Source organism: Miscanthus floridulus, chromosome 7 (assembly GCF_019320115.1).
Source record: "Miscanthus floridulus cultivar M001 chromosome 7, ASM1932011v1, whole genome shotgun sequence".
NCBI classification, from domain to species: Eukaryota; Viridiplantae; Streptophyta; class Magnoliopsida; order Poales; family Poaceae; genus Miscanthus; species Miscanthus floridulus.
Genome location: NC_089586.1, coordinates 84,872,948 through 84,945,036, shown reverse-complemented (window position 1 = coordinate 84,945,036; position 72,089 = coordinate 84,872,948). Strand labels below are relative to the sequence as shown.

At 47.1% G+C, this 72,089-nt stretch overlaps 2 protein-coding genes and 2 pseudogenes across 7 annotated transcripts; 2 read left to right on the top strand and 2 right to left on the bottom strand.

Annotated features, from left to right (window-relative positions):
* The first annotated feature begins 11,968 nt into the window (after positions 1-11,968).
* LOC136467216 (transcription termination factor MTEF1, chloroplastic-like) lies at positions 11,969-15,296 on the top strand (annotated as a pseudogene).
* LOC136467215 (beta-1,3-galactosyltransferase GALT1-like) lies at positions 13,503-17,036 on the bottom strand (annotated as a pseudogene).
* Positions 17,037-22,808: 5,772 nt separating this feature from the next.
* LOC136467214 (uncharacterized) lies at positions 22,809-36,994 on the bottom strand. 6 transcript variants are annotated; one of them, XM_066465816.1, is made up of 8 exons: positions 36,903-36,994; positions 36,387-36,643; positions 35,612-35,683; positions 35,010-35,074; positions 34,690-34,849; positions 34,296-34,376; positions 34,125-34,214; positions 22,811-23,323 (listed from the first exon to the last, which is right to left on the bottom strand). In XM_066465816.1, exons 2-8 carry the CDS (start codon positions 36,573-36,575, stop codon positions 23,201-23,203), a joined length of 780 nt encoding a protein of 259 aa, XP_066321913.1. In that variant the 5' UTR covers positions 36,576-36,643; positions 36,903-36,994; the 3' UTR covers positions 22,811-23,200. The 6 variants fall into 6 exon arrangements, 5 of the variants coding, with proteins under 5 accessions (XP_066321911.1, XP_066321913.1, XP_066321914.1 ...); XM_066465817.1 differs by lacking the exon at positions 36,903-36,994 and adding an exon at positions 36,735-36,896; XM_066465818.1 differs by lacking the exon at positions 36,903-36,994 and adding an exon at positions 36,764-36,780.
* A 32,814-nt stretch (positions 36,995-69,808) lies between these two features.
* Positions 69,809-70,372, top strand: LOC136465779 (uncharacterized). Its single transcript, XM_066464384.1, has one exon. It carries the CDS (start codon positions 69,809-69,811, stop codon positions 70,370-70,372), a length of 564 nt encoding a protein of 187 aa, XP_066320481.1.
* Positions 70,373-72,089: the final 1,717 nt, after the last annotated feature.

The following is a 72,089-nucleotide window of genomic DNA, read 5'->3' as shown; positions in this document are numbered from 1 at the left end:
GCCATAAACAGTATCTACTTGTTTCACTCATAACTGGAGTTCTAAAATTCCAAATCTAGTGATCCTGGACTTTCTGGAAAGCTTATCAAATTTTCTACAACTTTGTTATTAACCATTTTTACAGTCTACATTAGTTTCAACATGTAACTCATCATATTCTAGAATTAGTCCGGAAATGATTTAACATGCAATATAAAGTAAGAATACTTCTACTTTATGTAATCATTCACAATTTGACAACCTAGAACCTACCAACAGTTTAAGCATACCAAATATAGTTAAGATAATATAATGGTGAAGCCCAAACCATTTATTAAATTGCCTTTATTATTTTATTTAGATATCTAGGTTAAATAATAAATATATATCAGATGTGTTTAATAAATTCTCAAAAATTTACAGAGCCTTACTAATGCTATCAAAGGACTGCTATAAAAATTTCATGTCATTTTACTAAGTAGAACATCCTATACAAAAATGATAAGGAAGCAAGGCTTGAAATAGCATAAATGGAAAATCCTATTGAAAAGTGTCAAGCAACAGATTTCTTATTTTTCCTAACATCCATATGGTACTAGTATCATCTCCAATAAATCTCCTGAATTTTGGACTTATAATTAATTTATAAAAATTCATGCAAGGATTAACTATTTATAAAAGAAAAATCTATAACTATAGATCTACACATGCACTGGATCTCAAATTTTTATCCAAGCTCATGTATGACAAGAATAGCCTACCACAAAAATTTCATAATTTTTGGAGCACAGGAACTCTAGATATAAAATAAACAAATTTGAATGCATTCACAAGCACATTTGAAATCCCTATTTAAATCTCCTGAAATTTCTACTGTTGAAACCAAGAACATATTTTCCTTAAATACTACACTTCCTAAGCAACACTACAAAATTTATTTCACAATTTTTGGAGCTACCAAACTAAATATACAAAAATAACAAAACACTTGAAATTAGGGTTTAAATCTGAAAAGAATGAACTAGCCTCCTAATACTAGTCACTGGCAACAGGGACCCACCGGTCAGCCGGACCCACATGTCATCGACTGTAAATAGGGGAGACGGTGGCGTTCGACGCGGCACGGCCCTAGCTCGTCGCCGGTGAACCCGCCGGCGGTAGCGACTACACCTACGTGGTCTACCCAATCACCCGCACCCGGTGGTGGCCTTCGCATGGATGGAAGGAGCACCGAAGCACTTCACCACCGACCATGGCGGATGGCTGCGATGGCACGGCGGGGCGGAACAATGGCAAACGCCGGTGACGACCTCGGTGACTCGATCACAGGCTCGGACAAGCACTGGTGTACTACGGCGGTCCTAGCGCACCAACTATCACGCGGAATGGTGGACTACCACGGCGCGGCCATGACGACGGCCATGGCGGAGCTCTGGCAGAGACACACCCGCGGTGGCGCAAAGCGAAGCACGGCTTACCAATGGCGCGGCTGTGGGCGCAGCAAGGTGGGAACGGTGGAGTAGGGTGCGGCGGAGCTGTGAGTGCGGCCAATTGGAGGCTGGGGTGGCGGTGAATGCGGGCGAGCTCGACGGGGCGGCTGCGACGGCGATGGCGAGCGCAGTGAGCAAAGGAGCGCGAGTAGGCGAGTGGGAGCGAAAGGCCGGCTCAGTGGCGACTTAAGCGCGTCCCTGGTGGCTTGCTGGCCGTCGATGCCTGACGAGCGGGCCCAGCGCCGGCGTGCGGCCTCCAGATGGTGCGCGCGGCCATTACCGGCCACCACGCGGCGGGCAGCGCCTGCGAACGGTCGGCCACTGAACATTTGATTCAGCTCGTTCAGACACCCGAAGCCGAGCCTGACGCCAAGTTTTCACGATGATACAACGGCTAATCCAAGGCTCCAAAGCGTAAACCATCTTAACAAAAATCCTAGCCCTATGTACCAGCTTCAACTTTTATTAAGAGAGTAAGCTCTGATTCGCAACAGAAACGTGGAAAAATCGTGCTCAAGGTGGGCTTGTCAGGCTGTCAGGGATCTAGACTTAGAAAATTTTTCTTAAGTGTTGCAATGAGTGTTTTACTGATTTTTGTGACCCAATTTCAAACATGTTAGGAGCTTAGTCAGTCAAAGACCCAAAAATCAAAGTTGTTCCTTATGTCAAACACTACAACTTTGCTTTAGTGAACTCCTCCATGCAAGGTTCCTAACACCTAGTTCAACTTTAGTCAAACATGTCACTTTGAAATCAAGATACACATTCAAACCATGGCTAAATGACCAAACTAGCCCTAGCACTAAATACCAAAGTTGTTCATGATGATACTCTAAGCATGTTAAAACAATTTGCAAGGTCATTTAAGCATTTCAAGTAGTAGTCACTCATATAGCTATTTAGTTCAACACATGAAATATCACTTAAGTGCTTGATCATGAAATATGGCCTTCATGAACAAGGTTCCTCTTGTTAACCTAAGTGTGGCTAAAGTGTTGTAGTGACTAGCATTACCCACTTGCATTCATTTATACATGATCATATGCATATGTTCTAAGAAACATGAAATAACAAGAAATGTTTCATATGTTTTGATCAAATGTTTCAATTGTAAATGATGATTTATGAATGCTTGATGCTCATGCTCATGTTATGCAAGTCAAGTTATGCAAGGCTAACACCCGAGGTGTTACAGCTCGGATCGTCACCGAGACATGAAAACAAAGAATAGCAATTCTTACGCAGGTTATTCCAACCTCGTCACAAACGTCAGGGCCCGGACCCATCTGGTAGGAGCTTTTCCACCACTCATACCACCAAGGTAACATTACCGACCCCGCCTTTATTTTCAATTAAATCTTGCATTCAAAACATTACATATGCAGAACATTGCATCCCAACGATTCATGTTGCACCACAAAACGGCTGTCGCCTCATTCGATATAGGCAACCACAGGCTGAGGTTCGAAGGTCGGCCCGCGAAGGGCTCGAGGTCGCCTCACGCCGAACAGAGCTAGGGAGAGACAACCGAGACGAGCCCCAGTGGCCCTGCCCGACCCCGCTCAGAAGCGAACCGGGACGTCTCGACCTTCTCTCGTTCGATTCTAACCTCGAGCCAAACCCATAGAATCTCCATCGAGGAGAGGCCACCGGGCCCCCTGAGCTTATCGAACGACTCAGGCATCTGCCGGGAGGCGGGTTAAGAAGTTGTGGAGTGCCACCAGAGGGCTCTGCCGACCCCATCAGCAAATGATGGACCCGGATTCCGTACGAACATACCCGTTAGCGAGCTTGTTGAGCGCGGTACTCAAGCCGTCGAGGCAAGTGTCGTTCACTCAGCCCCTCCGATTGCGAAAACCGAGGACGGGGTAACACGCAAATAACGGCCGACCCCTATCAGACCCTGACAAGGCTCGGGGGCTCGGGCCAAACAATATAGGGTCACAGGTTTAAAGGCCCCACCTTGCCGAGCCCATAGAGTCCCCAGTTGGGATTTCTGTTGGAAGACAGGGCAGGGAATATTGTGATGACATCCATTGTCACTAGAACCACGATTCCGATCTCCAGTAACACCTGACCCCAGCAAGTGCGGGGGTCGGACCTTACTCGGGGGCTGTTAAGGTACGACTATCTCCTCTCCTTCTTTTGAAACGATCTCCTCGCATTATAATCAGCGGCATAATTTAGGGGAACATATTGGTAAGATCGTAAAAAACAAAATTAAGACGCAAAAGCACGAAAGGCGTCCAGACTCGAAAAGTACCGACACTTGTCCACATATTACATATAAGTTGTTCTCAAAATTGTTCGATTAATTACTCCCGTGGAGGGAGAACCATCTCTTTCAGATTGTCTGCTAGGTTCTTCGCAAGGGGAGTGACCATCTTCTCCATTTCCTCCAGTTCTTCATCCTCGTAGGTGGACGGAAAGCCTTCGCTCATCACCTTTAGGTTTATTTCCTTCTTGTAATGGGCGTGGGCGATGGTGAAGGCCTGGGTAATCCTGGCGTGAAAGGCACTCTCCTCAAGTTGGCCCACTCGAGCCGTGATACCTCCGACATGAGCCGCGAGTGGGCTGGTCTCCACCGGCTCCGTCACATTCAGGGCATTAAGGACCACCCCGACCGCAGCTTGTAGAAGATCGTGCTCATCGCTCTCAACCTAGAGGGCCCTTCGCGTATAGGCAGCCTCTTTCTCCAGCTTGGTGGAGACGTTCTTAGCACTCAACCTTCCCTTCACCGCGTCACCAAGCTCCACCCGGAGAGAGCGGACCACCTCAACGTCCTCATCCACCTTCTGCTGGAGGGTCGTGGCCCTACTCTCGGCCTTCCGCCGGAGGTCACGCTCCATCTCCAGCTCCTTTAGGACTTGGCCGGCCTTCTCATTGGCCGTGGCATTCCTCTGCAGCAGCTTGTCTCGCTCTTTTTGGAGTCTGGTAATCTCCTCTCCATCCAGCTTAGACCTCGCCGACAGGTCCTCGAACATCCCGTGCGCCTCCTCCGCATCCTGACGTGCCTGGGCCTCTCGCTCCTAGACGGTAGCAAGCTGGGCGGCCATGTCTGCTCGCAGCCGGGCCTCCTCAGAGAGGCGATCCCACTCCGCCTTCTGCTCACGGAGGAATTGGGATTTTTTCTGGCTACAAGCAACAAGAACCTGAGGAGGAAGAAGACTGATATCAGAAATACGAAAACACAAAAACATACGAAGAAAGAAGAAAGCCTAGAAAGTACCTGAGTGGTAGGGATAACGATCTCACGGAGGGCTCCTCTGGCCTGGTCCAGGGCGTTCAGCATGGTCGAGATCCCGATGTCAAGACCCTCCTGCTCCATGCTCTCGGAATGATCATCGAGCGAGAAAAGAGCCGACGACGGGTCCTGAGCGGCGGCTCCCCCCGCGCAGGGGAGCGGCTTCCTCCCGACAAAGGGGCCGGTGGCGGCTCCCTCCTAACCCTGTGCGGCACCACTGCCGCACTCGAGGACCCTCCGGCTGGACCCTCCTCCGTCTGGGCGCCTGGCGGCGTGGATTGCACCACGCCCTCGGGTGCCACCACGACCGCGCCCGGCTGATCCTGGCTTGGCACAGTCACGATCACCTTCATCGGCGGTATGCGGTCCTCGGCCGGCTGTTCCATGCCCGCCACGGAAGAGACCGCTTGCTCAGTAACCTCCGCAGGCATGGGAGCCACCATGGACGCCATCGGTTTGGCCAACGCGGCCCCGACATCGACACCACTCCTGCCCGAAATAGGGGTGACTCCAGGCGACGCCGTCTATCCCACTTGAAGGGCGAGACTCTTCTTGGGCGCCAGCCCCAGGGGGTGACCCATCCGCAAGAACCTACACAAAGGTAATAACCGTTAAGTCAAAATAAAAATGGAAAAAGGATGAAAACAGAGGAGTCAAGAGCTTACGTTGACGTCCTCAGCCGGCGGAAGCGTTTTGGGGATGGATCCCCAGATCCCTGCCCCGACTCGTCCGGACGGGACCGTTTCATGCCTGCCCCCTGCTTCGGGGCAGGGGGTTCATCTCGTTGGGCATGGCGCCGGAGTCGCTCCCCTCCATCGTCTTGTTGGGCGCGGCACCGGAGCCGTCCCCCTCCATCATCTCATGGGGTGCAGCACCAGAGCTGCTCCCCTCCATCGTCTCATGGGGCGCAGCACTGGAGCTGCTCCCCTCCATCACCTCACAGGGCGCGGCATCAGAGCCGAGCGCGGCTCTGGTGCCACCCCCCTCCACGGTTGCCTTGGGGTCGGTGGCAGCAAGCCCGGTGTCCTCCGTCCACCGATCCTCGGCCGGCACGCCGTGCGAAGCGGCAGACTCGCCGACCTCCACTGACCTCATCGATTCACTTCCCTCTACGTGAAAAGGGAAGGGCCCCTGCATGGGTGGGTGGCCACTTGTCAGCATTTCCTCATCCTCCAGGACGCCCCAATCCACGTTGATGGCTACCTCGTCGTCGTCGTCATCGTCATCATCATCATCGTCGTCATCCTCACTACTCACGTCCTCTCCCCGATCCCGTGCCTCCTGCCTCAGTCGTTTCACCTTCTTCATCTCCTCCTTTGCTTTCTTGTCCCGCTCGGCCGCGAGTCGATTCACCGCCACCACAACCTTGTCCTTCGGCAGCGGAGCCGGACTATCCTTGAAGACTAGCCCCCTCGGCTAGCCCCAACATTACAAAAGCAAGTATTAAAAAAGGGAGATTCAGGAGAAAGAAAAGAGTGCGGGAGAAGAGGGCTTACGAATTAGAAGAACCCAGGCTCCGGCCGCATTGGAGGATGCCCGGGCACCGGATACACGATGTCAAGGACCCTGCTAGCGGAATCCTTCGTCGGCTCCGTCGCCTCCTTGATGCGCTGCGCCACTTCCGAGTAAGGAAGCACCTCATCAACAAGCACCGTCCCCTCGTATGATATCCCAGGCATCATCCGATGCAGGGGAAGCACACGCGCCATCAAGGGTGCCACCCTCCTAGCATGGTAGGCACCGATGATCCCTGTCCCCTTTACACCCCGGCCCTTCAGGGCTTGGAGGGCGGAAAGAAGGTCGGTGATGTGTTTCTTGTCTTTGGACTGGACGCCCCAGCCCCACGACTCCGGAGCATCCACAATAAGGCGTCCGGTGTACTTCGGTAGGGTGGCACTCACATCATCCCTAACATAAAACCACTGTGAATGCCATCCCTTGTTGGATGTCGCCAGACGCATGTATGGGTAACCCTTCGATCGGGTATGGCGCAGATGAATGCTGGCACACCCCATCGGCGCGTTCACTTCTTTCCCCCCAATCTTCCTCTTCAACAGACTAATGCTAAAGAAATGCCGCCACAGATCAAAATGGGGATCGATCCCCAGGAAACCCTCGCACAGGGCAACAAATGCTGCCATATGCTGAATCCCATTGGGAGTTAGATGCTGTAGCTCTACCTCATAGTAATCTAATAGCCCCCGAAGGAATCTATGCGCGGGTACCCCGAATCCCCGCTCATGGAAGATGGCAAAAGAGACGACATACCCTTCAGGCGGCACCGGCTCACCCTCGTCGCCAGGAAGCAACCACTCCTGGACGGCGGACAGTGGGCAGAGAAGGCCACGGCGGACGAGGCCCTCTAGATGCTAGGAGGTGATGCTTGATCTGCCCCACAACTCCATTAAAGCAGTGGGGGGGGAGGGCAGGCGCGAGCTTGACGGCGGCTGGAACACGAACGCAGGCCGGTCAACGGTGGCAATGCGGGCGCGAGAGGCTGGAAAGATTGGCGGTGGAGGTTTCAGAACGCAAAGGAAGGGGAGCGAAATACGGAACCCTGGGGGCGAACCCCGTAGTTTTATAAGGGGCGACGGACGCGAGAAGGGCAACCGTTCGCCTCGATCTCCGGGCCTGCCACGCGCGCCACCGCGTCACGTCGCGGGACACGCGCGCGCAGTCCCTATCCTCTCACCCCAAAAAATCTCGGCAGACGGTTCGCCTTCCCCAAAGTGAATCCGGACTCTCTACCCACCGGGGAAACGCAAGCCACAAAGGCCTTTTCTTTTCTCTTTGGCCCACCTAGGACCCAGAAGCTCGCCGGCCGGCCCGACTAAGAAGGGATCCACGAATGATCCGCAATCAAGGGCAGAAACACCAGTTAGGACAGCCCCAAATCAGTTCCCAGCGAACGGGACGCCACGACCCACTCGGAAAAGCATCCAGTTGATAAAAAACTAAGTCCTTCAGCCTTACCCGCGAAGGGGCCGATACAACCCCCCGGGCGACTCTACTCGAATCACCCAGGGGATCGGGGGCTACACCCATCGGGTGCGCTCACGCGCACCCTCCGGCAAAGTAACTTCGACGAAATCAAGAACACCCTCTAGGCGGTTCTACTCGAATCACCTAGAGGCTCGGGGGCTACTGTCGGGGACCTAATACCAGGATACCCCAGAAGGTAGAACCAATAACCACCGAACGTGAAAAACTTCTGGACGCATAAAGGCGCCGTGTCATCCCTTGTTCGAGTGACAGGAGTTCTGTTCCGCCTCGCCCGACACCTTTGGGACAGGCTCGGTCTCGCCCGAGGGCCGAGGGATAAACTCCATCTCACCCGACGCCTTTAGGGCGGGCTCGGTCTCGCCCGAGGGCTGAGGGATGAATTCCGTCTTGCCCGATCCTAGAGGGACGAGGTTAGCCTCACCCAATGCCTTTGTGAGATAACCCTGCCTCACCCAAAGGCTCAAGGCTAATCTCCATCTCGCCCGACGCCTTTAGGGCGGGCTCGGTCTCGCCCGAGGGCTGAGGGATGGATTCCGCCTTGCCCGATCCTGGAGGGGTAGGGTTAGTCTCGCCCAAGAGATAGGGATTGGTCTCTGTCTCACCCGACGGCCAAGAACGAGCCTCGCCCTGATCGATATCTATCCCTCATAATGATGGGTACAGGACGAGACAAGACGTTCGGGTCAACCATGGCTCCAAGGACCATACCCTGTGCCCTGGTAGGAAAAGGACTACCAGGGAACGACAGGACTGATGCTTTAGACCCTTCTGGGCACCGTAGAACCCAAAAGGCATTACAGGTGCGTGCACCTCGCCCTGTAGAGTTGTAGGCGCCGCCTTCAGCTCTGAGACACAGAACCCAATGAAGATATACGACAACCGCTACGCTCTAGGAAAGGATTTGCTATCTCCATGAACGACGGGTATTCCGGCACCACGCTGTGGACCCGGGGGAGCGGCGCCCGCTTCTCGACCCCCCAGGTCCTCCTAGTCAGAAGGCCTTGGCCACGGCGCTACACCAGACCCCGACCCCGCATTCTCCCAACAAGGAATCATGGGAACCAGAAGGCGTGCAGAACAAGGCTGGGGGAGGCTCATAAGTCAAAACCACTATACTACAGCCCATACCCTGCGCAGGGCAGCATTCTGTGACTAACCTGACATCCTACAGAGACATCGACAACATTGTAAGCACTTATCTTCCTTCACACTCATCAGAATGGAGGACCTGACCAGGTAGACGTGAGCCATAAGACTAAGTAGAGTACGCATCCTGGAGCCCTCACCCTTGTAAAGCCAGCCCCTTCATCTATAAAAGGGGATGCGCTCCCTCCATCAAGGGGGGACCCAAAAAAACAATAGAACGCACTCATATACACACGTTCAAGCGGCTACGAAGCTCTTGACCACCTTTCAATCCTTCCATCAGAGACTTGGGACCAGTCCCTCTCTCGACAGTTTGTACCCCTTACTACAGACCGTTCACGATGCTAATAACACAAGCAGCAGCAAACTGGACGTAGGGACGTTCTGCCCGAACCAGTATAAATCCTGTGTCCTTTAGCGCACCATCCGAGCCTAACGCGCATTACTATAAATTTACTTGTCGGTGCTTGTACGAAACACCGACAACCGGACGCTGGACCTTAGCGTCCGGTCGCCCGTAGACGGCCACGTGTCCCGGTTCCAACAGTCACTAACCTGATTGGACGCGACAGCTTTCAACTGACCGAACGCTAGACCCTCAGCGTCCGGTCATTTCCAGTAAGCTCCCGAGCATGACCGGACACGTCCGGTCGAACGCGATCGGACGTAGCACCAGCGTCCGGTCACTCTCTAGCTACTGCTACACTCCACGTTAGTGCGACCGGACGTAGCCTGCCAGCGTCCGGTGCATTCAGATCCAGCGTCCGGTCAGTTGATCGACGCCAGCATCTTCTCCATTCTCTTCACCCTTGCTCAAGTGTGCTAACCACAAGAATTTGCATCCGGCGCAATAGAAAATAGGCATTCCATTTTCCCGAAAGCGCCGAATCCCGCAAACACCACCTCCTTTATAAATGTGCCAACATCACCAAGTGTACACCACCATGTGTATGTGTGTTAGCATTTTCACAATCATTTCCCAAAAGATGTTAGCCACTCAACTTGCCACGCCATTCGATCCTAGCGACAATGCAAAGTTAGATCACTCGAGTGGCACTAGATGACCAATATGCAAACAAGTTTGCCCCTCTTGATAGTACGGCCATCTATCCTAAACCCAGTCATAAACTTCTCTACACACCTATGACCGGTGAAATAAAATGCCCTAGGTTATACCTTTGCCTTGCGCATTCCATTCCATCTCCTCCAATGTTGATGCAACACATGCACCAACATGATCAACAATGATATGATCCACTTCATATCATCACATGATCATATTGGTTCATCGATCTTGACTCTACTTGCTCTTCACCGTTGCCATCGTCCATCGACGCCAAGTCTTGCTCAAGCTTCACCACCACGCGGTCCATCACTCCAAAGCCTTCGACTTGCCCTTCACGCTTGCAACCGGTCCATTAAGCCAAGTCTTGTCTTGATCTTCTCCACCTTGATCACATGACTCAATGTCATGTCTCATGTGCAATAAGCTCCTTCATCATCACATGTGTGAGCTTTGCAATATCTCCAAGCCATTTTCACCTTCATGGCATATGTTGCTCACACACATGTATCTGTGGACTAATCACCTGTGTATCTCACATAAACACAATTAGTCCACCTAAGTTGTTACTCAATTACCAAAACCAAACAAGGACCTTTCAATATGTAGATACAAATTATTTATTTATTTAAATAGAAAATAAAATAATAAAAACTTGAGCAAAACATATGGGAAAACTAATAAAAAGGAAAAAAGCCCACATACTAGAAGAAAATAAAATATATCACATAAATACTATTTGAACAAACTAATATATACCACAATAACATCTCACGAGTATTACATGAAATGTCTCATTTATACTATGTGAACATTTCTAAAATAAATCATTGAACATCACATTTATACTCGGTAAACATCACGTATATACCATGGAATATAGGAAATAAAAAATCAAAACATGAAAATTAAAAATAAAATAACCATTTAAAGAAAAATAAAGAAGAAGAAAAAAGAGAAATAACAAATGCTATAAATATATAGAAATAATAATTAACTTAACCAGAAAATATTTCATAAAAGATTAAAGAGGGTGGTGGTGCGTGTTGGGGGTAGAGGAGAGGGACCGGTTGCGGAAGGAGAGGAAAGAAGCTGTGGTGGCATGAGGAGGCGACGTGGTGTGGAGGTGGGGCGCACGAGCTAGAGAGTGAGAGGGGGGAAGAAAGAGGGAGAGAGGATCGGTTACTGAAGGGGAGAAGGAAGCAAGAGGAAGCATTAGAGGTAGCAAGCTTGGTGTGGAAAAGGGACAGAACATCTCTTCTCTGTGGTGTAGCGGTGACACTCGAGAGGAGAGAGGAGTTTTTTAACACCACTAGGAGCACTGGCATATCATATAAGACTCGTATTGAAAATCTATACTCACCGCACACTCAAGTACATATGAGACTACCCACACACTAGTCACATACTCGCTTGGTTCCCTCATGGGGAAAATCCCTGGTGAGGCGAGCAAGTTCATCCCAGCCAGAGATCGAGGGAGAGAAGTAGGATAAGGTATATGGCCGTATGGCTGAGGAGGGAGGTGGGCGTAGCTGCAGAGGATGAGGCGGTATCAGAGATGAGTAGGAGGCAACTGTGCTACCGAAGAGGAGGGAGGATAGTGGTGGAGCCACAAACTTTTTTAGGAACCTAGGCATGCTCATTGTACAAAAATATTTAAAATGTTTCTTTTTTAGTACAAAGAATAAATTTCTTTCCGCTTCATCGAAAAGGCCGAACAGTGATATAAGGTTGTCGGAAGATGGCTCCGTCAGCAAAGGAGGAGGAGAATGCGTTGCTAGGGAGAGGGCAGCCACGAGAGATGTTGTGCAGGAGGAGAGAGAGTTCTGACAAATAGCCCTAGTGTTTTGTCAGCGATGTTGGCAAAATCATCAATTGAAGTAACTCATTTGAACGGTCTTATAATAGTATAATGACTAATGATTTCAGATTTTCGAGTTTGGTGGTCAAAATCAAACTAGAACGATGCTTTGATGGAAAAAAAAAAAAAAAAAAAAAACCGAACAACGCGGCAGACACGATGGATCCGCCGCGCAGGCCGTAGTCCTCCCTCCCCACAGAGCTCCAAGCCATATCCGCCATGGCTATGATCGGCCGCGCAGGCCTCCCACCTATCGCCCCTCTTCCACCCATCGCCACCGGCGCCAGTGGCGCCGGCGTGGAGTTTCGCCGTAAGATCCATTTCCTCTCTTCTGAGCTCCACCTCCACCCGTTCCCGCTCCTCGCCATAAACCCCGTGCTCCGCTCAGCGCCGCTGCCGCTCCTCTGCGACTCCCTCCGCCTGCTCACCTCCCACGGCCTCACAGCCAGCGACGCCGCGCGCGTCTTCAATGCCTTCCCCTCCCTCCTCACCTCCCCGCCCGAGGAGCCCCTCCGCTTCCTCTCCGCCGACGCGCCGCTCCCGCCGCCGCTCTTCCGCTCCGCGGTGGTCCGGTCCCCACGCCTCCTGGCCGCATCCGTTCCCGACACGCTCCGCCTGGCGCTGCTCTTCCTCCGACGCCGCGTAACGCTCCGCCGGGAGCCGCTCCCTCTCGCCGCCGCGCTGCTCCTGGCGTTCTCCGTTGAGCGCATCCTCCTCCCCAAGCTCCTATTCCTCCGTGACGCCACGGGGCTCCCCGACTCTGCCGTCTGCGCGGTTCTCAGGCGCGCGCCCACCATCCTCTCCTACGGGATCGAGACCAACCTCAGGCCTAAGCTCCAGTTCCTCGCCGAGCGCATGCGGAGGGACCCTGCCGCTGAGCTATCCCAGTTCCCGCACTACTTTGCATTCAGTTTGGAGGGGAGGATCAAACCGAGGCACGAGACATTAGGGAAAGGGGCATCGAGATGCCACTCAAAGACATGCTAACAACCAACGATGATGATTTCAGGGAGCGGCTTGTCAATGTGGCAAGGCTGTGAGCTGGCATTCAGATGCACCCTATGCTTTTTTACTGCATTGATTATGAAATGGCAGTCCTTTGAGTTTGGGTTCAGTTGGGTTCAGTCAAGCAAGATTATCCTATCACGTCACCAAATGGAACCGGCAACACATGCCATTTCAAAGCTCAGACTTGTAGTGCTGAGATACATGGAGTTCACCTGGAGAAGCCTGATTGAATCTCTGAATGGATACTCATACTCACTTATCATATAAGCAGCGATGGTAGGTTAAAGTTGATGTACAGCTAAAGGTCCCATTGAACTCCAAGTTATGTTTCCTACATCGTGGAGTAAGAATGGGCCTGAGGCTTAGTTGTTGGAGAACAAAGGACAATGATGAGCAGCTGTGGATCTCCCTAACCATAGGTGCGTGGTAATCAGCCAGAGGAGTTTATCAATAGCATTTTGCTTCTTCTTTTCTTTCTTTGAAATTTTCCTTATGGGCATGAATTTAAGAATGAATACAAACAACTTGTTTTTTCCTGCTTCTTTTTGGAAGAAAAATAGCAGGCTCTCTGCCTTTCTATTTAGGTAGAACAAAAGAAGCTTAAGTTACCAGTCCTATTTCCAAGCCCCAAAGGTTAAGGGTGGAGTGCACAAGAGGAGAAAAGCAAGAACACTGCAAAGCTGTCTCGAGTAAGGATCAATGCAAAAACAGTGCACGCTACTTTTTATTATTGCAATTTTTTTCACCATATCTTGTACTGCAATTGCTGCATGGTTTTATTTTGGCATCATGCAGTTGGCAAATTTTAAATCTGGAATACTTGATTATAGCTATAATCCATGTTCCCTTGTGGCTAAGGACCAAAGGTTCTCAGTTGTTATGGTTCATGTTTAGCTTCAGATGACTTCTATGCTAAAGATTATCATTGTAGTTTGCTAAAATGTGCCCTCAGACTGCAAGTAGTTTATACACCTGGAGTGCTTATATCCCGATAATGTTAGAGGCAACAAAATATTAAATTTCTCCTGACTTTTAGTACCTCCTAAAAAACATTCTCTGGAAATATAGATAAGCTGGGATGAGGTGAACTAACTATATCTGTGTAATTCATTGAGTTTAGTTACATTAGTGCTGCGCACCAGAAAAAAATATGATGTTAAAGGCTTTTTTGTTGTTATCGCAAAGTTAGCGAGTGGCCTGATACATAAACTGGGCCAAGATCTAAGCATTGAAGTTCCTTCTCCATTACTTGATACTGCAGCATTCTGCTTGTTGTGTCGTTAGGAGCTTCTCCCACATGCATAGCAGATGTCTTGGTTCTTGGTAGTGAGCAACAACGTACCCATCATTGCAGCCGTCAATGTTAATTCTCTTGTCTGTTTCGTATTTGACTGGTAATCCATCTTTCTTCATATCATTTACCCATATGCCCATTGCTACATCCTCTAGTTTGAACATCTGCAAAAAACCATTTGGGTGCAAATAGCATTTAATTTAGCTCTTCTAGTCTGATTACCATCTTCTGGAAGCAGGAGTAAAACACATCAGATGACAAGCTAACTATTAATAGAACTGAAGTCACCTTATATGAGTTTGCAAGAATACAAGTTGGACGCAGGACACATGCTGTGATATTCATTCAGAACATTTAGGGAAACAGAAAAGTGAAAATGTGGACAGTTTGTGCACATAACTAGGCTTGTCTATGACTTTGCAATTTGCATGGATATCATAGCTTATATTTTCTTTCTGGACAGGATTACTTTGAGTTACTTGTTTACGGGCTTATAGCTTGGGTCTTTCACATGAGGTATAGCTTTTGTTTGCTAGGGCATAGAGCAGTTCATTTTTTCTGTGCAAACAACCATGCCTTCAGACACCTTTGTAGCTTGAGGGATCTTAGAAGGTGATTTTCCATTTTGTATGTACAAGTCACAGATTATGTTTCCACTTGAATACACATACCTTTAAACGACTTGCTTTATACCAATTGTTGATTGCCCTTGCAATGTCTTGTGAAACTACATATCCTGGTCCATGAGCCCATGGTGGGTATTTCTCTTCAGACCATTCCTGGAGAACATATCAGAAATGTTGGCATTTACATTTATTGATGATGATATTATAAATAACGTGTATGTGACTCCTTGAGTTTCTGTTATGATTGCAATATGTTGTAAATTAACCTGCATAGATGTCCTTTGGCTACTAGATTCATCTGAAATTCAGATAAAAAAGCATTGCAATAATTGTTTTTTTTTTTACCATTTATGGCAGGAGTCTGAAGTTTTAGATTTTGATTGTAGTAAACCCTTTTATGTGAAGAACTTACCTCTTCACTTATGTACCATTTGCTTTCAGGATTTCTGTGGGGACCGGAATCAGAATTTATGCGACCATAAAGTAGCCCATGGCTGACATTAAGCTGTTTTACTGTGGATTGGATCTCATCTACACGGACAAAAGCATCATCATCTGTTTTCATCAGATACTTGGCTGATAGTGCACTGGTCTGGTCAAACAAATCACAGTTAAGCACAGAGAAACATAAGAAGTGGAGACTGGAGAAGTATAGCTTAGTGATGGTAGTGTTTTACCCCATAAATGCATATTGCGAGTGTCTTCCATGTTATCAGGCTGTAGTAATCAACAAAAGGCAACACCTGGATGTCACCATACGTGTGTGCCTCATTCCAGAGTTCCTCATTTACCATGAGGTTCGTATGCTTTATAAAACAAAACAAAACAAAAATAGTCTGAAAGATAACTCTTGTTAGTTTACTATATACCATATTACTTAATGCTCTTAGTGTTTTACCAGGCCAACAAAAAATCGGACTGCTACCGCTCCTTGGCGCACAGTGTCATATTGCATCCATGTCCTTCGAATTGCCATCCTACGCTTGAAGTTGTTTGCTGTTGAAAAGATGCCAATCAGAAGGTCGACATCTTTGTCGTCTGGAATAGGTGGTGACTTCAGCGATTCAATATTAGAGTTCTCCAAGTCTTCTGATGTGGGCAAGCCGCTTACAATCGCACTTACAAGTTTGAAATCACCAGAAATTCCTACTTCAGTTACATACCATGGTTCCAAACCCTAATAACAGAAGCACCAGTTCGTTAGGATTGGTCTCATATCAGATATATCATATATTTAATGATCCATTTGGTGATGTGGAAGAAGGTTACCGCTCTATATGCAAATGAAGTGATGTGTTTCCCATCAACTGTCATATGGATACCCTCCGATCCTACACACAAGGTATCCCTGTTTAAATGGAAAATACTTGTTTGGCTCTCCATGTTTCTTGGCAGCTGCATGATGTTTTGAGTTATCTATGTCCTTTTCTTCTGTGCCCACCATGGCATTACATCTCTCTAGATCGTCCACTGTAGAAGGCGTCAGATAAGTATAGTGTGCAAGGCACAGTAGTAACTTATTTGCAAGAGAGAAGTAACATTGAAGTACCTTCAGTTGAATTGCTATAGTTAGTGCTGGGACAGCGATCCTCAACCCCCCAGCCATTGTTTGCGGTGAAGGTATTCTGCACTATGACTGGATCTTTAGTAGCCTTGTCACCATTTAGACGGACATTGTAATGCAGTGCAATAGGCTTTTCAGATTCCCCTGGAAGTGCCGTCCCAACAAGATCAATCCAAAAGTTACCAGAGAGTACTCCAGGAGTTCCTATAAGAGTTATTGAAGAACCTACGATCAGCCCACAGGGTACATCAATGGTAAAGATGCCATTCTCTGACTTGGAAGCATCCATTCTGCGAATCGAGTAAGGGCAGAGTCTCTCTTTCTCTCTCTGCTGAGAGCTTGCATTCTGAACTGATGATGTCAAGTTTTCCCATGCAGTTCTCCCATCGCTGATTGCCTCGCTTGCATGAGGAAGGCCATTGGTGATGTTGGCTAGCTGCTTCATCTGGTTCCATGTGTCTAGCCACTGAAACACTTCAGGGGAGGAGTTTCTGGAACCCGAGCTGTTTGAAGCTGGAGCATCTGCTGTTGTCACTACCACTACTTCCGGAGTGGTTTCTTGTGCATCCGCTGGGCCGTTGAACCATTCGAGGTGAACCAGATGGAGGATCTGATACCGAGATATCCCTGAATTCGCAGCGTGCTCTATCAAATACCGTGCAGTCAGCAGAGAAGTAAGCATGACCAGAACCGTGATGGCAAGCTTCTTTGTCATCCACATGTTTTGATCGTTTCTTCTCTGGTGCCGCAGTTGTCACAGTGTCAGCACATACCCGGCGCCGCCCTGGATGGAAATTCAGCAGCCCTCTGGTCTTTTTCTCCTCGCCCCTGGTCAAGGTCCTGGCCGGATGCACCTGCCAGTGCAATAGACGCTATTCAAAGAAATTCTGCTAATATATTATGAGGCGATGACTTCGCAGAGAACACTAAGGTCGAACAGAAAGTACAAATTCAATGAATCATTTTTTTATTATCATTCTGCTGAAAATTCTGAGCACATAATCTGGGGACAGTTACAGTTATATTGGTTGAAAGTGAAAGGAAGTTGCCGGCCCTCCCCTCTGTGCATGACCATGACCATGTCAAAAATCAAAAACATTGGCATGTGTCCAATGCTCATTTGCGCCAGGTTGTAGGAACAGGCGGAGAGGCCACGTGTGCGCCGTGCCGGACAAGGCGCCCCCGTGCCAGTTAAGCCCTGCCGTTGCCTTTTGCAGCCCTCAAACGCGTGGGCGGCAACTCTGACCACGATGATTATTCCCATGTAACTGCTACAGTCCTACTGCTATCTGTCTGTGTGCTGTTACTCTTAGAACAAGACTAGTTTGTAGGAAATCTCGCTAAACTGGAAGTGGTTCGTTTAAGGAAAAAGGAAATGGAAGTGGATAAATTTAAGAGCTTGCCAGAGGTCGTCACCAGAGCCTAGCATGATCAGTTGATCCACTGTAGAAAACATAATTGAAGAGCTTGGTAATGGTTGTCACCATGACCAAATCAAGAAGAAAGCAGCAAGAAATACTTTGGGCATAGATTGAACGAGGCGAGCGAACTTGCTGCAGAGAGAGAGAGAGAGAGACGCACACAAATGAACCTGATACTGCCATGGGAGAGAGAATGAGTAGCTTACCTCTGTCCTCGGGCTTCGATCTTCAGGTCTGGACACAGATAGAGATAGGAGCAGGAGGAGAGTACAAGGGAGGAGACGAGGAGTATGGCTCTGGCGTCTGGCTGGACGAGGAGTAACGGGCGAGAAATACAAGAGAGCCGCGAAGGGAACAAATAATGGGCCAGCCAGCCGGGCGCGCTGGCAGTCAGAAACAAGAAAGAACGACACGAAATTGACCCGACCCCTCGCCCTCGGTCAGATGGGGGAATTGTGCCAAACATAACCCTCTCTAATTATTAATACTACATTATTAATCAAGGTCTTTATGTGAACTTCTCTCAGAAAAAAAAGATATTTATGTAAATTGGCCATCTTTTTCTTTAGTGCAAACATATACTCCCTCCATACTAAAAAAAATAAAGTTGTTTTGGATAAGGCTTGGATCAAATATTGAAAATATAAATCATGAATAATTTTTAAGTCGTTGAGTTTGGAAACGTGAAAACCATATGTATAGATTTGTCTTGAAAAATACTTTAATAAAAATATACATATATCACTTTTTGATAAATATTTTTATAAAAATAAGTAGTCAAAGTTATGCTTTAGAGACCGTATCGCTATCCAAAACGACTTCATTTTTTTAGTACGGAAGGAGTATATGTTCGAGTAATGTAGAATCCTATAAGCATCGTTGTCTTCACTAAACTCCTGGGCGCGTGTAATTCTCTAATTATTTAGACAATGTTACGATATCCCTTTAATTACTAGACTAGAAGGTAATATCTCAAACAAATCTGAGCCCTTGATTTTTTTTTGGATTTTTAAATTAATTGATTCATTAATTAAGCTAGGAATATAAAAATATTGCGGCCCTATCACACATGATTAATAATCACATACGGCAACACCTAATCACAAGCTATATCACACATACAAATCATATCGCATACAAATTCAAGTGTATCAAACTACATGCAAAAATATATGGTAATAAAAAAGTGTAAAGTTGCAAAATAAAAAAGATTTGCTATATCGCTAGCTCACTCATGTATATCAATCAAATCTCTACCTGTACCTATATATCCAACCTATTTTTTATTCCCAAAATACCCTTATTTTCGTTCGTCACTTAGTTTAATTAATCTAGGACATGTGGGCACGTCCAAAGATACGGGTCGTACAGTCCCTCTCGAGTCCTTCCATCCCCCAGCAACAACCCCCCCTCCCCCGCTCTCAAAAAAAAAAAACTTACAACGTATACGCCCACAACTGCATGCACGCTCACCGTGCCCTATGACCATCCCCGAAGGACCGAGCCGATAGAGCACGAGATTTACGAAGTTACCATCGACGTCTCCATGGAGACGTCGCCTACCACTGAAAGCATAACGCTGTTAAATCCTGTAATAAATCCAGAAAAATGCAAGCACCCGTGCCAAGTCGACGATCGACTTAAACCCGAGTGAACAGGTTCCACCACAAGGAACCCAACCAGCTAATCTATGACCAGTTCGCTATCACAGCTATTTTTGAATCCATCTGTATGTATCCTAGGCCATGTTTAGTTCACGCCGGATTCGGCGCCGCCGGAAAAACGAGCACTGTAGCTACACCGTAGCGTTTTGTTTTTATTTGGTAATAATTGTCCAATCGTTGACTAATTAGGCTCAAAACGTTCATCTTGCAAAGTACAACTAAACTATGCAATTAGTTTTTGATTTTATCAATATTTAGTACTCCATGCATCTACCACAAATTTAATATAATGAAAAATCTTCTTTTTACATATTGTCAAATTCTGAAATTTGAGGGCAACTAAACGTAGCCATAAAAGATAACTTTGAGTCGAATCGCCCTTTTCCAATCCGAACACAGCTACTATGCATGATCTGCGGCCGGCTGCTTGTCGTGCGCGCGCACCTCCACCCGTCAATGCGTCTGGTGTCAGCGGTGCTCGACTCGACGTGGTCGCTGACACTTTTGAACCGGCTGAGGGCGCGTTTAGTTCCCTCCCAAAATTTTTTGGGTTTCGCTACTGTTTGGCTACTGTAGCACTTTCGTTTGTATTTGGTAATTAATATTTAATTATGGACTTAGGTTCGAAAGTTTCGTCTCACGATTTCTCACCTAACTGTGCAATTAGTTTTGTTTTTCGTCTATATTTAGTATTTCATGCATGTACCGCAAGATTCGATGTGATATTTTGGGTTGAAAATTTTTGGAATCTGAACAGGGCCTGAGTCTGCTGATCCGAATCACGACGCTGCACGCGGCTTCCGCGTTTGGTCCCTGGTCGGATCCTGCTGCAGCTTCTGCTCCTCAAGATCCGGGCTGACGGACGGCGTGTCGAGGCAGCGCACGATGTGGAGCAGGCCGGAGACGAACAGGGGTCTGAAGATTTGGACACTACCCTGTACTGAAGCCCGTGGCCGCTCCACCCCTTGCCACTCCGCTATTTGTTGCTCACGGCCACATCGCCCATGCGTGCGCACCCTTGCGCCGGCAGCCGTTCCGTGTTTACTCTCCGATTTTCTTTTCTTTCTAGTTCCCTGTTAAGTCTCGGGTTTTCTTTTCTCATTCCCTGTTCCGTCTGTTTTTCTATTGGGGAAGGTTATGCTGCGACTTGTCGTGCACTTGGGGAGAGCGCGACCCGGCTGCAGCCCGCGCTCCTTCCTCCTCACCTCGTCTTCCTCCTCGCGCCACCCCCGCCTCCTCCCCCTCCGCCCCGGCTAGTGGCCAGACACCCTCAACGCGCCTCCGCCGCTCTGCTCCGCCCCGCCCTCCTTCTCGTCCCCTCCACCGCCCCGCCGCGGACGTGCCCACTGTGGCCGCCCTCTTCCTCTCCCCCCCTCTCGCAGGAGCTCTGCCATTCCATGCTCGTTGACGATGCCGAGCTCCGAGCTTCGGCCATGGCACCCCCCCCCCCCCCCCCCCGCCCTCCCTGGCTCGGCTGCCTTTGCCGCCACCAAGGCCCCTAAGCCGCCCGGCCTCCTTCCCCACCGCCTGGCTAGCCTACCTCCCATCGGCCGACCCCTTCTAGAGCCCGCCGGATTTGGGGAAGAAGACCCGGACACGGTTGGGTGTGGGCGTCGTCGCGTGGAGGAGGAGGGGGAGGCCTACTTCGCTAGCGCCGCCGCCAAAGGGGTGGGAGGGAGGAGCTCGCCGATGCAGATGGGGGCGTGGGTGGGCGCGGGCGCGTGAGCGAAGGATCGTGCTGTCGCGTGATGGTCGCGAAGTAGAGTTTCCGTTTTCTTTTGTTTTTTCCTCACAGTCTGGTTTTTGCTGATATAGTTTACATTAAGAACAAAATCATCATATTATAATTGGTTCACCCGATTGCCTCCCACTTTATTTATTGCTTACCTAGACTCTACGCTTATTTTCCTAGCTTAGCTTGCTAGGCTAGTGATAAGATTGGAATCTAGGTTGCATAACTCTTTTGCAGTAGAGATAGCAACACACCTAGCAAAATCTTAGTTGCACGTCTAAATAGATTAGTTCCCCTCAAAAAAATATAAATAGATTAGTTTCTTGCATAACTTGTACACCTTAGCTTTAGAAGTAGTTTTTAAGTTGCCTAATTCACAAACCCCTCCCCCCTCCCCACGGTTTAGGCGTCACGGTCCCGTTAGACATCTTAATTTAAGATTTTTTTAATGGTAAACACAAAAAAACATTTGCAGCAAGTGCTGTCCTTACCAGCCAAAGAGCAATGGTATGTCAAGTTGTCCAAACGTACGTTTGCACAATATCAAATTGCCTACTTGGGCCATGTGACTAGTGATCAAGGTGTTGCGAATGATCTTTCTAAGGTGGAAGTCGTGTTGTCCTAGCCCATTCCTACTTAATGTCAAAGAGCTAAGAAGTTTCCTTGGTTTGGCAGGATTTAATAGGAAATTTGTCAAACATTTTGCCATTATTCGCAAGCTTCTCACCAATTTGTTGAAGAAGGTATGTGTTGTTTATGTGGACTTCTAATCACCAAGATGCTTTTCAAGTGCTAAAGTATTCTCTCAGTACTGCTACTGTATTGGCAGTTCCAAATTTCACCAAGCAATTCTACATTGAAACGGATGTTTGCTAGAATAGTGTGGGAGCAGTCCTTATTGTGGAGGGACACCCATTTGCTTTCAGAAGTAAATCTCTTGGACCCAAAAACCAAGATATTCCCACCTATGAAAAGGAGTTTATGGCCCTCATTGTGGATCAATGGTGATGCTGCTTACAGTTGGTTGTGTTCTTGAAATTTTACTGATCAAAAGAGTTCGATGCATCTAGCAGACTTCATGCACCTTGGAAAACAAAAGGTTGTTATTAAACTTCTAGGTATGCAGTAGAAGATTGTCTATGAGAAGGGAACTAATAATCTGGTGGCTGATGCTTTATCTCAACCATGACCAGTTGTCCTCTCAAAAAAAAAAAATATGACCAGTTGTTTTCTATTTCTGCAACCGTCCCTTCTTGCACTGCAGAAGTTGTTGCAAGATAATCGTCTAACCCACATGCACAAGACTTAGGCCCTGTTTGGATTCCAAAAATTTTCACCCCAAAGTGTCACATCGAATCTTACGACACATACATGAAGTACTAAATGTAGACAAAAAACAAAACTAATTGCACAGTTGGGTGAGAAATCGCGAGACGAAATTTTCGAACCTAATTAGTCCATAATTAGACACTAATTATCAAATACAAACGAAAGCGCTACAGTAACCAAAACCAAAAAATTTTGCCAACTAAACACGCCACCAACATCTCTCTCTGTCCTCGGCATCGTGTGCAACACGGTCTTCTCAGATATATGAGAATGGTTTGGGTAGGATCGAACGCTTCATTGCAAGTTTGCAACACAAGATCATATATGCTTTCCATAGCTCTGCAGTTGGTAGTCACTCCGGATTTACAGTTACTTACAAACGAATTGAGCAGCTTTTTTTTTTTTTTTTTTTTGCCTTACACTGCCCTTAACAAATCTGTTCAGCAGTATGTGATCGGTTGCATGTGTGTCAACTGTCAACTCGTATAGCCGTATATGCCACAGTACAAAATCAAATTTTGTGTTGATTTAACTTATATTCACTTATTACTGAAATCTCTTTATGTACAGAAGATGCTGAGAGCCCATCAAACAAGCATTGAATCTCGGCTGGAAAGTTAACTCAATTCGAAGAAAGGCACAACATTTTTGCTGCAACATGACCATTCGAGGAGGCCGAGGCAACAGGCTTTGCACAATGTCCTCGAGTTTCCACCTTTAAGCCCAGAAGCTGAGAAGCATCTGTTATGCACTCGTGAGCCTGTCGCTGATGTATTCTATTGGTTTGGCTCGGGCTGAGGTGAGATAGGTGATTCTGGTGGTGCCACCGCAAATTGCATTGTTCTTCCGTTCCGGTGCAGAATGATCGCCACTTCCGTTGGCAATAGCATTGCTTCTTCCTGACATATCAAAATGAACAACATGAACCATGTGTTCTTAATTGGTATGGCAATTTGGCATAAAGACTCCACGTAGCCCAACCCACGCACTTAATGGGGTACAAAACTACTGAAATTTGAACCAGACAATGAATGATCAAACTTTTCTGACCTAGAAATCTCATGTTTGATCAGAAAGGACAAATATGGTCATCCCAAGATCCCAACCCCCAAGTTCAAACACGGATATGTAATCTACCAAAGGGGAAAAATCTTAGGTTGCTTAACTGTTGGTATACTCCCTCCGACGACAAAAGGAGTCAAAAGAATTGAAGTTTGACCAAAGTTATATAGAAAAAAAAAACTAATTTATGATACAAGTATCATCGAATTAATTATGAAATATATTTTCATAGTAAACCTAGTTAGAGATACAAATGTTAATACTATTCACTATAAACTTAGTCAAAATTAAGTTAGTTTGACTTGCACAAATAGAGGGAGTATTATTCAATGCCATGCTAGGTATGAATAGAGTTGTGGAATTCTTTTTCCTCAAGAGTCAAGACAGTAAACACATGTGTCGGTGCGAAAAGTGACCCACAAATAAATATTTATAGTTTTACCATGCGTTAGTGATCGAATGTGGCCTAGCACTCGATGACACAGGGTTTATACTGGTTCAGGCAACGTGCTCTACGTCCAGTTTCAGTCGGTCGGAGACTTTATTTCTGAGCTCAGGTGCTCGAAGTTTGCTGTGGGGTTACAAACGAGTAGAAATAAGATGAGGGATGTTAAAGGCCCGATCGGACTCTGAACTGAAGGGCCGAGAGTAACAGGGGCTCTAACGTGCGCTAAGTATTGAAGCGTATGCTCTGTGTAGCTTTAGAGTTCTAGAGCTATTGTGCTATTCAAGTTCTCAGATCCTCGAGTGCTCGAATCGTCTAGCTTCTCTTTTTGAGAAGAGCCGGAGAGCCGGTGTCCGAATAGCCAGAGCGCTCATCCCCTTTTATAGTCGAAGGGGATGGGCTCTTACAAGTCAGAGAACGAGAGAGAATGTATACGTGTGCTACCTAGTCTTGTTGCCCACGCTGTCGGGTACGAGCCGGTTGTCGGCACCCACAATATTGTTTATATCCAGATGCATGTGGCAGGCTCTACCGTGTTCGTCTGGTATGACAAATGACGGCGCCTACAATACTGTTTGGGTTCTGACACGCTTGTAAGGTTGGATAGTGACTATCTGGCATGGATAGGTGACACCGTCCTACAGGTGCACAGGGTATGGTAGGGTACGGTCCTCGGTATTGCGGTTTGACTTGAGCGCCTTACCTTATCTGCTCCGCCTAATCCCCAGGCCCTTACCGAGCGGGCGCCCCCGATCGGTTGTTCCCAGTCGGCCCCGACCGTGTCGATCGGAAAAAGCTACATGCAGAGGTTCGGCGTATCCCTAGTCGGAAAAGGAGGTCGGAGTCAGACCATGTCCCGTCCTTGGCCAGGCCTTCCGGTCAGGGACCGGATCGTTCTCCCGGCCTGTCATTAGGTATCTGGGCCGGCCCGGGAGACGCACGTTGTCGCTACGCCGTCTGCTGCATCGAGTTTTTGTTGAGAAACTGGCCCATTGGAGACCCTGGGTTTATGAACCCGACAGGAGCCCCCGAACCCTTTTGGGACTTCTGTGAAGTCATGAATGGGTTGTTTACACTCGTTTTACGAGCGCACCCGGTGGATGTAAGATCGTGGGTTGCCATCGGACGAGACGGAGCGCAAACTCGAAGTGTCGAGCGCAGCCGAGGGGTCGAGCGAGACGGAGCGCCAACCCAAGTGTCGGGCGAGACGGAGCGCCAGCCAAGTGTTGGGCGTGGTCGAGGGGTCGGGCGAGATGGAGCGCTAACCCAGGTGTCGGGAGCGACCGAGGGGTCGGGCGAGACGGAGCGTGTCGAGCGGGGCCGAGGGGTCGGGCGAGACGGAGCGTCAATCTAGGTGTCGGGCGCGGCCGAGGGGTTGGGCGAGACGGAGCAACCCAAGTGTCGGGCGTGGCCGAGGGGTCGGGCGAGACGAAGCACCAACCCAAATGTCGGGCGCGGTCGAGGGGTCGGGCGAGACGGAGCGCCAACCCAAGTGTCGGGCACAGCCGAGGGGTCGGTCTAGTTTCCTGCGTTACCCCGTCCGCGGTTTCCGCAACCGGAGGGGTTGAGATAACATCGCTTGACTCGATGGCTCGAGCGACGCGCTCGGTGAGCTTAATAACGGGTAAGTCCGTGTGGAATCCGGGTCCGTCGTTCGTAACGGGATCGGCATAGCCCTCATGTGGCATTCCACTGCTCCTTAACCTGCCTCCCGGCAGATGCCCAAGCCGTTGCGGAGACCGACTCAGGTGGCCCGATGGCCTCCCCTCGATGGAGATTCTGTGGGCATGACTCGAGGTCAGGATCGAACGAGAAGGTCGAGATGACCCTGTCCACGTCGGGCGAGGGCCACTGGGGCTCATTTGTGTTTTCTCCCCTAGCTCTGTTTGACGCGAGGCGGCCTCAAGCCCTTTGCGGGTCGGCCTTCGAACCTCAATCGATCGTCGCTCATATCGAATGAGGCGACTACCGCTTCGTGACACAACACGAAGCGTTGTGATGCAACAACTTCATATGTAATGCTTGAATGTATGGGATGAATGTATGAATGCAGGCATGAGAATGGATGAATGAATGATTATACACTAGAAAACAAAAAGGGGGTTCGGTAAGGTTACCTCGATGGCTCGAGTGACGGGTCTGGGAGCTCCTATCGGATATGTCCGAATGGGATCCGTGTCCGTCGTTCGTGAAGGGGTCGGTATAACCCGCATGAGGCATCCCACCGCTCCTTACCTGTCTTTCGACAGCCGCCCAAGCCGTCCGATCGACTCAGGTGACCCGTTGACCTCTCCTCGATGGAGATTCCGTTGGTGGACCCTTCCAAATCCTGCCTGGGAAGGCGAAGGATCGTTTGCATGCAGTTGCACCTTATTTCTCAAGCCCGGGTGCAGTAGTGGTGGCGGCGATCCCCGTGGTGACGGCGGAGGTCGGGTCGGAGGTGACTCTCGTGGTCCCTCCCCCAACAGTTGAGTAGGAGAGGAGGGAAACCAGGCTCCCTGCCTCGCCTGGCGGAGGAGCGCACGGTTCGCCCGCCTGGTCAGAGCTAGAGGGGTTAGGAGGAAACGCGGCCAGGCCAGAGGTAGTGCATCCGTCGACGAGCCGTAGAGTCCTAGCGATGGACATCCCCTTCTCCGGCTAGGAAGATACCAGGGTGAAGCCGCCGGTCATCCCGCCGTCCCGAGAGCTGGTGATGATCCAGTCGTCGCATGATACTGCAATGGCTGGATCTTCCAGCAGGTCGGGGGCGACCCGCGAGCTGGTGTGGCCTTGCCCCGGTTCGTCCTTCGTGACGATTGAGTCCGATCTCGTCCTTACCAAGGCGAGGCTCAAGGAGGCCTTGGAGAGGGTTGAACTCGTCCATCAGACCGTGACAGTCGACCTGCCACGCGTTGCAGAGGTAAGTTCTCTGTGTTTTTGGTGTTGTCCTTGACACCTTGGCCTTTCAATAGTTGTCTCAGCATGCCTGCTTCTTGTCTCATATGATTTGGAGATGATGTCAATTCGTAAGTCCCGATTTCTTCGGGAGGAGCACGATCGAATCGAGCAGGAAGCGATGGCGTCGCGGCGGGTTAACGAGCTCAGGCACCAGCTGGAGTCCGTCCACCGTGAGTCCTAAGACCGGGCGGCCGAGGAGACGGGAGCACGGGCGACGAAGCTACGTGCGGTCGAGCGGGCGACTGCTGCCGAGCGAGAACTTGACGCGGTGAAGGTCCACTTGGCGAAGACCGAGGCGGCGCTTCAAAAGTCCTTGGAGGCTCTAGAGGCGAAGTGGAAGGCCCGGTTGGACGCCGAACAAGAAGTGGTTGCGCTCCGGGGGCAGATGCTCGGGGTAGAGGAGTCGAAAACTCGATTGCTCGAGAGGGTGACCCGGCAAGAGGAAGGGCTCTCCATTCTCGAAAGCCGCGCCTTGGTACGTGCCTGTTCCGCCCTCGGTTGATACCTTGATTTTTCCTTTGCTTCTGAATTTGTCGTCTTTTTCCAGAACTGGGTGGAAAGATCAGCTCTCTAGAGCAAGAGCTGGAGATGGTCAAAGCAGCGGTCGGTCGAGGGCGCGGAGGCGCTAGCCCAATCCCTTGAGGAGCGTCGCGCTCTCGAGGGGGAGCTCGACTAGATTCGCAACATCGCGCAGGTGGTCGTCTCCGAGGTGTTCAGGTCAGGATCGAGCACCAGTACGCCCATCGTCCAGGTGGCGAAGGTCCCGAATGAAGTTCGGGCGCTCATCTCCGACAGCATGTTCTATGGAACAACGGGGGTGTTGACCACAGTGGCGACCCATCACCCCGATCTAGACTTCGCGGCCATCTGCAAAGGATATGCCGACGGGTGGAGCGCAGACGAAATCCATGCGCTAGGGGAGAGTTTGGTGCCACACGCACAGAGGGCTGCCGAGCAGGTCACCGCGCAGTGGGTGATGGAGGCCCGTTCGTCCGTGGCTGAAGACGTGCGCCGGGACGATGTCGTCCAGCCTTTGGTGGGAATGGAGACCGGGTCGGAGGCGAGCATCGTCCTGCCCCCAACAGAGCTGAATGTCGTCCCGACTGAAAGCGAGCTGCCTTCGTCTTTGTCAACCGTACTGACAGTCGATGACGCCGGGAGGCCATAATAGAGTTTAGAGTAGAAATAGTCAGTTCATGTAAGAGATGAGTTAGCCCCTGTATGAATAGCTTTACATTCGTGAATATTCTAAGTTTGTTTTGTGATGAAATCAGTCGTGAGGGGAAGCTTGTCCCATCCATCCTTGTTTTACCCAGTGTAGCTTTGTTTTTTGTCCTTTCTTTTTCGCACCTGCCCGTTGACCCATAGGCTGCAACCTTAAGAACTCGAGCGTGGCCCGCAAGGCTCAGCTGCTCGTAACCGTAGGTCGTGGCGGGGTGTGATCGGTCGGGAGGTTAAAACGCAAGTTACATAGGGTAATCAAAGGAACGGAATGCCCTTTCGTTTGGGCAAAAAATATTACTATATGATAGTTAAAGAGGAGGGTGGTATCGCACCTCCGTGGAGTCCCCAAGCAACCCAGGCCGAGAGTGCTCGGGCTGGGGTACTGTAGGAGCAAACGTTGAATGGAAAGAGAATGGTAAGACCGAGTTTTAAGAGAAGAAACGACGTAACTGTTCGATGTTCCATGTGTTGGTGAGAACGTAGTCGTTGTCGTCCTTCAGCCGGTAGACGCCCGACCGGATCACCTCGATCACCGTGTAGGGTCCTTCCCATGGTGGAGAGAGTTTATGTTTCTCTTTGGTTGACTAGGTCCTTCGGAGTACAAGGTCACCGACCTCGAGGATCCTCTCCTGATTTTTCTTTCATGGTACCTGCGGAGAGTTTGCTGGTAACAAGCGAAGCAGATGACGGTCATCTCACGAGCCTCCTCGAGCAGGTCGACCGCATCCCGCTGAGCCTCCGCGGCTCGATCTCGGTCGAAGGCCTTTACTCTTGGGGCGCCGTGATCAAGGTCGAAGGGCAATACTGCTTCGACTCCGTATGCGAGGAAGAAAGGGGTGAACCTTGTGGACCGGTTTGGCGTCGTTCTTAGGCTCCAGAGGATCGCTAGAACCTCTGCAGCCCATCGTCCAACATACTTCTTGAGTCGGTCGAAGATGCGGGGCTTGAGTCCTTGAAGGACCATGCCATTGGCTCGCTCGACCTAACCGTTGGTACGCGGGTGCCCGACCGAGGCCCAATCGATCCTGATGCCATATCCGTCACAGAAGTCTAGGAACTTTTCCCGGTAAAGTTTGTTTCGTGGTCGGTGATGATACAATTTGGAATACCAAACCGATAGATGATGTCGATGAAGAACTTGACCGTCTCTTCCGAGCGGATATTGGTGATGGGCTTCGCCTCTATCCACTTGGTGAATTTGTCCACCGCTACGAGCAGGTGAGTGAAGCCGCCTGAGGCCTTTTTGAGGGGTCCGACCATGTCGAGGCCTCAGACCACGAATGGCCAGGTGATGGGGATGGTCTGAAGCTCTTGTGCCGGCAGATGAGTTTGCCGAGCATAGAACTGACATCCTTCACACCTGCGGACAACCTCCTCTGCATCTCGCAGCGTAGTGGGCCAGTAAAAACCTTGTCGAAAGGCTTTCCCGACCAGCGACCTCGGGGCCGCGTGATGTCCGCAGATTCCGGCAGACCTCGAGTTGTTTCCCTTGGTCGATCGGGATGCACTTCATGAGTACTCCCGACGGACTTCGCTTGTAAAGCTCGTCATCGATGGCGACGAACGTCTTGACACGTCGAGTGATTCGTCGCGCTTCAGTCCTTTCCGGTGGGAGAACCTCGTCGAGGAGGTAGGCGAGTAGTGGTGCTCTCCAGTCAGCCTGATCGAGTGCCACCATGGCGACGTCGACGGGCGACGTCGTCATATGGAGGCGCCAAGGTCGGAGCCCCCGAGTGTCAGATTGGTGTTGGAGTGTGTCCGGATTGGACCCTCCAGAATACGGGCAGACGGCTCGTGGAGATCGTTGATGAAGACCCCATCTAGAGACGGAACCTGCCTGACAGCCAATTTTGCGAGGAAATCGACGGCATCGTTGTCCTCTCAGGGGACATTATGCAGTTCGATCCCTTGGAACTTGTCCTCAAACTTGCGCACCTCCTGACAGTATGCTGCCATGAGAGGGCTCTTGCATGACTCCTTCATGACTTGGTCGACGACCAACTCCGAGTCGCCGCGGACGTACAGCCGCGCAGCGCTGAGCTCGACGACGATGCGCAGTCCGTTGATGAGGGCCTCGTACTCCGCGGCGTTGTTTGAGGCCGAAAACTGGACACGGATCGCGTAGCGGAGCCTGCTCCCATCCGGGAAGATCAGAACCACTCCAGCCCCGATCCGGGCGCCATAACCGACCTATCGAAGTACATTGTCCAGTACTCGTGGGTGACGTTCGGGGTCGGGAGCTGGACTTCTGTCGATTCGGCGATGAAGTCGACGAGTCCGAGACTTGATAGCGGCGCGAGGGATATACCTAATGTCGTGACCAATGGGCTCGAGAGCCTACTTGGAGATTCGTCCCGCGGCATCACGGTTGCGGATGATGTCTCACAGCGGGTACGAAGTGACGACCATGACCTCGTGGTCGGTGAAGTAGTGCAGGAGCTTCTAGGTCGCTATCAGCGAGGCGTACAGAACTTCTGCACCTGGGGGTATCGAGCCTTGGTGTCGGTGAGTACCTCACCGACAAAGTACACCGACCGTTGAACCTTCAGGGGGCGTCCTGGCTCCCCCCTTTCGACGACGAGGGCGGCACCCACAACGTGATTGTTTACTGCGATGTAGAGGAGGGGTTCTCCCCGTTCGGAAGCGACGAGGACTGGGGCCGACGTCAATGATGCTTTGAGGCTTTTCAAAGCCTGTTGTGCCTCCTTTGACCAGACGAATGCATCTGTCCTCTTAAGAAGTTTATAGAGAGGCATACCTCGTTCCCCTAGTCGGGAGATGAACCGGTTTAGGGCGGCCAAACAGCCGGTGAGCCTCTGTATGCCCTTAACGTTGCATATAGGGCCCATGTTGGAGATGACCACGATTTTTTCGAGGTTGGCTTCGATGCCGCGCTCAGACACGATGTATCCAAGGAGCTTCCCCTTCGAAACTCCGAAAACACATTTTTCGGGATTCAATTTAATATTGAACCTTCGGAGGTTTGTGAATATTATGACCAAATTTGCGATCAGGTCGCTAGCTTGAGCCGTTTTCACCACTACGCCATCTACATAGACGACGATTGTTGGTTTCGGCTGCTCGACTTGGTCAGGCTGGTCGGGTGGGTCGATTTGGTCGGCGAAGCATCGCTGCATGCACTGTTGATAGGTGGCGCCGACGTTCTTCAGACCGAAAGGCATGGTTATGTAGCAGTACGAACTATACGGGGTGATGAATGAAGTCGCGAGCTGGTCGGACTTTCATCGCAATTTGATGGTAGCCTGAGTAGGTATCCAGAAAGAAGAGAATTTCGCATCCTGAGGTGGAGTCGACTATCTGGTCTATGCATGACAAAGGAAAATAATCCTTTAGACACGCCTTGTTGAGGCCAGTATAATCAACACACATTCTCCATTTCCCGGTCTTCTTTTTCACAAGAACAGGATTAGCTGGCCAGTCGAAGTGGTATACATCTTTGATAAACCCAGCTGCTAGGAGTTTGGCGATATCCTCGCTTATGGCCTCGCTCCTCTCGTCGTCAAAGCGACACAAGCGTTGCTTGGTGGGCTTCGAGCCCGAGACGAGGCATAATGCGTGCTCGGCAACCTCCCTTGGTATGCCTGGCATGTCAGAAGATTTTCATGCGAAGACATCGCGATAGACACGTAGAAAGTCGGCGAGCTCGCTTTCCTATTTGGCCGGGAGCTTAGTCCCAATCCGCACCGTCTTAGTCGGGTTGACGGGGTCGATCCCCACCGCCTTGGTTTCCTCGGTCGGGTGGAAGGTACTCAAGGAAGTCGGCTCGTTGCAGTCTGGGACTGCTGGAGTCGACAAATTCCCGAGCTCCGGGAGCTCGGCTGAGTTGATGACGGTCGTGGCGAGCTCGTAATGCTCGCGGTCGCACGTGTAGACGTGCGAAAAGGTGCTACCCAAGTGATGACGCCGTTCGGTCCCGGCATCTTTAACTTGAGGTAGGTGTAATTGGGGATCGCCATGAACTTGGCGTAGCATGGCCGCCCCAAGATGGCGTGGTAGGACCCTGGAAAGTCCACCACCTCGAAGGCGAGGACCTCCGGGCGAAAGTTGGCTCGGTCACCAAACATGACGGGCAGGTCGATCTGCCCGAGCGGGTACGCTTGCGTCCCTGGGATCACGCCGTGGAAGGGAGAGCTCACTGGGCGGAGCTCCGACAGGGGGATACGCATGGCGTCGACGGTGTCGACGTAGAGAATGTTGAGGCTGCTGCCTCCGTCCATCAGCACCTTGGTGAGGCGCTTCTTGCGGACGATGGAATCGACAACGAGCGGGTAGTGACCCAGTCGGGCGACGTGGGAAGGATGGTCTCTCTGATCAAAAGTGATCGGAGAGTCCGACCAGCTAAGGAAAGAGGGGACGGCCATCTCGGCAGCACATGCCTCTCTGTAACGTACCTTGTGCTGTCGCTTGGAGTGGATGGCGTCGGATCCCCCAAAGATCATAAGGCATTCCTCGTGGTCGAGGAAGCCGTCATCATCCTTGTCTGCCGTGCCTCCTTTCTTGGCCGCCTCTTCCTTGCCCTTCCCTTCCTTCGGCTTGCCGGCCGTGGAGTTTGAGCCCAGCATGGGCTCGAGGCGAAGCGCAGGTGTCTCGACGTTGAGGTCGTCGAGTGGCCCAGGGCCGGCGGAGGGTGCTCCTCCTCCAATGGGCGTCAGGACAAGTGCCTCCTCGCGGAGGCAGAGTACAACGAGCTGGTCGGCGACGAAGCCCAGACTTCCGAAGAGGAAGGTCTGGAGTGGCTCGAAGATGAGAGGAACCCACGTCCCAACAGGTGGAAGCGTGGGAAACTCCAGCGAGCCGAAGCTAATCGTATCGCTTGAGCCCGCCATGCCAAAGATGGTGGAAAGATGGGCCATCCAATGACCAAAAGCGTGAACGCACGGCGTCCTCCCCACGGACAACGCCAACTGTCGGTGCGAAAAGTGACCAAGTAAATATTTGTAGTTTTACCGTACGTTGTGATCGGATGTGGCTTAGCACTCGATGACATAGGGTTTATACTGGTTTAGGCAACGTGCCCTACGTCCAGTTTTAGTCGGTCGGAGACTTTATTCCTGAACCTAGAGGCTCGAAGTTTGTTGTGGGATTACAAACGAGTAGGTATAAGAAGGGGGTGTTAAAGGCCCGGTCGGACTCTGACCTAAGGGCCGAGAGTGACATGGGTTCTAACATGCGCTAAGTATTGGAGCATATGCTCTGTGTAACTTTAGAGTTCTAGAGCTATTGTGCTATTCGAGTTCTCAGATCCTCGAGTGCTTGAATCGTCAAGCTTCTCTTTTTGAGGAGAGCCGGAGAGCCAATGTCCGAATAGCCAGAGAGCTCATCTCCTTTTATAGTCGAAGGGGATGGGCTCTTACAAGTCAGAGGAAGAGAGAAAATGTATATGTGTACTACCTAGTCTTGTTGCCCACGCTGTCGGGTACGAACGGTTGTCGACACCCACAATACTGTTTATGTCCAAATGCATGTGGCAGGCTCTACCGTGTTCGCCTGGTATGGCAAATATCGGCGCCTACAATATTGTTTGGGTTCTGACACGCCTGGAAGATTGCATAGTGCCTATCTGGCATGGCCTGGTGGCACCGTCCTGCAGGTGCGCAGGGTATGGCAGGGTACAGTCTTCGGTATTGCAGTTTGACTTGGGTGCCTTACCTTATCTGCTCTGCCCGATCCCCGGGCCCTTACCGAGCAGACATCCCCGATCGATTGTTCCCAGTCGGCCCCGATCGTGTCGGTCGGGGAAGAGCTGCAAGCAGAGGTTCGGCGTATCCCCAGTCGAAAAAGGAGGTTGGAGTCGGACTATATCCCCTCCTTGGCCAGGCCTTCCGGTCGGGGACCGAATCGTTCTCCCGGCCTGTCATTAGGTATCTAGGCCGGGCCGGGAGACACGCGTTGTCGCTACGCCGTCTGCTGGGCCGAGTTTTTGCTGGGAAACGGACCCATTGGGGACCCCAGGTTTATGAACCCGACAACATGAAAGAGAAAAACATCTCCATTAGCACCAAGACACCAACCTGTCTTTGTCTTTGACGCTGCATGATACTAATAGCCCAAGCCATAATATAGCATGGCAGCAAAAATCCAGCTGCTCTCAAAAGAAATAGCTGTCAAATATCAAAGGAGTCAGTGAACTCTACATCGACAAAAAAAATCCATAGGAGATATACAGCCTTTTAATCACTAACCGAGAAAATAGCAGATGCACCATCTTCATCATCACTGTTAGTAATGGTCAGTGTATGCCTCAGGAGCAGAAGGGCCATCAACTGAACAGAGATAGCGACACTTCAATATCACTTAATGTCACATAGTAAAACTGGGAACACTAAAAAAGAAAGAAAAATATATTTGAGCAATAATAACATAAAGAAACCAAAATATCTAAGATGCAACTTTTAGAATTAAATAAGCAGCAAGAGCTTTAGTTGTTGTTTGTGGAGAAAAGGTAAGGGGTCAGGCACAACCGCACAAGGTCCATTGAATAGAAGAGATGTTTGACTTTCCTACAGATTTATTGTCTTGACATAATAGAGGTAAAAGAATACATATATTTCTATAATAGAAAGCACAAAAACTCACAATCAGAAATATAGAGCGGCAAAACGCAGCAGCATTGTTGTTTGTTACAGTATATTCATCATACTCATCTTCAAGTAAACGGTCTTGAGCAGCAGCCATTGCCAATATTCTAGGATGATGTAAATCCAAACGGTTGCCAGAGATGGTCCAATCTCCACCACTAGAGATAATTAAAAAAATGCAAAAATGAGAAACCAACAGAAATTTATAAATTACTGTGTACAAAGACAAAGTTTTTTGATAATCACACAGAAATACCATTCGCATAAACACCAGGATAGAAGGAAAAAAGGTTAGCTTGATGAGTAGAGATAACACACCTTATCTCTATGGTAGTTTCATCATGATGCACCTGGGTTGGGGCAGTGTAACCAGGCTTGTACGACTGATAAACAGAGAATAAAATTCATAATCTATTTACAGCAACAAAGTTTGCAGTCAAATTAGCAAGGAAGCATAAACATCTCTACAAAGGCGAACATAGTGCAGAGAAGGTAATCGGTGAGGATTCAAATTCATGAAAATTATTATTAAATTTATGTTACAAAATCTTTTCAGCTAAAAAAATAGCTTTTCTTATGATGCAAGCTTATGATCCTCTTTTGCTCGTGAAAGGATCCTTGGACGTGAACATCCCCTTTGCTTACAGCAGGCCCTAGTACATCTTGACAGATTAATTACTATGTTTAAACAATAGCTGGAAACATAATAATACCATGCATTAAGACCAGGTGCACCAAAACGTTGTTTAAAATACAAAAAGCAAGACACTTATTTAGCCTAATGAAAAACTTTCAAAGAAAACAAAAGGGGCAAAATCAATCATTTATGTCTTATTTATACAAGAAATAACAAAACCATACATGCATTAGTTTCCATTTTGCTACATTTGGAGTAGTAGCTGAAGGAAACAATTGTTTACCTCATGGCAGATTTCACAGGTTATATCTCCTTTCTCATTGCACCAACGCTGCACACATTCCCTGTGAGCATACTGTACAAACATATGCAGTATAAACAAAATTAGCAAACGGGTTTACACAATGGCTTGCACATATAGGATGGTTAAAGACAAACTTAGGTAAGCAGTTAGACCACTTTTAAACAATAACAATGACCGAAGTCTTCAGTTGAAGGCAACCCACACAAGATACCAAACCCCTGTGACTTGTTTGTGAAGCTTGAAAAGTAGCTAACAACAAGGGAAAAGGATGTCCTATTCTTTAAGCAACATCGACAATTAAACCAAGCATGCAACTACTTTGTGCAACTACTTTTTCATGAAAATATCAAGGGAAAAAGGATATACACTTATACTAGCATCACTTTGTGCAACTACTTTTTCATGAAAATATCATGAACCACAGCACCAAACAGGTTTTTGTATCACAAAAAAGTGAAGAGGAACCTCATATGGAGATGTATCTGAAAAGCCAGAACATCTCAAGTAACAACTTATACTGAGCACATTAGTTAGCAACCAGCATGGGATCCAACAGCTATGTTATGTCCTAACAAAGATTCAGGTTTAAGTCTCAATGTGATATTTTGCTTGCATTTTTTATACTTAGATTTAAGAATTTATCATCTATCATCTATGAATTGACAATAGAATGAACCAGAGGCAAACAGCATAAGCAACATGGAATGGGCCCAGAGTTTCTGGTTCGAATGAAGAGAAATAAGGCAGCACGCACCTTGAGGCTGCCGCTGCAAGCGCAGGGGCTCTCGAGGTTCTTTGCGAGGTCCTCCTCCTGGCAAATGCGGCACTCCACCATCCCAATCAGCGCCTCCGTTTCCTCCTTGCCGCCGGACACCAACTCCGCTGCCTCACCGACTCGGGACGCTACGAGCTCCCCAACATCCACCGCGACATGATCCCCCATGTGAGCAAAGCAAATCGCCCCCAAAAATTTCACGCCAAACAGCACAAACCTCTGGAGGATCTCGTGCCCTGCCATCCAACGAACCCAGGGAATCATCAGAACGGGCCCAACCACCTTCGATCAAATGTAATGAAGGGGGGACAAAATTGACACTAAAACCCTAGAAATTTCGTTTCGGGGGGATGAACCGAAGTCGAAGACGAGCGGATTTGGGCGATTCCTGGGTCGAATCGAAGCCCTCGCCTCGATAAATCCCACGAAACGCAAGGTCCGGAAACGATTACCGACGAACAGGGACGAAATGGGAGGAAAGGCAGGGGCTTGTACCTCGGCGAATGAGCTGCGAGAAAGGCACGCACTTCCTCTTCCGAAATATCTCTCACGAGAAGAGAAGGAAAAAAAACGGGGGTGGGGTGGGGGGGTGGCGGGGGGCGCTATTTGCCGCACTTCCTTCGCGTTCCTCCCGCGTGGTGGCCTCGCGGCGTTTTTATCGTTCGCCGCGTGACGGAGCCGTCAGCTCGCCGGTGGGCATCGTTCTCTCTTGTGACTGAGCTCAGACGCACCAGACGGCGTGGGAATTACGTATCTGACATGTGCCTCCCGCCGTTGCTGGTCCCAGGTGACAGTGGGAATGTGTGTAAGGTCATGTTTAGTTTGCAAAAAATTTTACCTTCTATAGTAAAAGAGTATGTTTGACACATATATAGAGTACTAAATGTAGACGAAAAAAAACTAATTACACAGTTCTTGGCGAAATCACCAGACGAATCTTTTAAGCCTAATTAGTCCATGAAAAGCCTTAAGTGCTACAGTACCCCACATGTGCTAATGACCGATTAATTAGTATCATTAGATTCGTCTCGCAGTTTTCTGATGGGTTCTATAATTTATTTTTTTATTAGTATCTAAAAACATCTCCCGACATCCTTCCAACATATCCGATGTGACACCCAAAAATTTTTACCTCTCCAATTAAACACACCCTAAATCTGTTGACGTACCTGTGGAAAACAGGCATTTCGGATTCCGGCTTGGACATTATCCAGAATCCATTAATAGATCCCTGACGGGTAGTATTTGCTAACTACCCACAGCAGATGCACCCCGTCCCGCGCTGGTGATATGTGAATGAATGGTTGTTAAAAAGCTGTGTGCCTGCATCTGTTGCTCTAAAAGATGTGGAAATAACCGCTCTGTGGTGTCAAAAAAAACTTGTTACAGTCAGCTATAGTATGGCGATTATTGGGTGATGGTGTCCACGTATGGAGGCCGCCACAAGAGATGATGGCATGTAGAAGTGGTTGCCTGCATATGTGGCGGCAGGTGGTCCCATACTCCTATATTGTGGCTGGCCATTTCGGTACGAGTTAGCTTTTTATTGGAAACGGAAGATCCAACGTTACTTTTTTTTCTATTCTCGATGAGGTGCCAAGGTTGTTGAATGATGTGATGTATACAACCGAATCGTATAGGATGTGGACATTATGGTAACGGTTAGAGACAATTGCTCACATATCAACTTAGGATGTGTTTGGTTCACTTCCTCGTCAAGCCTGGCTAGCAAAACTAAGACATGCTAGTTCTACTAGCTTTAGCCAATGCAAGCAGCATATGTTTGGTTGCCTGTAGTACCTAAGCCTGGATAGGAATCAGTGTGTTTGGTTGCCTGGTTTAGTTTGCATAGCATCATCTCTTCTACCAATTGGTAAAGTTTACCTCTCTGAGGACTTAGGTCGAAGGCACATCGGCGAGCAAGGCAACAGGCGGCGATTCGTCCTCCTCCATCGACCAGCACGGGACTCCTCCACATGAGCCATGCGGCAGCGCGACACCACCTCCGCCAGCGAACGAGCACGGCGACACCACCTAGGCTACTACGCACCTAAGATGCGAGCTCTACTACGTAGAGCGCGGTGATAGGGGCGCTAGGCAGGTCGCGTTGCCCCACTGCGTGCCCGACGGTGGCGACGCGACCGAGGCGGTTGCTGCGGAGGCCACCGCCGCCGCCTCCCTCTACAGCTGCACGCCCTGCACGGACACCCGGTTGAACCGATGCAAGCTTCTCGATGAGCGCCGCGGAGAGGAACGATGGGGAGGCGGGCGGCGGATGGGTCGACGTCGATGGGAAGTTGGTGCGCGCACGTGGCGTCGTCAGGCGGTGGGATGAAGTGGAGGAGGAGGAGCAGGGCTCATTCGGGCAGATCTAGAGGAGGTGGAGAGGTTCGACGGGTGGTGGGGTGGAGGAGGAGGAGGAGGGCTCGCCAGGAGGATCTTCTGGAGGAGGAGGAGGACCGAAGCCGAAGGAAGGGAAGAAGACCGGCGGTGACGGGAACGGCCACTCGCCCCTGGCCAGGCCAGGCTCCATGAGAACGCCCGATTCGAACGTTTCTAGCAAGCCACCAAGGGCTTATTTGGTTGGGTGGCTAACCCCCAATCAGGCTCCAAATAGCCAACTTCCAGCTGTTTGGTTGTCTGTAAACAGCCCGAAGCAAGGCCTAGCTAAGCCACATTGGATGCCCTAGCCGGGCTCCAGAAAAACGAGTTGGGGATCCGTTTTTCACTGGCCAGGCTTGGCGAGCCCGTCGGTGGCCTCGGATGTGAATCGCGTCACCTCCCTCGCTTCTTTCCAGCCCCGCCCCCGCCCCCTGCCGCAGCCATCGTCGTTGAGCACTCCGACCATGCCCCCGGCGTTGAGGTCTTATGGCACCGGCGGGATTCGGACTCAAGGAGCACGACGGGATCTGGAGACTTGAGCAGCGGCGGCTCTACACGCACCTGCACGCACCAGCAGTTGGACTTGACCACGGCGCCGGAGCTCCCACGAGCGTAGGTCCATGCGCTGGCTAGGCTCCACGCGTCGTGCGCCGTGCACCAGGTAGAGCTCCAGCACATGTTGTTCAAGGCCGCGTGGCGCTCGTGTCCTCCACGGCCGCCGAGCAGGACGAGCTCCAGCGGCACTACCACTCCCTTCTGCTGCTCCTCCACCACCAGGCTGCTGCAAGTTCGAGCCTCCATGCTGCTAGCATCCTGTCGGTAGGAGGAGGAGGATGCTCTGCTACTGCTGATGTCACGGTCATCAAGTGAACAGGGGATGTTGTTGGACTATCAACTTTGTCAACATTCTATAAACAATAATGAATAAATGTGGAACTGCATTATTGCTCGTATGCATTGATGATTCTATGAACTGCGCCACCCTTCCTCTCGGGAGGCATCGGCCGGTTCGATTGGCCATGGCCTCTGCTCTCCTCCGCTCTGTCTGCCTGCCTTAAAGGTGTTCGACGAATTGCTTCAAAGGTGGTGAAGTTACATGCCCAAAGAAGAGGTGACTCTATCCAAGCCAAATGAGGCAACCAAACAAACTAGTTGGTAGCCAGACTTAGATAGTGTAGGCAACTAAACAAGTCTATTTTGGCTTGCTGAAGGCAGTCTTAGGCTAGCCTGGCTTATTTCATATCCAGGCTAGAAGGAAACCAGGTAACCAAACACACCCAAAATCTGTATGAAATGGGCTTGTGAAAGCCTGGCTACCAGGCTAAGCAGGGAACCAAACAAAGCCCACGTTGTATTATGGAAGCCTAGCTAGGGCCTAGGCTAGGGAACCAAACACACCCTTAGTGACTTGCAGCGGGGCATGGCGGCTAGTTATGCTTATTAGGAGCTAGTTTGGTGTGGGACAATGTCAATAAGTGCACAAGCGGCCAGGCTTGAAGTCATGATGTATACAGGCTTGCAGCGAACTGTGGCGACTAGCCCTACATGGTAGTGGCTACATCGATATGGGGCATCGTCAATGATGATGACAAAGGTAGTGACAATGGCATATCGATATGTTGGATTTTGTCATCCAAGTGATATGATGTAGGATGATAGCGACAAGTGTAATTATAGTGGGTGACTGGAGCAGGGGTAGCAAGTTATGTTGTGCGACGTATGTTGAGGTTCCAAATAACCATTCCGATGATATATACCGTTATGCTTGTAATTGCTTATATTGTTGTTCATTGTGTCATGAAATAGTTGATCGGCCTTTTAGCATGTTGATATATTTTAATTTTTTAATAATGTAATCGATAGCTTTTTCGTCAAGTTGCTTTTAAATTTTTATTTTGGAGGGGCAGGCTTTGCGACTTGCAACTTTGCAAGACTTGTTCACCTAATCGATCGAGATTAACGGCCGTTAGCAGCTTCGATGGGCTCCACGCTTGACGCTCCAGGGAAAGCCGGCTGTGGTGGTGGTGTAAGTGGGCCCGACCGCCGGCACGAATGCACGATACGCCTGCCTTTGACTTCTTTTCTAGCTCATTGTTGACTGCACTATCAAAAAGTGGGACAAGGAACGGAAAGGAGATGAGAGAATCAGTAAGCCCACGTCCACGAGGCCCATCAAGGTGCAGTGTCACAGCCCATGCTGTTTAGATCAGTGATAGCGGCCTGCAAGAGACGGTCCGCTCGATGATTTTTTCAATTTATTATTTATTTTTTGTTTTCTAAATACATATACTAGCAAACGGGTCCACGTTACAACGGAACTCCATATACTAATCAAACTTTATATCATCATTAGACATAGGTTGTTCTAACTCATATAAGTACGAGTCATGAGTGCATTGTAAGTTTGTAATGGAACTCAATACACATAGTAATCAAACTTTGATAGATACATGTTGTTCTTACTCGTATGAGCACGAGTAATGAGTCCGGGCCACATATGAGATATGGACGACGTGACTCAATACGTCTGGGAACCGGACTCCATATCAATCATTGCTAGATGCGAATTGTTCTAACTTGTATATAAACACAGGTCATGAGTCTAGGTTACACACATAATACGGAGTGCGGAGGTGTAATTTGAGATATAAAAAGAGGAGAGCAGAAAGAACTTTCCACAGTTAAGAAGTTACGGGGGGTGGACGATAAAATAAGATTTTTTTTGCTATTTAATATCGAGGCATATACTCCTTCCATCCCAAAATATCTATCGTTTTTGCTTCCTAAGAAATAACTTTGATAAAATATATATTAAAAATATTAATATTTATGGTACAAAATTAGTATCATTGGAAAGATCTTTGAATCTAGTTTTTAATAAATTTATTTAGGGATACAAATATTGCACATATTTTCTATAAATCAAGTAAAACTTATAGCACGAAAACCCAAAGTGACACATAATTTGAGACAGAGGGAGTATAGATATTTTTTGGTACGAAATGTTCTATTCTAGACTATACTATACACCATTTTAAACGGTAATACGGTGACAAAGCCTTCCATGGTATAAGATGGCAGTAAGACCTTACTACCTATTATTGGTCCCGTTCGTCTATCTTTTTAACCGTACTTTTTTTTTAAAGGAACCGTATTTTTCTTTCAAAATAAATCACTCAACAGTACTTTCCAACTTGTCTCGTACTCAGTGGCGAAACCAGGGGCTAGCAGGGTCGTGGCCCCCCAACACTATAAGAAAACTTTATAATACCCTTAAATTTGTTTTCAATTTATAGCATATTAAACCTCAATTTATCCATTTATTATCATATATTATGATTTTTTGCTATGAATACTAACTATACCCATAAAAACCATTAAAAAGTTCTTGAGAATACAATTATATATATTGATCATACTTAGATGTGTCATCATATTTGTCTGGCCCCTCTTAATCAAAGTCGCTGGTTCCACCACTACTAGTTGTACTCATGAGTCACGACATGATAATTTACTTCCACCATCCCAAAAATAGTTGATATTAATAGCATTCAAAATTTGTCCCACGATACTTACCTTTCTCTTTTCTAATACACCTTTCTTTTTTTTCTATACTCCCTCAGTCCAAAAAAATATAATTCTTATATTTCGAGGAGTCACACAGGTTCAATTGTGACTAAAATTATATGAAAAAGTACGAATACTCATTAGACAAAATAAGTACCATTACATTAGTTATAGAATACATTTTCATAATAAATTTATTTAGAGACATAAATGCTAATACTGTTTACTGTAAACTTGGTCAAACATGAGTTAATTTGACCGGTACGATTTCCATAATTATATTCTTTTATGGACAGAAGTAGTACATCTCTACTTCTATCTCTCTCTTCTTTTCACACATACATTTTTGTCTTTTAGATATAACCTTGGTACGCGTGCCCAACTCTAAAAGGTCCTCTGTTCTGGGACTATTTTGGAGAGATTTTACCTGTATGGCCTTAAAAAAATGCACCTTCCTTCCGTAGCCATTTTTTTCTTGAACTTATCTATAAGGCTCGAAAACAAAAATCTCTTACCTGTATGGCCTTCCGTCGGTTTCAGGTACTTAACGATGTTAAGTCAGGGTCGGAAAAAATAAAGTGCAAATTTTATTTTGTCTATTTTAAATTTAGATTCGTGTAATTTTTTATGTATTTGATAAGCTAATTTTATTGCAATGTATTTGTGCATCTTATTATGTGTCTTATTATGTACCGTTATGCGTGACCTTATTTGCGCAATATTACTCCAACTTTCAAATAGACAAAATAAAATCTGCACTTTATTTTTTTTGCCACATTTTATCTCTGACTTAACACCGTTAAGTGCCTGGATCCGACGGAAGGCCATACAGGTAAGGATTTTCGTTTTCAGACCTTATATAGGTAATATCTCCTATTTTGCAGTCATACCAGTAATATCGAACCGATGAGGAGTATATATTACCACAGTAAATTGTATGAAATTATTGTAAAACATATGAACTTTTAGAATAAAGAAAGAGGAGAAGAAGGAATCATAATCCTAGTCCGTTTGTCATGTGGGCACTTACCAAACTCTAGGACATATTCAGACTATATATACGTGGAAGATCGTCCATTATAATTATCGATATCCAGAAAGGAATAAAGAATAGTCCCACAATTATTTTCTTGTCACTACATAAAAAACAATTTTTAGCAACGGGACGAATTTTTTGTAGGAGCGGCTGGTGATGGAGCCACCCCTACAGTGGCGTGCTCGAGAGCCCAGACACCAGCCGCTTCTACAAATGGAACAGTAGGGACTGCTGGTAATACGAGCCGCCCCTACAAATAGGTATGATTTGTAGGGGCGGCTCACTCACCAGCTGCCCCCGGCGCTTCTATTTGTTGGGACGGCTGATGATTGAGCCGCCCCTACAAATACCCCCATATAAAATACCTCCGATTTATAGGGGCGGCTCAATCACCAGCCGCCCCTACAAATGACCCACATATAGCATAACTGCATCACCGTCTTTCTCCTCGGGTCACTCACTCCAACCCGTAAAAGAAAGGTGGAGAGGCCTTGGGCACCTCCCAAAAATTGCTCTACTAAGGGATGAAGGTTTTGGTCTCAAATCCTTTGGTGGAAATGTTGTAGAAGGTAAAAAAATACTATTCCACACTTTTTTGAAGTTTTAATGGTTGGTTAGTGAGTAATTAAAGTTTTGTTTTTCTCTCTCTTCTATGGTGCTTGAGCTACTTATGAAGCAAATTAGACCCAAATTTTAAATGTACTAGGATAAATTAGGGAGGGGAACAAGATCATACCCTTATTTGGTCCATGTTTCTTGATTTTAGTGAATAATTAGTTAGTTTTATAGATATTTCATGTGCATGTAGATCTAGATCTAGATCTAGGGTTTGGTTTTTTTATTAATTTCATTTTTGTAAATTTATGATTAATGAAATTGGACTAGGGTTTGCATGAAAGATATTAGATAAAATATTAATTGTTGCTAATTGTTGTCTTTGAAATTGTTTATTATAATCAACAAATATGTATTTTAATTATTTATGGATAAATAGGCCATTAATTAATTTTCCTCTACCATGGTGTGTTTGTATGCTTCATGTAATTATATTAGATTTATATTCATATATATCTGAAGTATATACAATTATTCTCAAGTAATTATTAATTTGATTCATTTTTATATATATCTAAATAAGTAGTCCTTTAATGTTTATTTTGTTGTTGTTGTAAAAGATAGAGTACTGGAACTCTTTGATGTATGGTTCATTAAGGTTCAAGGCAGGTTTCCATGAAGAGGTGGATAAATTTATTGAAGCCGCAAAGAAGCATGCAATGACATTGAAAGAGAATAAGGATATAATTATTTGCCCCTGTAAAGATTGTAAAAACCGTATGGCATGGACAGATGTGACTATCATCAGATCACATTTGATTATGTGAGGATTTGTTGAGGACTACATAGTGTGGATTCATCAGGGTAAAATGGTTATTGTTAACGACGAGGATGAGGAGGAATACGACGACGAAACCATAGAATTCCTGTCCTAATATTCAGCAAAGCTTGATGCACGAATGAATTTCGAGTTTGATAATGAACAAGGTGGTGATGCTGGTGGTTGGGATGGTAACGACGAAGATGGTGCCAATAATGATGGTGGAGCACGTATCAGGGATAAAGATGATTTGGAGGACATGATTCGAGCCCTTGGACCAGAGATTTTACTAAATAGCCCGAAAGGTCTAAAATTTTTGGAAAGGGTGACAAAAGCATCGAAGGAGACTGTGTATGGTGTTGAAAAGGGTTGTCCAACACATTGGACATTGCTATGTTTTATGCTTGAGCTGTCCATCCTGAAGGCTAAGTATGGCTGGTCAGACTGTAGTTTCAATGATCTATTGCATCTCCTGTCATGGGTGCTACCATAACCAAACTTAGTTTTCGTCAACACATACCAAGTAAAGAAGGTCATAAGTCCATTGACAATGGGGGTTGAAAAAATCCATGCATGCCCCAACCACTATATACTTTTTCGTGGTGAAACGTTCAAGTCACTCGATAAATGTCCCCGGTGTGGGGCTAGTCGGTATAAGAACAATGACCTTTACGGTGGGGATGAATCCTTCATAGGGAAAAAGAGGAATAAGAAGGGTACAAAAAATGTGGTACAAGAATCTCAGCCCCTAGAGGACACTCCATTAGGCAATGATGCAAAGCAGAGAAGAATTCCTACCTTGGTAATGTGGTACCTACCAGTGACCGACCGCTTGATACGTATCTTCCTAAACCCTAAAGAAGTCGCACTCATGACATGGTGGGATGATGAGCGCAAGGTGGATGATGATAAGATTGCACACCCGACTAATTGTAGTCAGTGGCAAAGGTTTGATGAGAAGCATAAAGAATTCAGCGATGACCCAAGAAATGTACGGTTTGGCTTGAGCACCGATGGAATGAATCCCTTCAATGAGAGGATGAGCGACCACAACACTTGGCCTGTGATCTTGACCATATACAACATCCCAACATGGTTGTGTCAGAAGAGAAAGTACCTTCTCCTCACTATTCTTATTTCTGGCCCTAAACAACCAGGCATTGATATAGACATGTTCCTCGAGCCTTTGATGCAAGAAATGGAGAGGCTATGAAGGCTTGGGGAGCAGATGTACGATGTATTTCAAAAGGAGGACTTCATATGTAGAGCAATAATATTTGTTACTATCAATAATTATCCCGCGCTGTTTGCTTTGTCTAGATAGATCAAAGGGAAGACGGGATGCTTGGTTTGCTTGGATGGTACTACATGGATGTATCTGGATGCATCTAAGAAGATAGTTTACCTAAGGAACTGATGCTTCTTAAAGACAAGTCACAAGTACCACAACAAATTGTTCTTTAGATTTTATGACAACGCCCCAGAGATTGAACCCCCTCTAGAGAGACGTCATAACGGAGAACACATGTACAGAATGGTGAAAAACATACGTGTCGTCTATGGAAAGAAGAATCCAGATGGGACTAACAGAGATAGAAGCACACCTCCTGTCGAAGGCGTACCTTTCAAGAAACAATCGATCTTTTTTCAGTATCTACCTTATTGGCCAGACTTGGAGGCCTCCCATGCCTTTGATGCTATGCACATGCAGAAGAATGTCTTTGAGAGTCTCATTGCTACCTTGATAGACACATGCAAGTCAAAGGATGGTCTAAAAGCACGGAAAGACATGGTGCAGCTAAATGTGATGCCACAGCTTCACCCGGTACCTGAGGCTAATGGAAAATACACTCTGCCCATGGCGTGCTTCAACCTAACACCAGACGAGAAGAGAGCTATATGTACTTTCCTGAGGGGGGTTAAAGTCCCGACTAGGTTTTTAGCAAATGTGAAGAAGCTAGTGTCGATGAAGGACTTGTTAATAACACACTGCAAGGCTCACGATTGCCATGTGATGCTGACAGTGTTTCTACCTATTGTGATCAGGACTATAAAGCTAGAGTTCTTGAAAATAGCCATCACCTGCATGTGCTATTTCTTTTCGAAGATCTCACAGAAGACGATTGACAGGCAAGAGCTGAGTGACCTACATGAATTTGTGGTGGAGACATAAAACCAACTAGAGATGTGTTTACCTCCTGCTTATTTTGATATAATGCCACATCTCATGATTCACATGGTTCATCAGATACAGGCACTGGGCCCTTGCTACTTGCATAAAATGTGATCCTACGAGCGGTTTATGTTGGTTCTAAGTCGATACGCGCATAATCGAGCATACCCAGAGGGCTCCATGATAGAGGTTATAGTACTGAAGAAGTCGTTGAGTGCTGTCAAGAGTCCCTAAAAGTACAGAAAGGGATTGGTAAACCCGATTCTTGTTACAAGGGTAGGCTAACTAGAAAGGGCACCAGTGGTAGAAAAGTGTTCACTGACCTTGATTACAAATAGGTGAGTCGGGCGTATTATAGTGTCTTGCAGAGTACACAACTGATGCAACCGTACATTGATGAATACTTGGCTATCATTATGACGGAGAGAAATGGCCGTTCGAATGATTGGGTCATGAAACAACATAAGCAACGACTAACTACATGGTTGAAGGACCAAAACATACCGCCTGGAGAAATCATAGACTCTATTACCATCAGTAGGTTGGCGGAGGGGCCATCGAGACAAGTGACATCTTGGAATACTTATGATATCAATGGGTATACGTACTATACCCACGCAAAGGATAGTAAATATGTGAACCAAAACAACGGCGTTCGAATAGAGGCTCTTGATGGATTGGGGCGAAAGATCCAATACTTTGGCATCATTGATGAGATATGGGAACTTGACTATGGAAGGGATATAACGGTGGTCCTGTTTCGATGCCGCTAGATCAAACAATACTAACTGAACGAGATCAGATTGAGAGTCCTGGACCTCGAGAATCTAGGCTACCAAGATGACCCTTGGGTGCTCGCTTCACGTGTCGCACAAGTTTTCTATATGTCTGACCCACAAAGTAACCTCCCCCTGAAAAAGAAGACAAAGCACATGGTTGCCTCTGAGAAACAACACATTATTGGAGTTGATGGCGTGGACGATGTTGAAGCTTACAATAACTATGATGAGATGCCGCTATTCATAGACTTTCCTAAGAAGATCAGTGTTGTGGAAAAGAACCTCCTCGAAGACATATTGCCATGGGAATGAAAATGTGTCAAGGGGAAAGTCGTTATAGCCTTACAGTAGGCTAGCTAGTTGTTGAACGTGGAGTATTTGTGTAAGTGTGTGTTTATAAGACTTTATTTATGCATGCGTGTGAGACTATATATTTATGTATGTATGTAAGACTATATATTTTTGTATGTGTGTGAGACTACATTTATGCATGTGTGTGAGGCTACCCTTTGCAACATTCAGATGACTCTATTTGAACATCCACTCTATTACTACTAAAACTTTATGAAATCACTTAACACTTTATGAAATGAAGAGATGACCAAAATAAAAGTAGGAGATCTTGACGAGTTATACAACTTTTATATTCATCACCTTTACAACTGAAATCATTTAGTGTTTGAAAATTAGGTTTGAAGCTGTCATTTTATTCCATTTAATGTCATAAAATTGCAGTCGAAGTTTTAAAATTCAAATTTTTAATTTTTGTTTTTTTATTTTCTATATTGTTTTGACTACAATTGTTTATATATATTTCTTCATATATAGAATAATACAAAATATTATATTTGTGCATATACACAATTGTTTTTATATTACTTTGTGTTTTTATGATATAAAAAATATAGAATTAATTATTAAAAAAAATAGAAAATATTTGTAGGGGCGGTTGGATCAGAAACCGCCCCTACAAATTCATTTGTAGGGGCGGCTGAATTAGGAACCGCCCCTACAAATATATTTGTAGGGGCAGCTGGATCAGGAACCGCCCCTAGAAATTGTCCCGACTATAAATACAAGGGCGCACGGGTGTTAGCATATTGGGCGCTCTTTTCTTCCTCCGACGCCGTCAGGCTGCCCCGCCGACGCCGCCTCCCAGTTCTGTCCCGACGCCCGCGCGCCCCATCTTCGCACCCGCGCCCCCTCCTCACACCTGCGCACCTGCTCCCTGTCCTAGGGTTTCCGACCGGCCGGTGACGCTAGGGTTTCCGACCTTGAGGTGCCGCAGTGCACCTGGCTGGCGGCACACCCGCACGCCCCATCTCCGCACCCACGCGCCCCCTCCCCGCACCCGCACCCCTCTACCGGCGTCCGCGCTCCTCCACCGGCGTCCGCGCCCCTCCATCGGCTTCCACGCACCTCCACCGGCGTCCGCACTCCTACTTGTGCTCTCCGGCATCCGCGCACCTCCACCGGCGTCTGCGCACCTCCACCGGCGTCGATCAGCAAACATCGACTTTCCCGGTCAGTCGATCTGTCTTATCTCTGACAGTTACCATCAGGGAAGACCATCCATGATGATTTTGGGTACTTTCATTGACTACTTTGGCCGTTATGGAAAAATTTGGTTGACCATTGGATGTTGGGAAGAAAGTCACTTACGTTGTCTCAAACTAAGTTCAAGAATTGCTCATGTATTTTTCCTTTTTACTTAATCTCAAACTAAGTTCAAGAACTGCTCAGTATTCACAACTTTGAGTTACTGCATACATTGTGTTGAAAGCCAAACGTACTTCGCACAATGATATAGTTATAGTAGAATCATTTTGTTTGAATAATTAATCAGGTAACTCGATCACGAACTGTTGATGTCTGATTAGTTTAAATTACAAATAAAATAGCTGAAGTCATTAGTGCATGCTCACTAGTTCATGCATCTAATCAAGCCGACTAAATTAGTTCATCATGGCTGCTATTGAACTGATTAGTAAAAATGATTATGATACATTAATGATTTTTATAGCTAATTAAATTTCGTGAATTAGAGGTATGAATGATGTAATTCTATGAATGACGTGATGCCTTGGCCAAATGATTATGATACATTAATGCTTACTAGTTGATGCATCCTATGAATGACGTGATGTCTTGGCCAAATGGTTGACTATTCGATAAGATTTATTTTATTTGGCTGCTAAGGATCGTGGATTATGACTTATGTGCTAAATTTTTAAATGGCAGAAATAACAACAGACAAAAAACCTAGGATGTGGAAAAATATAACCATGCTGCTAGGCAAACCTGACTAAACAACAAGATTGGTCAGTTTACATATTATGCTTGATGCCAAAGTCATAGGCAACCACCTATAGAAGAAATGAAGTGAATATCAGGTACAATATTTGTTTTGGATGTGTAGGAAAGTGTCAACACTGACATGAAAAGTTTCACTTGACTGATCCCTCTTGAACTCCCATTCTAAATCGGTCTTGTCCGGCCATTCATATGGACCATCACATGTGACACCACTAATAAAGTCAACTCCTGCGTAATATCAACATGAATGTTTCTTTCATTATTAGAGCCAAGAAAACTAACAGCTTAAACACCATCCAAAGGTCATTTGCAATAGTAATAATAACTACTAACAATCTACTGAACATGGCAACCGAGGTGCCGAGTAAATATCAAATAACTTAATCACTCCCTTGAAACAGTAGGAAATCAAAGTATTCCAACAGATTCAACCAATTTTAGAAGTGGATATTTTAGCTGCTTCCTATAATCCCATATTTTCTTTTCTTTTCTGAACCCGTTAAATATTTGAAGTGACAATTCACTGATTATATCCAACTGCACCTAGTTCTTTCAAAGGTCAAAACGATTATGATATCAGAACGACAACTCTATAATCCAATTAACATAATAAATCAAAAGCAAAAGAATAAACAGCTCAATACATATAAAGTTAGTTCTCACTGGAATATGTTGGGAAAAAAATCTATTATATCTAAGCTGACCACTATGCAGTCATTTAGGTTCATCAGTCGAGATAGATACTAAAGTGTGCATAAAAAAGAAGAAAGTCACAAAAGCAAGGCTGTTGCTGTCTTTTTTTACCTAAAGTTCCTAGTATAGAAAACACAAAAGCAACCAAAAAGGAAATTAATCAAATAAGACACAACCATCTCTTATACAGTGCAAAGATGCATGTGTAGTTTTATTTATTTATTAGTTGATTTCACTTGCATGTGTGTTGATACTGCTAGCTGCTGGCTACTACTACTACTCTACTGAACTACTACTACTACTCTACTCTACTGAACTACCACTACTCTACTTGCTACTGCTAGCTACTCCTACTCCTACTAGCTGCTTGTTGTTCTTGCTGCTCTTCTCTCTACTCTGTACTACTAAGTGCTATTCCTGCTGCTCTTCTCTCATTTTTCTACTCTCTGCAAATTTAAAATGCCTGAGGTGGTGGCTGCTTGCTGTGCTTGCTTGCCCACTACTTACTGAATTTTTTGACTCTACTTAACTACTATTGCTGCTATGTCTCTACCTTACTCTGTTGACTCTACTTAACTACTGTTGCTGCTTACTGATTTTTTTACTCTTCTCTCTCATTTTTTGACTCTGTACTATGTCTCTACCTCTTTTGTGGTCTTCTAACTCTACTCTACTGAACTACTACTACTCTACTTGCTATTGAACTACTACTACTCTACTTGCTACTGCTAGCTACTCCTACTACTACTAGCTGGCTGCTACTATATTCTCTTCTCTAGCTGCTGGCTGCTACTCTACTCACTTCCCTATACTACTAAGTGGCTGCTGCTCTATGTTTACCACATCTAAGTTACCATATTTTGATCTGCAGGGGTCTTCCAACCATGTGGCAGCAGTCAACTCCTATCCTCTATATTTGGGAAGCAGCAGCTGCTTTTTTTTACACATTTTTCTCTCTATGTGTTGTTAAGCAGTTGTTGCTTTTTTTTGCCAAATCCCCCTCTCCTCTCCTCTCTTTTGTTTTGTCGATGATGAAATTGTCTAAGTCCATACATTATATGGAATATGAGCTGATGATCAAGAACTTGTGAGTAACTTGACATCATTAGCAGCCGCCCCTACATTACCTTCTTCTCTCTTCTCTGTTATGATGCCTTGATGCTCCAGTTCAAGATTAGATGATGATTGACATGTTTCTGAGGCCTCTACTACTGCTACTTCTCGTTTTTATATATATTGTTGTTTTATAGGACTGCTTTGGTTTATAGGCCTTTTTGATTTCTTATACCTTCTCGCGTACCTAAAGCACACTTTCTTGCATCTATTAGAACAAAGCGTGAAATAATGTCGCGGATACCAGATAGTGCAGTCCGATGCCCCGAGCATGATGAGCAGCCAACCTATGAGGAGCAAGCACTAGAGGACCAGCTTACTTAGGAACAGTTTAATAATGAGGTAGAAAAGGATCTAGAAGTGATACTTACTCAGGAACAGTGTGACGAGGAGGAAGGGGGAGCAGAAGCAAGAGCAGGAGAGGCTGCTGAAGGTGAAGAAGTTGATGATGATGATGAGCAGGACTCAGAAAAGGGATATGTAAGTCCAGAGGATCCTTTCCCACGTGAAGCCAGAAGGAGGCCAACGGACGAAGATTTGGACAAGGATTTTGACCCGAACGAGGAGGTAGGGAAAAAACCTTAGCTTGTAAATTTTGCTAAAGCTTTGGCTGTGTTACCTCTGCTAACACTTTGACCTATCGTATATACAGGTCCCTCCTAAAACTCAAAAAGACGACATCGACGTCTATGACATCTCGCTGGACAAGACAGAGTAGAGGAAAGGAGAGCAGAGGCAACAGCCACAGAGATGGATCACGATGCCCCTGCTCTACAACCTCAAGACACAACCACGACTACCAAGCCTAAGAGGAAACTAGGCGAAGAATTTAGAGATGAACGACCTTTCTAGAAAGTAATATTTTTGCCATTGATCTTGTGCCAAGTAGGGTGTGGCTAGATGCAGAGCCTGTTTGGATACTAGCCACAGTTGGTAGCTGGCCACGTCTAAACTGCAGTAAGTTATGGCGTGCCGTAATTGTGGCGTGATTTTTTACTGCCACACTTCACAGTGAGATTTGCTCTGTGACTCTTTTGTGGCCGCCTCGTTTCATACGTGAACCAAATAGGAGCTCCAATTTCTGTGGCAAGCCACAATCTGCGGCATGGCGGACTATGGCGGCAAACCAAACATCCCCACAAGCAACTTATCTGTACATGTAATAGAAATATTTTATACTATACACATATGGATCTCTATTGTCTACCAAAGATACATGTATGAAGTTGGTCCGTTGCTCTCTTCCTAGTACTCTTTCCGTATGCGAGATGGCCAGAGCCTCCTCTATGAGACTCTGACTGTGACAAGGGCAGCGGCCGCCGCCATCCCGTCACCACTAACCGGCGACGACACTAGTGGCAGTAGTGGGTTGCAGTGCTCGTCACATGAGCATCCCCTGCCCTTCCTGGCCTCCCTTCTTTCTCCTCCCCCTCCCTTCTTCATGCATACTAGTCCATTACGCGCGCGCCGGCAAATCACCTAGTTAAAGTGCAAGTAAAAAACATGTTCAATCTTTGCATGGAAGCAATACTAGGAGTTTAATGTAGATATGTCATGCACAAAAACTAAAAGATTGGGGCTTTTTTTATATGGTGCAAGACACATCTAATAAGAAAGTCATATCAGATTTCCATGACTTATACACAAGATGTTTGTTTTCTTGGTTTGTTTGAGGAACAATATATGGTTAGCAAATTCGATGGAAACGAACATAAATTCAATTACTGGGTGATCACTGAACGAGGTGATGGTCTCTTGTTGGTGAGCAACTGTAAGTTTCTTTGGTTGAGTTTTAAGGTTTAAATAATGTCACAGATGCCCTATGGGTCATTTTGTGTCGTACGAAATGATGATATTAATTTAACAGTGTCTATAACATATAGGTAGGATGAAAGTAAGTAAGATATAATTATAATAGCAGTTGAAATAACAACTTAGGAAAAAAAATGCAACGACAGAGTGATGGGGTCATAGTGTAAGTTTGTTTGGACCTGATCAAATTGCACCAATGTTGTTAGCGACATTTGCGGTTGCCCTTTTTTGTTTCATGCTTGGAACCCCCAAGTTTTGGCCTGCATCATTTATAATACTCAAGGCAACTGTCACAAAGAAGGTTCATGTTTTTCGAACATGTAACTCATATGTATGTGTGAGCTTACTTCTAGGACGGGTTGTCCAACAGTGAGTCAGGGCTATTTTTTGGCTGTTGCTGTCGGCCCTTTCAATGTCAGTTTCTTTGGAGCCTGTTTTGCTCTATTTGTGGAAAAGCAAAAAATGAATGCATGCACAAATAGCGGAGTGTAGCGAACGCCTTCTATGAAGGGATATAGAATCAAGGTAATGAAGGGAGAACAGCAGCTACGCACCTCATCATCATTCACTGTAGAGTGGAAGAGTGACCTACGGACATCCTTTCTGTCCTGAAGGGACCTGGTTATGAGAGATGGAAAAATCTGTCATAACTATGTATGTAGAAACATGTTAGAGGATTAAGATTTGGTGGCATATGAACTTACCGGTGGCATCTTTAAGGGGTGTTCGTTCAAGGCGAACACTCGGTTGAGGTGTCTATGACAGCAAAATCAAGTTATAACTGAAAATGGTGAAGTGTAAATGGGAATGAATGAAAGAGACAAATTGTGCGCAACAAAATATTAAGATCTATGGTATCGTTGGTTGACTCATGCTGGACACCCTGTGCTGGACCGTGTGAGGAAGCGGCTATGGCCTGCTGGTCTGAAGGCACACTGTTTATTGCATACAACAATACCCTTTCCAAATATTCAAAGCGAGGTAGAGATACTGAAGAAAGCCACATCTAAATCTAAGTATATTTGTAAAATTGGAGTTTGAACTAACATTTTTCCCATTTGGCTACACACTCTAGGATGTTGGCATGGTAACGCACGGGATAGAATGAGGATAACAGAAGCGTGATAAAAAATTTGTAAGGTACAAAATAATGGTTCACGTGGCACTGAAAGTAACAACATTTCCTTTTTCTAATTCGTGTGCAAATTTATTTAGGCAAGATGAATGTCCATGTATGTTTGCAGAGAATGTCAGGCTCTATGTTGCTGGTCCACAAAGACACAACAATGATCAGGTACAAAGGTGATAGTAAAGCAATATTCGACCAAAAAAAATACTATGATTATGAAAACAGCTCCAAAAGGAGCGGATCTACATATTACAGAAGGAGCAATTTTGGTCCCCTGTTTAATAAACATGTCATGAAAGAAAATCCACAGAAGTGAGTACAATTTAAACTGGTACTTTAAAGATATCGAACCAAGATCAATGATCTATTTAGTTAAACTGGATGTCCAATAGGGGAAGTCGCGAACATATCTACATGATTCTGCAATGTAACCACAGACTCATTATTCTGAACTTTGGCATCCTATTGCTATGCGTAGCAGCCAATCAGGTACGACAGATGTATTAGAGTTTTAGTAACTATGCATAAGCATGGAAACTAATCTGATGTAAATAGGACATCAAACCGGTTGCAAACCTATAAATAAAACAGCTTTAGCTTATTGCTGGTCCGAGTCTTATGTCTGTCAAATAATGCCATGTGGCATATGTAGCGAAGTGATGATTCAGTAGGCTGCTTCTGGACCTGGCAATCCACTGTTGCGCCTTACATATTAGGAACTAAAAAATAAAGTGCAGCAATAAACTGCAAACATCAGTATCCAATGCGTAGAAAATAACATGGGCAATTATATGTCCCAATTGATATCTATATAGACGAGAGCATGCAGTGAAACCGACCTAAAAAAATAGAGTAGCAATGTAGCAAGCATGTACCATTATTTTCAGCACTTCATTAACTCTGTAAGATACATGTATTGGAGTCTTAATAACTATGCATAAGCATTGAAGTTAATCTGATATAAATAGGACATGAAACCAGTTGCAAACATGTAAACAAAACAGCCTTAGCTAATTTCTGATGATAGAGTTTTATGTAGATCGACCTGTATTGAAGTGATGATTCGGGAGGCTGCTTTTGGGTTTGGCACTACACTGTTGCGCCGTACATATTAGGAACTGGAAAATGGAGCATAGTAACAAACTAAAAACATCAGTATCCAATGCATGGAATATAAGAAGGCCAATTCTATGTCCTCCAATTTATATCTGTAGGCAGAAGAGAAGCAGTGAAACAAACCTCTAAAAATAGAGTAGCAACCTAGCAAGCATGTACCATTATTTTGAGCACTTCGTTAACCATGCAAAGTTGACATGAGAGAAGAGGCGATAATCACTGGAAAACAACATGTGTGCATGGTGGGGGGCGATATTATTTTAAATACGCAAGGTTCTTGCAAATTTTCACAAAAGGTAAAACTGTATAAAAACTAAAACTTAATTCCAACTTTGTTTGTTGCCATCCTAATAAAAGGGGTTACATATACAATATATTTGTATATTAATGGAGAGAAGTAGACACCTTCCATTTCAGAATTTTCACATTGCTGCCGTTAAATCCTCCACCACCATCCTGTTTTCAAAAGCTAGAACCTGCACGTATAGGAATCTTTGTTGCCAAAGTTAACCAAGGCATCTTCTGAAGGATGAGCCAAGGAAGTTCACTTTATCATAGACAGAGACTAATGGTTGTGCATCCCCCATCCTCTCAGTAATCCTTTGCATCGTAACCTAAGGAAAAAGGATGCTGAGAGTTACATTTAATCACAAGCAGTGCCAACCAAACAATATGGCAATGCAAAGGGAAAAGCACAACACAAAGATGTTTTAACTATGTAGCTGCAATGTGGATATGTGAACTATCATGACAGCTACAAAAGACTGCAAGGCAAAGGCAGTAATCATGAAATGATTAGATGATCGTGTCCATATGAAAATTTGCTTATCACTAAAACACCAGGTTCTAACTCCATGAATCATGAAATGGTCGTGTACATAGTTAAATTTGTTATGTTTTCTTCATTTCATAACTCATCCACAACATGCAGAAGGGAAAGCTTAGAAATCAAAATTAGCTTTGTCTTTCTACGGCAGACCTCACCTGAATAAAACAGAAAGCGTGGCAAAATATTAAAGGGACTAAACTAGAATGATGAAACGGTAAGATAGGTAGAGAGGTATCTAACCTTGACAAAATCACACACAATTGATGTGGTAGAGTATAAGGAAGAACCTAGACACGAACACCATTCTGTAGATCCTTGCAAAACAAATACGAAGAGGTCAAGACAAGGGTTGTACTGAAACCCAAAAATAATATGCTGCCATAACAAAATGTCAGTAAATCACAAAGGGCGAATCAGGTGGAGCATGTAAACTAAACAAAATTGTGTTAGTAAAAAAAAGAGAATCATACGTAAAAGTAAAGCTGATAAAGAAAGGCAAGACTGAGAACCAAGAACACCTGACATTGCATCATGTCGTTCCCCATCCACACCTCTGTGGACCCATTCGCCAGCTTGAGCTTCATATCCTATACCCATGGCTTCATTTCGTTCCCCGTCCATCAACAAACACAATTTAGATACCTAGCCACGTCTTCATCACAGCACAGGTTCAGACACATTGATTCACCCAAAAAAACCTAAAAATCCGACACAAAAAAAATCCAAAGAAATTTGCACAGCAGGGGCAGGCCAACAGCTGTAGGCCAAAGGGGCCCTCCTTCCCCCACCTCCCGGCGTGCAGGCCGGGCCCCAGCGTCACCGCAACCCGCACGCCGGCAACTGCGCGTCCATGAGGGAGAAGAGAAGGGGGTGACGTACCGGTAGATCGAGCTGACAAGCTGAGACGCCGCCACCACCGTTGGCAGCGATGAAGGAGCAGGTAGGGTTTCGTCGAGCACGCGCAGACCGGTGGGAGGAGGTAGCGAGGGGGGAGGAGGAGGCGAGCCGGGGGGACACGCGGTGGCGACCAAGGGTGCGAGGGGGAGGGGGAGGAAGCGGAGGGCGGCCACAGCTGCCGCGTCCCGTTGGGGCCAGCCGCCGTCGCTGTTACCCGCGTGGGTACTCGGGAGAGAGGAGAAGAATGTAGAAGGAGAAGTATAAGCTCGAGTATATATTCGTGCCTCTGGATTCTGAGGAGAAGCTGGAGAAGCGAATGGGAAGCAGAGAAGGAGTCGGACAAGCCAACTGGAAGCACGAGAAGCAGCTTCAGACGAAAGCGGGTCCATCAAATCTGAGCCACACGAGACAAGATCGGACGGAGGAGATAATTTTGAGTGACGTGGATGCTGTAGTTGGCGGCCAAACTCTCCTGCTTTGATAAGAAGAAATTTAGTGAACAAATCTCAAAACAAAGATCCTATGGCTAAGAAAACAACTTTCCTCAAAGTTGTCTTCGGCTTAGCATTTCCCCTAAATGGAGTTCAACGGTATCAAATTGACTAGATTGAAATGAATTGCTCATCTGCGCCTGCATCGTGTCACCATTCTCTTGATTTTTGTCGCATTAATCTGTTGAGGCCCTGTTTGGAACATGGGAATTTTTCCCTATTCCTACGTTTTTCGTACGAAAATAAATTGATTTCTATGAAATTTCTATACAATTTCTGTGAAATTCCTACGTTTCAAATAGATCCTCATTGTCTAGTGTGAATATTCCCCAAACTAGCGTCGTCTATTGGTGAAATGGATACATGTCTCCTCTTTTTTCCCTCCACGAGCTCTTCTACGAAGCCAGTGTCTTAGGGCGTGCGTGATTGGATACATGCTTTTACTGTAGTTAAGTTTGGACGGATGCGACCTCCGAGCCATTTGTTGTATGGACGGGCAGCTATGCTTAGCCAGCAGGGTGCAAGAGAGGCGTCCAAGTCTGGCTCTCCGGATGTAAGTTTCTCCATTTGTGCATAGAGCTTGTGCGGGTAGCAAAGCTTCTAGGCGTGTCCATCTCTTATATTTTCTATTCTTATACGCATCCAAATGACCAGACGCCAAAGAATGCATGTGCTTCCATCTAAACCAAAACTTTCTTGCATGGACTAGGTCAGGCCGGTGGGAGCTTGGTCCCAAACCAATCATGCCTTAAGGGTCTGTTTTGGTTCACGGCCTGGTAGATAGCTTGTCTGTCAAATTCGACCAAATTTGACATCCACCCTGTTTGCTGATGCTGAAATTTGGCTTATGTTGATGCTTATGCTAAAATGTTGTAAGAGAAAAATACTGTTCCATGACTGAAAAGTAATTCTGAATAAGCTCAAGCGAACCGGGCCATCGTGGAATTGCTGTCTGGCAGGCAAAGTTGTCTGGCTAGAAAACCAAGAACGTACTAAGTACTCTTAAGATCTAAAAAGAAACAATAGCCAGACAAAGGAATTCCTATTCAAAACCAAGAAAGAAATAATATAAGTTACAACTCATCCAACGAAAAATATGGATGTTCGATGAGGGTACAAGTACAACTAGTATCATCTCATTTCCTCATCAAATTCTGATTACAAGTGACATATGCCTGATGGTTTCTGCGGTTGATAAGCCAGCTGATGCTGTTTTGTTATGAGAGAAAAACAATGTACCATGATAGATAAGCCAGGATGATAAGTTCAAGCGAACAGACCAAGACAATTACGTGCTCCAATGAGGGCACTCTACAAACGGAAGGCCCAATAATTTTATATTTTGTTGGGATTGGGGAGGAAACCCTCAAAACCAAACTCTGATGGGATTGAGCCATGTTCGGCTGGTTGAAATAACGGTTGATGTTGATGCTAATTTGTTGTGAAAGAAAAACATTGTTATTTTGCTGAAACGGTATGGCGGACAAGTTCAAGCGAACAGGGCCTCTGGACTGTTGCTACAGAGCGTGGTGCTTTTATGGTGTGCCAGCAGGATACCATCTTCGTGTAACATGTATGCGGCAGAAGCTTCTGTTTCAAGAGAGGGAAATCATCAGCATGCTTCTCCATGCAAAAACTACGCAAAGACAACACATCTTGTGGTTCTTTATACAAGTATAGTATGTAGTTTCTTGTGCCGAAGCTGTTGCTTTATGCTCTTCTCTTCTTTAAATCATTCTTGGCTTGTTCTAGCCTACCTCTTTTTGCTGTGGATTTAGTGGGTCCAATGCAAGGCAGCCCCATTCAAAGATCCAAAGAGCAACCATGACCAAAAGAACCACCGTAACTACAAGCAACATTCCCTTGTCTTCAAGGACGAAGCTAGAGCACATTAGGGGTGCACCATCTAGCCATAACTACAATGACTGTCGACAAAAGATGCTCGACAGTCCACCAAGGGGTATCTCATGATGGTAGATTTGTCGTAGAGGTGAGCGAGATCAGGAGCAAGATGGTAACATAAGCACCAAGACACAAGATTTAGATAGGTTCGGCTGTCAGTATGACGTAATACCTACATCCTGTGTTCTGATGTATTGCATTGAGATGTATCGATCTATCCACTAGGGGACCCCTGCCTCTCCTTATATACTCTAGAGGGGCAGGGTTACAAGGAAAGTATCCTATTTTGTACTATACAATAACTTGCGGTGCACACCAAGCAACGCCATGCATGCCTTGATCTTGTGGGCTGGGCCACCTCTGATGGTGCAGCCTATGTCTTGTCTTGTGGATACCGGGGGCCATACCCCCATAGCTACACCCCAAGTCTGATAGTAGGTGACGTAGTCACATTGTGCTAGGGTCAGAAAGTAGAAGACCAGCCAAGCAGGCAGGCAGTCCCTGGGCGTAGCCTCGAGATGAGAACAAGCACATTCACCGCAAGGTGAAGTGTGCCCACTTAGTCTCCGAGTTTGCTAGAAGATGAAGAATGAATCTTGTAGCAGAGTCAAAGAAAAAAAGTCTGAAAGCTTTGCTGACATCATCTGACATGCGCGCATCAAGACCCCAGACGTGCTGCCTAAGATCAGCACACTGATCCAAACAACATGGAGCATTTTGATAGCACACCGATGAGACGTAGCAAGATCCGACCACCAAGGGAGCACCGAGGAGTCCTCGGCGTCGCTGGCGATGTCCGAGTGCCGAAGAGCGTGGAGTCCCCGATGTGGCTGGCAATGTCTGAGCACTGAAGAGCGAGGAGTCCCCGATGTCGCTGGCGATGTCCGAGCACCAAGGAGCAAGGAGTCTTTGACGTCGCTGGCGATGTCTGAGCATCAAGGAGTGAGGAGTCCACGGCGTCGCTGGCGATGACTGAGCACCAAGGAGCGAGGAGTCCTCGGCATCGCTGGCGATGACCGAGCACCGAGGAGCGAGGAGTCCCCGGCATCGCTGGTGATGACCGAGCACCGAGGAGTGAGGAGTCCCCGTCATCGCTGGTGATATCCAAGCACTAAGGAGCAAGGAGTGCCGACATCGTTGGTGATGTCTGAGCACCGAGGAGCGAGGAGTCCTCGGCGTCGCTAGCGATGTTCGAGCACCAAGGAGCCAGGAGTCCCCGGCGTCACTGGCGATGACCGAGCACCGAGGAGTGAGGAGTCCCCGGTGTTGCTGTCAATGTCCGAGCACCGAGGAGCGAGGAGTCCCCGGCGTTGCTGGCGATGTCCGAGCATCGAGGAGTCCTTGGCGTCACTGGCGATGTTCGAGCACCGAAAAGCGAGGAGTCCCCGGTGTCGCTGGCGATGTCCGATCACCGAGAAGTCCCCAGTGTAGCTAACGATGTTGGTGTGGTGAAGTGTGCTCACTTAGTCCTTGAGCACGAAGAATCCAAGCACCAAGGAGTAACCGGCATAGCTGGCAATGAAGCACGAGCGACGAACAGTCTGGTCAACTGGTCAGCGGCGAAGTGAGCATTGAGTAGAAGCGACCGGCGAACAGTCCGATCAACTAGTCAGCAACGGAGTCCATGAACTAATTGGTCCGACCTGTTAATCGGTGGAGAAGCCCGAGCACCAGGTGATCCGATCACCTAGACGATGATCCTACAATACAAATATGTAGAATGGGTAGTACATGATGTAAAAATATATGAACTCCGGAGAGAAATCAGCAATAGCGATGAAATAGCATATGTAGCTCGACAATCAATTGGTGTGAAGATGTAATTATATTTAATATAAACCGCCTGACTAGTTAGTGTGTAGCTGAGTCTCTAGCTCTAGCTAGCCCATAGTCCATAATGTTGAGCGTGTAGGCCATGCACGTGTAGGAGGAACAGGCGTCGCTAAGGAGCCACTACCGACCACCCATAACACAAAGGGCAGACGCTCGTGCACGTGTAGGGATGAGCCGGAGACAAGGCCATCTCTGAAGGCGTCCGAGCAACAACATGACTGTTCAGGGGTTCAGAAAATCGTTTGGAGAGCAAACATGGAGAAAGCAACTTGGAGAAACATCATGGCGATATATGGAGATTGGAGAATATTTAGAAGAATATTAAAGCATGACTTAGCTTTAGACAGAACGTCTGGTCAGCGACATATGGCGTTATCTGGTCGGCGTTGACGGCGAGCACCTAGCAGGTGGTGAGTTGTTGGTGAAGGTGACCTTGGAGGTGGTTTCGAGATCGGATCTGACATCGTGGGGGCTGGTGTAGCCAGCGATGAATCATCGTCGTGGACTGACATGGACAAAAGATGCTCGGCAGTCTACCGAGGGGTATCCCACGATGGTAGATTTGTCGTAGAGGTGAGCGAGATCAGGAGCGAGATAGTAATACAAGTACCAAGACACAAGATTTAGACAGGTTCGACAGTTAGTATGACGTAATACCTACATCTTATGTTATGGTGTATTGCATTGAGATGTGTCAATCTATCCACTAGGGGACCCCTGCCTCTCCTTATATACTCTAGAGGGGTAGGGTTACAAGGAAAGTATCCTATTTGGTACTATACAATAACTTGCGGTGCACACCGAGCAGCGCCGTTCACGCCTTGATCTTGTGGGCTGGGCCACCTCTGATGGTGCGGCCCATATCTTGTCTTGTGGATACCGGGGGCCATACCCCCACAATGACCCATATGATGTTCAAATAAAATAGGATAACTAATGCGTAACTACCATATTTTAACATCAAAATTTGACTTCTAACAATAGCGATGAGAGAGCTCCGTATAGTCCTCAATATTAAAATCATCATGATATAGTTTTGCTAAGTTCATCAAAGTCTCCATATTGAAATCATGAAGTGAGTCCCTTGGACTGAACGTGGCCGAGCAAACAAGCAATTGAGAGCTTGTCACACTAAAGCCGCTATCAAGCTCTTGAACTAGCCAATCAATAACATCGTTAAAGCAATCCACTCTATCAATTTCATGCATATCACAAAACTCATTCACTTCATCATCTAATAATTTCTCCCACCCATCTCTTCTAAGATCATATAAATGGAGTCTACATTTACAATGCAGTCAACATTAGATGCAAATAAAAGGCAAAGTCAAAAGATTTGAAATATACTAGAAGATTTGATGCCTGATCTCTATTTTTTCAATCTCCATCATCCTTTTCAACAACTTGTGGCACTTCAACTATAGTAGGAAACATGTTGACTAAACTATTGTAGTTTTGGCTTAAAAAAACTATTACAGTTCTGTACTATCAGAAATATATATTAAAAAAAGAGAAAAAACCACACTAACCCTAAACGGATTGAGGCTTAACATTATTGAAATACTAGATAATCGAGGGCTTGATGAGTTGATGCCTTGCCTTTTATTTTGGATCAATCTTTGCCACCGACCGCCTCGTGCTAGGTTGCACCGACAGCCACCGGGCGCTCTGCTACTTGCCTACTCCCTGCGTAGAGCTGGACAGGGCACAACCTTCAACCGCGTCGGCGTCAAGCGAAACCTTGCGGACTCGCAAGCACGGGCAACGGGCGCGTCTATTTGGGAGACACGAGCGGCAAGCAAAAGTGTGAAATGCCAAGGCTAGGACCTAGGAGGAAACACTTGATTCCTCCTCCTGGAAGGAAACTGCAAGGTGGGCTTAGGCCTCGATCTTTTCTAGCTGCTGCTTGCTGGCCTGCTAGGGGTGCCTCATTTTGGCCATGGGGGGTGCACATGAGGTGAAATGTTGATAGTTACAAGGGAATTTTGATTTTTGCCTAGGTGCCTGGGCACCAATCGGGTCTAACTGAGCTTCGCCCCTGCTTGTCTTCCAGTTTGTTCAAAACTTGGATAATCCCATCATTTATTTAAGTTCAAAGTATAAGTATCCTCGGGGCCGTCCTAGGGGGTGGGTGGCAGGTGCGACGGTAGGGGGCCCATGCCATGAGAGGGGCCTATGAGTATATGTATGTATATAGTACTTAGTATATTTGTTATTATAATGAAAATTTAAAGGTCCATACACTTAGCACAAGTAATAAGGAATTAGCTTGCCATCGCTTCCTACACTGATATTCAGTTACTCCCCCATCGCTTCCAACATATGCTGCAAGTTAACTCTTATTAGTAGTACTATACACTTTAATCATCATATTAAGGGCTTATTTGTGATGACTCCTCTTCAAGTGCTTCTCCGGAAGAGTCGAAGCACTTGACTAGGAGCCACAAATTGCAGCTTGTCCTCCGATCCTAAAAACAACTCTGGCTCCTCTACTATTCACGAGAAAACGGATCATCCTCTTAAAGTGTTTGGTACGGGCGCCCCCGCATGAGCTACTACCGGAGCCGGAGGCATGCCCTTGCCGGTGGCTTGCCCAAGGATCCTTAAAATTGTTGAAACGGCGCTGAGTATCCTATATAGGATATAGGCATCAATTTGTAATCATAAGTAGGGGTAGGACAAGGACAATATGGTAGTGTAATCTTGGCAACCAATTGGTAATTATGGAGTTTTGAATGTTCCTATTTCGCTGTAGCCTTGCAGGCGAATCAAACTGCATTCATACCTCCAAAGTGAGTAAAAACAAACCATAGGGTTAATAAAGGTAGAAAAACTTGAATTGTGGTACTAGAGGGAAACAATCCTTTTTAATTGGCAGAGATGCAAGAGCAACTTTTTTTTATAGCGCACAGGGACTCTCTCTTCTCCTTAATCCAAACCAGTGTAACATTGTCCCTGCTCGAGGAGATTGCATCACCATCCAAGGTTCCAAAGTTCTTTTGTAAATTGATTTCAGAGTTTACAAAATCAACTAGAAAAATTGAACTAATCAATTCAAAGTTTCCCTAACCTATTTGAAATTATTGTAATCAAAAGTATTGCTTTAATTTTAATCAAGTATTTATTTTTTTATTTGGAAGTTTTTGTAAATTGAGTTGATGTTTCCAAATTAAAATTTCATGTCAGTCGGAGGGTTTCTCTTTCAAACTGTAGCGATACCGATCCCATTATGTATCCTAAGTTTTATAATACTTGATTAGCATAAATTTTATATAAAGCCCCATAAAATTAGTAGGACCTTACACAGGACCCAAACCTATGCCGCTATCATAATTATTGACATAAATTACTTCTTAAATGGTTTGGTTGTGACAAAAGATTGTTTAAAGCTAAGTTGGATACAAAATAATGTCAACGAGTCAACTTAAAATTACAAAAAGTCAACTAAATTAATTAAAATTGATACTAGGCTTGAATCTTTATAACATATTACAATCTATATATAAATATAAATATTTGTAGAATCCAATAATGTCAGGCAAATCCTAACAACCTTGGTTGAAACCGATGGTCAATGTGAAAGGGGTGCCTTTTGGTGGCAACGGGGAAGCGCAGCGAGGTGATCCCATTTGGATGTAGGAAGCGTTGCACTATTAGCAAAGTTGTTAGGATCAAAATCCTAAGTAAAATATTGTTTTACCTGACAATATTAGATGCCAGCAAAGTGGTGTGGTGATGCAGATGACAACGATAGGTCCGCGATGGTGCTTGTGGATACAATGGGAAATGGAGGAAGGAGAAGGACGAGAATACAAGGATCCCATGACTTTTTTTGCATAAATCATGTGTCACCTATGTTGCCATGTCGAATAAAGTGTTGCCTCGTGGTGGATTTGAACTAGATGAGACAACTTTAGAAGTTCAGTGAGCCTAACGTGTAAATTAGTAATTCAAGGACATGAATAAGAACACAGTGATAATTTAGGGACCACCAATGTAATTTACTCTGTAGGATACATGTTTTGGCTTGTTAGGTAACTAAGAGCATCTTCAAGAGCCTGTCTAAATCTCACTCTCTAAATCATTATTTGGAGCCATTTGCATGAAAATCACTTTCTATATCTTTTCACTCTACAACAGTTTTTCTATATCTCATGCACACTCTAGAGAACCGTTCTTGCCTTCTATATTTGGCTAGCGAAAAATACAGAATACAAGATAGTTAGATTTGGATGACCATTTAGAGAAGCTGTTGGAGGGTAGTTTTCACCAAAATCTCTATTCCTAGCATTTAGAAAGGATATGGAGAGTCTCTTGGAGATACTCTAATAAAAACTACTTAGGGTACTATCGGGGACCTAATACCGGGGTACCCAATGAGGTGGAATTAATAACCATCGAATGTTGACGCTTCCGGTCAGACAAGAACGCTACTACACTTCTTTCCCGAACGACGGAAGATTGGTTCCGCCTCGCCCGACGACTGAGGGCTGGCTCCGCCTCGCCCGACATCTGAGGGCAGGCTCCGCCTCGCCCGACAGCTGAGGGCTAGCTCTGCCTCGCCCGACGTCCGAGGGTAGGCTCCGCCTCGCCCGATGTCCGAGGGTTGTCTCTGCCTCGCCCGACGTCCGAGGGCAGGCTCCACCTCGCCCGACGGCCGAGGGCTGTCTTCACCTCGCCCGACATTCGAGGGCAGGCTCCGCCTCACCCGACGACTGCACCCTGCTCCTTCATAAAGACGAGCATAGGGTATGATAGGACATTCAAGTCAATCACAGTACCGAGGGCCATGCCCTGCATACCTGTAGGAAGGTACTATTAGGATACAACAGGACAGACGCTTTAGGCCCTTTCCGACCTGACAGAGCCCGAACAGTGTTGTAGGCGCCGAATTTTGTCCCACAGTGTTGTAGGCACCGCCATCAGCCCTCAGACGTGGATACTAACACAAGCATACGACAACCACTATGTTCCAAGACAGAACTCACATCATCTACAGTGATGGATGTATGGTCACTTCCCCGTCTACTCCTCGAAGGGTCATAGCTCGGCTCTCTGGCATGCCGCGGCGTCTGCCAGTGTAGGATGGGATGCACCCACTTGCTGAAAGAGGCCAGGGCATGGCCCTATAAGGATCAGCAAACACGCCATCCCTGACACGGTCTGCCATGTTGGCAGGGCAGGCATAGGGGAAAAGGAAGACCCGGCTCCCTCGAAGGACCTTCTCTACCTTTGGTTTTTTCCTCTTTCTCCCATCTATAACCCCTACTCCCCCTTAGTCTATACAAGGGAGGGCAGGGCACCCCACTAAGGGGACCGATCGTTTTGAGACACAGGACGATGAATAAATTCCACACACAACACATAGCCAAGCAGCAACAGAGCTCTTGGCGTCCTTTCGACCTTTCCATCAGAGACTTAGGACCTGTCCCTCTCTCCACCATTTGTACCCTCTACTATGAACCTTTTTTGGTACTAATAACACAAGAAGCAGCAAACTGGACATAGGGATGTTTTGCTAGAACTAGTATAAACCTTGTGTCCTTTAGTACACCATCTGAGCCTAATGCGCAACAATTATAAATTTACTAGTTGGTGTTTGTTCGAAACACAGACTATTGGCGCGCCAGGTAGGGGCCTTTGTGCATTCCAAATTAGGCATCGGATCGCTAGCCACGTAATCATCTAGGTCCCGGGTGCACACGTGCGTTTTGGTGACCTAGACTTCATCGTCACGGTAGGAGGAGAGTTGGCGTTGGCCCACATCGCCATCCAATCTCTCCCCTCCATCGACTTCAACTATGGGAGGCTTAAGTGCCAGCTCGACGTCTCCCTTGGACCCCAGCTGTCTAGGGAGGACCCATGCTGCCTCACCCTCTCCCCGGAACACTCCATGTGGGGTGCCCCGATGGCGCTTCTGTTTGGTCTCCGCAACGTCACGGCAACCGTAAGCCACCTTATGGCACAGTGCATGATCCCGTCCCATGAGAACAATGAGTTTGTGGGGATGATCGAAAGCATCACAAAATCCCTCCATGGCCTCCTTGCGGAGGGGCCGGGGTCAGACTCTAGTTCTAACTCTAGTAGGGGGAGCCATCACCCCTCCTAGGAATGTTTCATGGCGGGTATCCCCGAGGGACACGTCGAAAGCGTTTCCATGGATGAGGCTACCCCGACAGCCAACCTCGGTGATGGAACCAAAGGGGGGGACAACGTCCCCACCTCACGTAGGGGTGGAGCAGTTGAGAGCCCGAAAGCGGGAGATAGACGAAGCCAAACAATAGCTTGTTCAGGAATACACAGAGGTCAATCGGGAGATCGAACGTAGCGGAGACGGTGGGCGTGCACGCGCCATGGCCCATGACGTAAACCAAAGGATCATCACCGATAATGAAACCCTTCCTTGCTTTGCACGGGAAAGCTAGAACATCGCCGCCACAATGGCCTTGTTTCACAGCCTTCCAGAGGCCGCAACGCCTAAGGATTGTTGGGCCCACCGTGAAATTCGCACGCTGCTTGAGCATGCGGCGGTGTAGCAGGTAGAAAGCTCATTGTCTCAGCGATGCGAGCTCGACACCAGATAGCGTACGCCCTCGGTGCACCCTACTTGGGACACATCAGTCCACCAAGGACCACAAGGCAGGAGGCAGCACGCTGCGGCCCAGATACATCAGCCTCTCGGTCGTAACCGCGACGCACGCAACACCATCGATGCCCGCAAACGCACCTACAACTACCCAAGAGAAGGAGCCCGCCACAGCTATCATCCTCATCGCGGCGGATGTTATGACAGCAGCGAGGACTAGAGCCTGAGCCCTGGCCTACCAGGCCCTTAGGCCTTCGGCGGGCATATCCTCAACGCTGCTTTCCCACCAAGGTATCGACCACCTACCAATATCTCTAAGTACTCTAGGGAGACAAACCTCGGACTTTGGCTCAAAGACTATCGACTTGCTTGTCAAGATGGTGGTGCAGATAATGACGACTTCATTATCTGTAACCTCCCACTGTTCTTGGCTGATTTGGTGTGAGCATGGTTGGAGCACCTGCCGTCCAACGCAATCCAGAGTTGGGCGGATTTGAAGGAGATCTTTGTGGGAAACTTCTAGGGCACATACAAGCGCCCTGGGAACCCATGGGACCTCAAGAACTACCATCAGAAGGCTGGTGAGACCCTCCGCAGGTACATCTGGCGCTTCTCCCGATAGTGCAACAAGCTCCCTAACGTCGTCGATGCCGACATGATAGGAGCCTTCCTGTTCGAGATGACTTACGAGTCTTTGGTTCATAAGATGGGACGCAAGGGCCCACGAACCACCAAGGAACTCCTAGACATCGCCACTAGCCATGCCTCAGGAGAAGAGGTGGTCGGAGTGATCCTCGATTGCCTTGAGAGCAAGGCAAGGCGAGATGAGGGTGTCGGTGAAGGCACCTCCAATCGTTCTGCCAAAAGGAAGAATAAGAAGCAATGGAGCGAGGACTCGCTCATGGCCACTGCTAACCGTAAGGGTGGTTGGAAGCCCATGGAGGGCACTCCAAACCACTTCAAAAAATTACTTGAAGGGCCATGCTCGAGCCACACCTTTCCTGTCAAGCATCTGCTCAAGGACTGCAGCCTCATGCGGCGGTTCCTTTCTGGAGGCTCCAACAAAGGGGAGCAGGGGAAGGACCCTCCCCCCACTGCAGACGATGCCAAGGAGAAGAACGATGGCTTTCCAATGCTAGATGACTGCCTTATGATCTTTGGAGGATCAGCAGCCTATGGCTCCAAACGCCATTAGAAGGTCGCACGTCGTGAAGTCTACATGGCCCAACCGGCCACCCCTCCCTTCCTCCGGTGGTCGGAGTCCGCCATAACCTTCGATCGGACCGACCATCCAAATATTGTCCCACACCTGGGGAGGTATCTGCTTGTGGTTGACCCAATCATTAGCCCAAAGTGACTCACCAAAGTACTGATGGATGGAGGCAGTGGCCTCAACATCATGTACGCCAAGACACTCGATGAGATGGGCGTCGACTGGACGAACCTCCGCCCAACCCGAGCGCCTTTCCACGGCATCGTGCCTGGGAAGCAGGCCATGCCACTAGGGCAGATTGATTTGCTCGTCACCTTCATGGATCAGTTCAATTATAGGACTGAGACTCTCACCTTCAAGGTGGTTGGGTTCCCCAGAATCTTCCACGCCATCCTGGGACGTCCATGCTACGCGAAGTTCATGGCCATCCCCAACTATACATACCTCAAGCTAAAGATGTTGGGCCCCCACAGGGTCATCACTGTCAGCACCTCCTTCCAGCGGGCCTACGAGTGCGAGGTTGAGTGTAGCGGCCACGCCACAGCAATCATCGCCTTCGGGGAACTCACGACCCTCAAGGAGGAGGTCTCCGTAGAAGTGCCCGACATGAAGAAATCAATTGGGTCGTTCAAATCGGCAGAGGGCTTCAAGGAAGTCCTCATAGATCCCAGCAGCTCCGAGGGTAAAATGGTACGCATTGGTACCACACTTTCCTTCGGATAGGAAAGCGCACTCGTCGACTTCCTCCGTGGCAACAAAGACATCTTTGCATGGAAACCCTCAGACATGCCAGGCATTCCAAGGGAGGTTGCAGAGCATACCTTGAAGATCCATCTAGGCTCCAAGCTGGTAAAGCAATGCCTGCATCGCTTTGACGAGGAGAAGCGCAGGGCCATCGGTGAAGAGATAGCAAAACTATCGATGGCCGGATTCATCAGGGAAGTATACCACCCAGAGTGGTTAGCTAATCCCATTCTTGTACAAAAGAAGAGCGGGAAATGGAGGATGTGTGTTGACTATATGAGTCTCAACAAAGCATGCCCAAAGGATCCGTTCCCTTTGCCATGCATAGACCAAATAGTCGACTCTACCTCGGGGTGTGAAACCCTCTGCTTTCTTGATGCGTACTCTGGCTACATCAAATCATGATGAAGGAGTCCGACCAGCTCACGGCATCTTTCATCACCCCCTTCGGATCGTTCTGCTACGTTTCAATGCTGTTCGGACTAAAGAACGATGGGGCTATGTAGCAGCGCTGTATGCTTAGATGCTTTGGGGACCTCATCAGGTGGACCATTGAGGCCTACGTTGATGACATCGTAGTTAAGTCCAAATGGGTTGACCACCTCATTACCGATCTTGAGCAAACCTTTGCGAAACTCCAGGTGAATGGCATCAAACTCAATCCTGAGAAGTGTGTTTTTGGGGTCCCGAGGGGCATGCTACTCGGCTTCATCGTCTTCGAGCGTGGCATCGAAGCCAACCCAGAGAAGATTTCACCCATCACAAGGATGGGCCCAATTCAGAACATACATGGGGTTTAGCAAATCACAAGGTGCCTCGCCACCCTCAGCCGATTCATCTCGCGCCTTGATGAATGGGGTCTCCCCCTTTATCGACTCTTGAAGAAAGCCGACCGCTTCAAGTGGACATCCGAGGCCTAGGAGGAACTTGACATGGTCAAACTGCTTCTGACAAGGCCCCCGATCCTAGTTCCTCCAAGCAATGGAGAATCCCTTCGGCTATACATAGCAGCCACCATGCAAGTGGTCAGCGCTGCCCTGGTAGTAGAGCAGAAGGAAGAGGGGCATGCCCTGAAGGTGCAACACCCTGTGTACTTCATCAGCGAGGTACTATCTGACTCTAACCTGCTACTCCTAAATCTAGAAGCTCCTATACACCATCCTCATCACCAAGAGGAAGCTATGCCACTACTTCGAGTCACACCCCATGACGGTCATGACGTCATTCCCCCTCGGTGAGGTCGTCTAGAGCTAGGATGCCATAGGAAGAACCACGAAGTGGGCACTCGAGTTGATGGATCAAGGCATCACATATGCCTGTCGAACGGCGATCAAGTCCTAGGTGTTGGCTGACTTCATCACGGAATGGATCGAGGTCCAGACACCACCGGTGATCATCGAGCAAGAGTACTAGATGATGTACTTCGATGGATCGTTGATGAAGAAAGGTGCCAGCGTGGGGCTAGTCTTCATATCACCCCTCGGGGTCCGCATGAGGTACATGGTTCAGCTCCATTTCCCCTCATCGAATAATGTGGCTGAGTATGAAGCGCTCATCAACAGCCTATAAATCTCCATCGAGTTGGGCATCCGATGCCTCAACATCTGAGGTGACTCTTAGCTAGTCATCAACCAAGTCATGAAGGAGTCGAGCTGCCATGACGCCAAGATGGCTGCGAACTGCCAAGAGGTCCGAT

Coding starts and splice junctions, on each gene's coding strand:
- LOC136467214 (XM_066465813.1), bottom strand. CDS start 36,671: ATGATTCCCTGGGTTCGTTGGATGGCAGGGCACGAGATCCTCCAGAGG. Junction 35,684..36,386: donor CTTGCAGCGGCAGCCTCAAG/GTGCGTGCTGCC, acceptor ATGTTTGTACAG/TATGCTCACAGGGAATGTGT. Junction 34,377..34,689: donor GCCGCTCTATATTTCTGATT/GTGAGTTTTTGT, acceptor ATCTCTGTTCAG/TTGATGGCCCTTCTGCTCCT.
- LOC136465779 (XM_066464384.1), top strand. CDS start 69,809: ATGGATGGAGGCAGTGGCCTCAACATCATGTACGCCAAGACACTCGAT.